General features: G+C 44.4%; 1 protein-coding gene, 1 long non-coding RNA gene and 1 pseudogene across 2 annotated transcripts; 1 reads left to right on the top strand and 2 right to left on the bottom strand.

The window, feature by feature from the left end:
• Window positions 1-10164: 10164 nt before the first annotated feature.
• On the bottom strand, window positions 10165-16439 carry LOC124665663 (probable LRR receptor-like serine/threonine-protein kinase At1g51810). The gene is made up of 12 exons (XM_047203055.1): window positions 16334-16439; window positions 15523-16090; window positions 14783-15282; window positions 14198-14342; window positions 13490-13561; window positions 13339-13404; window positions 13186-13266; window positions 12418-12572; window positions 12067-12302; window positions 11785-11914; window positions 10984-11043; window positions 10165-10902 (listed from the first exon to the last, which is right to left on the bottom strand). Exons 1-12 carry the CDS (start codon window positions 16437-16439, stop codon window positions 10241-10243), a joined length of 2781 nt encoding a protein of 926 aa, XP_047059011.1. The 3' UTR covers window positions 10165-10240.
• Window positions 16440-18802: 2363 nt separating this feature from the next.
• LOC124665664 lies at window positions 18803-27470 on the top strand. Its single transcript, XR_006990650.1, has 3 exons — window positions 18803-18896; window positions 20221-20300; window positions 27188-27470. It is a non-coding gene; the product is annotated as an uncharacterized LOC124665664 (long non-coding RNA).
• On the bottom strand, window positions 19469-27361 carry LOC124665662 (annotated as a pseudogene).
• Window positions 27471-63310: the final 35840 nt, after the last annotated feature.

Raw genomic sequence — 63310 nt, forward strand, 5'->3', positions numbered from 1 at the left:
TTACCTAGTCCTTTCGACCATGAGATCATGGAAATCACTTATACCGGAAAGGTACTTTGATTACATCAAACGCCACCGCGTAAATGGGTGGTTATAAAGGTGGGATTAAGTATCCGAAAAGTATGAGTTGAGGCATATGGATCAACAGTGGGATTTGTCCATCCCGATGACGGATATATATACTCTGGGCCCTCTCGGTGGAATGTCGTCTATATTAGCTTGCAAGCATATGAATGGTTCATAAGAGACCACATACCACGGTACGAGTAAAGAGTACTTGTCAGGAGACGAGGTTTAACAAGGTATAGAGATACCGATGATCAAACCTCGGACAAGTAAAATATCGCGTGACAAAGGGAATCGGTATCGTATGTGAATGGTTCATTCGATCACTAAGTCATCGTTGAATATGTGGGAGCCATTATGGATCTCCAGATCTCGCTATTGGTTATTGGTCGGAGAGAGATCTCAACCATATCTACATAGTTCGCGAACCGTAGGGTGACACACTTAAGGTTTGATGTCGTATTAGTAGATATTGAATATGGAATGGAGTTCGAAGTTTTGTTCGGAGTCTCGGATGTGATCCAGGACATCACGAGGAGTTCCGGAATGGTCCGGAGAATAAGATTCATATATAGGAAGTCATATTTCCAAGTTTGGAAATGATCCGGTGCATTTATGGAAGGTTCTAGAAGGTTCTAGAAAAGTACGGAAGAAATCACTATGGAAGGCGGAGTCCCGGAGGGACTCCACCTAGCATGGCCGGCCAACCCGAAGGGGTCGAGTCCCAGGTGGACTCCACCTAAGGTGGCCGGCCACCCCCTCCCAAGGAAAGGTGGGAATCCCACCTTGGGTAGGTTTCATGTCATATGGAAGGTTTTGGTTTGGGGTCTTATTCGAAGACTTGTAAACTAACTCTTGGGTGTTCCACCTATATAATGAGGGGCAAGGGGAGGGGGCCGGCCACCACAAGCCCATAGCTTGGCCGCACCCCATAGTGGCCGGCCACCCCCTCTCCCAAACCCTAGCCGCCCCACCTCCTCCACCTCTCCCGCAACGCTTAGCGAAGCTCCACCGGAGATCTCCATCGACACCGCCACCACGCCGTCGTGCTGCCGGGAGCAAGGAGGAGCTACTACTTCCGCTGCCCGCTGGAACAGGGAGAAGGACGTCGTCTTCATCAACACCGAACGTGTGACCGAGTACGGAGGTGCTGCCCGATTGTGGCACCGTCAAGATCTTCCACGCGCTTTTGAAAGCGGCAAGTGATCGTCTACCGCAGCAACGAGAGCCTCCTCTTGTAGGCTTTGGAAATCTTCAAGGGTTAGTCTCGTTCATCCCCTCGTTGCTCCCGTCTTCTAGATTGCATCTTGGCTTGGATTGCGTTCTCGCGGTAGGAATTTTTTTTGTTTTCTATGATATGAATCCCTACACTTGCATGAGCCTGTTGAAAACCGGTGATCGGTGCAACACATTGATGTCATTGTTGGAACCGGCCATGCCTGAATGCCAAATTCATAAATTTTGAGATATGGCAGCTTCAAGAATGACAGTCCCTCACTCCGCATGCCCATTGTACTGACCTTGCCATCCAAATGGACAGTTCTTCCACTCCCAGTGCATGCAAGCTATGCTGCCAATCATTCCTGTAAACCCTCTAGACTCGTTGATAGACAACAGCCGCCTTGTATCCTCAACAGTTGGCTCCCTATAGTAATGCTGTCCGAACACGGCAATCACGGCTCGGCAAAACATGTACATGGCCTCAAGGCAGGTGCTCTCACCCATTCGAAGATACTCATCGAATATATCAGCAGTCATTCCATATGATAGCATGCGAATAGCCGCGGAGCATTTTTGGTAGGACATGAAGCCTAGCGCACCTGTTGCATCGGGCCTGCATTGGAAGTAGGGGTCGTAGTGTGTGACTTCCCGTAGAATGACCATGAACAGCTCCCTTGACATCCTGTACCAGCGCCGGAACATTTTTACTTGAACAACGGATCAGTGAGGTGGAAGTAGTCCTTGTGGAGTCGGAGGTGCCCTTCCACTCTGTTGCGCGGCAGGTTTTTTGAGCGGCCCTTGACAGAGCCCTGGTGCACCGGCCCCTGGTTTGAATTGAACTCGTGGATCATGGAGGCCGTAGTAGTTGCCAATGTCTGCGTGGACTGATCAGACTCATCGGAAGAGGAGTCAACGACCTCCACGTGGAACTTGTCCAACATCTGCCACATGTCCATATGCGTGGGTACGAACTGTGGATCAATGGCCATGCACAATAATTTCAAAAACAAGAGTAAGACACCTACCGGCACAATTGACCGAACAGGTCGTGGGCGGCACAACCGCAACGTTTGGCCCCAAAACAGGCGGCAGGTACGCGCCGGAGCCAACCCTGACTACGATCCTGCTCTCCTGCGCGGCGAGAACCGAGCCGATGACGGGTACTGCGCCGCTGCGGCGGGACGGCGGCGGGTGGGGTTGGGGTGGTGGCGTCGCACTAGGACAACAAAGAAAGGGAAAAGGAAGAAAATCGAAGCGCTCGATTTCACTGTCCCTGACTTGCTGGAGCGGGTAATAAAAGGAGGATGCTCGCCGAGCGTCCGCGGAGACGCAAACCTGGCGTATATTTGGGCCAGGTTTGCGTCGCCGCGGACGGCCCGGTCACTTTACGTCGCCCCGCTGGAGGAGGGCCCAGACACATTTTCGGTCACGGCGGACGCAAACGATCGCTCAGCGTCCGTTTGCGTCGCCCCGTTGGAGATACCCTAATGCCTATAATGCCCTCGAATTTGATATATGCTCTAAATAAGTGATGGCACCATACGTATGATAGTTTTTAGCAGAAAATAACATGTAAACAAATGAGAAAATTTATGAGAAGTCAAACAATAACTAGAATATGGAGTCGCATTATAAATCACTAGTGGTTGGGGTGCCCTTGAGGCACCTCCTCGCTGGTCAGGTGCATACAAATCAGGCCCCTAAGATGGCGACACATATGAGCCTGACATGCATCAAACATAACTAAGAAAGCCTCAATAGATCATTTTTTTATTTAAGTGTTTGCTTAAATGCTGACCAAAGTATCAAAAAGTAAAAATATATTTTTTCCTAACTATGGAGAATCTTACAATATAGGTTTAACAAAAACTGAAAAAAGTAGCAGGTACTTCCAACCTCCCATAAACAGACGAAAAAGATGACAGACACGATTGTTACATTTCTAATGTAGTCTTTCTTAATTGATAGTATCATGACCCGTGATACAAAGCCAGATATTCTTGGGTGTGCTCTCCTTCAACATTGTAGATTTATAGGCCTTGTTGACTCCAAATATCCCAACGTTCTTCTCATCATCCATTGCTTTGGCCATAAAAAGATGAGGGCTTGAGCAGCTCTGGATTTATATCCTGCCACGAATAATACGTATCTCCTTTGACATAGTAAACAACTAAGGTTAGAGGTGTTAAGGAAAATGCAAGAGAAAGAAATTTTCTAACAATGCTGACACTTCAGGGGCCATAGGAGTCATTGCATTTCTTCCCAAATTCTCATCATAACCGTGCATAAGAACAATTAACATTGATGATTAGCCAACACCATAGTTTTGCCAAGCCTAATGATTCCCTGAACTGGATCTAAGACAATTGTTTATTTCTGTGCAAATGTCAAAGTCTAAATTGTAAACTACATGAATTGAAGGGAATAATTATTTATTTATTCAAGCAAATTAACAAACCAGAAAACATGATGTAAGATGTTGTGTAATGGATAGTTCTGCAAATGAGAGAATCTACTAAAGGAACAATCATTTCCAGTCTTGCAAAAAAACATAATACAAGTGTTAAAAAGCTGAAGAGTACTACATGTATTGCACATCACATGCCTTCTAGAGACTATAAACAGAACTATGGGAAATCCAAATCGGCTTCCGGGTGCATATGAACTCGTTGTGGGAAAATATATTTTGAAGTGTCAAATTTTTTTAAAATAAATGTTTGCATGTATGTCTAGATATTCTATGTTCGCACACAAGTTTTCGGGGAAAATAATATTTTTTGTGTCTCGTGTAAAAAAGATAAATTTTGATGCTCCAACACAACTACGTACGGAACATTTTTTGTCTTTTTTATACATGGCACATAATTTGTGTACGTACACCTGGAATTTTATTTCAGATTTTTTTGACATTTTTAAATTCATTTTTAATTATTTTTTATAATAGGTGCATATGTATCTATGAGCCAAAATGCCACCTCCTAGAACTATATGATATTCTAGTTCCGTAAGTAAGAAGCTACAACATGTAATAAATAGCATTTAATGTGTACTGAAACCACCCTAGAAAAAATTGCATACCAAGCAACAAACCTTCTATAGGTTCTGGAATGTGTAATTTATGTGGTGCTGCACAGAAGTGCCATACTCCGGTAACATGTCATATTTTAAAGCTTCAACAACACACCATATAATTGGGCGAGATCGGACCTGCATCTCTTGATCACTTGGCTTTTTTATTTTGATCTCATGCTTTCTTTAAAACGTTGAGGAGGACGCTGCTGGCTCATGGGTCACACATGGCAGCCTCTATAAAAAATAAACATTTTATTTTTTGGAGTTATTTTTTACCCCTAATTTCTGGCTATTTGCCTTTATCTTTTGATCCGTGCCGCCTTTGAAACGTAGAGAACGATACTGGTTCATGGGTTTCACATATCAACCTCTATGAACAATAATATTTCTTTTCTTCGATTTTTTTGACCCTTAATTTTTGGCTACTTATTTTTTTATTTTGATCTCATGTCAGCCTTGAAACGTAGAGGACGCTGCTAGCTCATGGGTTCCACATGTTAGCCTCTATGAACAATAAATCTTTCCTTTGTTGAATTTATTTTTGACCCACAATTTCTGGCTATTTGCCTTTTTTTTGATCCCCTATCGCTTTTAAAACGACGAGGACGATGCTGGAAGGTCGGTCCCACATGTCATCCTCTATGAACAATAAAAGTTTTCTTTGATGGATTTATTTTTGGCCCCTAATTTTTGGCTACTTTATTTTTCTTTTGACCCCCTACCGCCTTGGCTGCCTCATGGGTTTCGCATGTCATCCTCTCTGAACGATGAATGTTTCTTTTCTTGGATATTTTTTGACCCCATAATTTTTGGCTACTTACTTTTTCTTTTGATCCTGTGCCATCTTGGAAACGTTGAGACCGCCGCTGCAAAATGGGACCCGCATGTCATCATCTATGTACAATAAAGTTTCTTTTCTTGGATTATTTTTGACACCTGATATTTGGTCACTTGCATTTTTATTTCGATCTCATGCCGCCTTTGAAACTTTCAGGACTGTTAGAAAAAACATTGAGGACACTACTGGCTCATGGGTCCCACATGTCAGCCTCTATGAATAATAAACCTTTCCTTTCCTTGAGTTATTTTAGACCTCTATTTCTGGATATTTGCCTTTTTTCGATCTCGCGCCCCCTTGAAAACGTTGAGGATGCTGCTGCCTCATGGGTCCCGCATGTCATCCTCTCAGAACGATAAATGTTTCTTTTCTTGTATTTTTTGACCCCTGATTTTCGGCTACTTATTTTTTCTTTCGATCCCCTGTCGCCTTTGAAATGTTGACGACGCTACTACCTCACGGGTCCCGCTTGTCAGCCTCTATGAACAATAAACCTTTCCTTTCTTGGAGTTATTTTTGATCCCTAATTTCTGGCAATTTGTTTTTTTCTCTCGATCCCCTACCGCCTTTGCATAGAGGATGTTTCTGGCTCATAGGTCCCACATGTCAGCCTCTATTAATAATAATGTTTCTTTTCTTGGATTTTTTGACTCCCTGATTTTTGGTTACTTATTTTTCTTTCGATCCCATGCCGCTTTGGAAACGGTGAGACCGCTCCTGCAAAATGGGACCCATATGTCATCCTCTATGTACAAAAATTTATTTTCTTGGATTATTTTTGGCTCCTGATATTTGGCCACTTGCCTTTTTCTTTCGATCTCATGCCGTCTTCGAAATGTTGAGGACGATGCTGGCTCATGTGTCCCACTTGTCAGCCTATGTGAACAATAAACCTTTCCTTTTTTGGATTTATTTTTGACCCCTAATTTTTAGCTATTTGCCTTTTTCTTTTGATCCCCTGTCACTTTTCAAACGATGAGGATGCTGCTGGCTCATGTGTCCCACTTGTCATCCTCTATGAACTCTATGAACAATAAAAGTTTTCTTTGATGGATTTATTTTTGACCCCTAATTTCTGGCTATTTGCCTTTTTCTTTCGATCCTCTACCGCCATTGAAACGTTGAGGACGTTGCTGGCTCATGGGTCTCACATGTTAGCCTCAATGAAAAATTAACCTTTCATTTGATGGATTTATTGTTGACCCCTAATTTCTGGCTATTTGCCTTTTTCTTTCGATCCTCTACCGCCACTGAAACGTTGAGGACGTTGTTGGCTCATGGGTCCCACATGTTAGCCTCTATGAACAGTAAACATTTCCTTTGTTGGATTTATTTTTAGCCCCTAATTTCTGGCTAATTGCCCCTTTCTTTCGATCCCCTGCCGCCTTTGAAACATTGCGGACGCTGCTGGCTCATGGGTCCCACATGTCAGCCTCTATGAACGATAAACCTTTCCTTTCTTGGATTTATGTTTGACCCCTGATTTCGAGCTACTTGCCTTTTTTTTAGAGATCCCCTGCCGCCTTTGAAATATTGAGGATGATGTTGGCTCATGTGTCCCACATGTCAGCCTCTATGAACGATAAATCTTTCCTTTCTTGGATTTATGTTTGACCCCTGATTTCGAGCTACTTGCCTTTTTTTCTAGTGATCCCCTGCCGCCTTTGAAACATTGAGGCCGCTCCTGCAAAATGGGACCCATATGTCATCCATCGCCCCGAGCTCACCTCCCCTCCGCCATGATAGGTTTGCACGCCAAGCACGACGTGTTGTCGAAATCACCTTCCCGGGGTTGCTGCCCCGACGTCCGCGCTAGATCCACTTGCGCCGCCCCCAACTAGCCCTGCAGCCTAACGTCCGCCCCCACGCTGCGACGTGAAAGGAGATCCCCGTCGTCGCCCACTGCCGTACGGGCTTTGCCCATCGAAGCACACCAACAGCGGAGGAGGGGAGGGAAGGCGGATGGGAGGTGGCTGGCCCGGTGGCTAGGGTTTCCGCCACCCCAGTCACCCATGCGGGGACGACGCGGGGTATGTTTTGATTCTCTTACTTTGTCCAATAAGAAGAGAATTATTCGGTTATTTAACAAAAATCCGGATGAAAACCGCTACAAACGGGTTGAGCCCACCACCACAACTAGGGTCGTAAAGATGGATAACCTCCAACCAAAACCGAAAAGAAGGCGTCGTGGATATTATGAGAGGAGCAACCACGGGTTGCTTCAACAAATATGGAGAAGCTAACCCTCACAGAGCCTAGCTGTGCCGCAACATAACCGGTCGCGAGCCGCTTCCTAGCCACACCGTAGGATCGCTAGTCACCAGTTGCCTCTACCATTTAGCCGCACCACAACATCGCTGATCGCTGGATGCCTATGCTCGCCGCTGTAAAATCCGAGGCAACTGGTCTCCGAGGCCGTGCACTTGTCGATTCGATGAAACTGCCACCCATGTTGCCAGAGGACGACAACCTAGATGAGTGAAGATTTCATGGGCCGACACTAGCCCTAAGGCTATGCATTCGATCGAGCTGACTACCCTGCCGCCCTTAACAGTCAAGGTCGCCACCTAGATTGTGCCAATCCGCGTCCCCGCCTACCGCAACAAAACCGCAACAAGTTAAGGGAATAATGTACAACAAAGTGAAGAAATCGAAACTAAAATAGACCAAGAAATAACGCCAACAAACTCTGAACCACATGGAAGCACTCTCAAATCATCCATCTCTGCCTCGGTCAATTACACTGTTTTCTAACCAAAACTCGGGCTAGCAAGGGAAAAATGAGCGGGAGGTGCTATCCACCGAGTCGGTGCTGATGTGGTTGCCGCACACACAACGCCCCGGGTTACTAGTTGGACCGCGTCCCAACATCAGGTAAGACTTTTTTTTCCTTTTCTTTTTTTTTCTATTGTTTCTTTTCTTTTTTAAAAAATATGTTAAAATTCTGAACAATTTTCAGATTTAATTTTTTTCAAATTTGAAATTTTTTTAAAAATAAATCATTTAAAATTTTTGTAGATTTTTCAGATTTGAACATTTTTCAAATTTGAACTTTTTTAAAAAAGAAATCTATTTTTTAAAAAATAGAAGATTTTTCAGATTTGAATTTTTTTTTAAATTTGAACATTTTTTTAGATTTTAGCAATGTTCAAATTAAAACATTTTTCAGATTTGAACAATTTCTAAGAAAAAAATAGAAAAGAGAAAAATGAAATAAAAAAACAGAACAGACAAAACGATTAAGAAAAAAGACTAACACCCAAACTGGGTCGGCCCGTACCGTGCACGGGTGTGTGGTGCGCGATACGGCGCCGACCTGGTCGGTATATAGGAATGGCCCAAACGAACGGGCCGATGTCGGAAGGGCTGTGGCACCTGTTTAGGGTCTACATGCGCAACTCTCGACGGGTGATGCTATATGCCATCCTGGTCGGCCCTTAGGAGACACCGCACACCCCAGGCTTGAGTGCTGGGCCGGCCCAATATTCTCTCTTTTCGTTTTTTCTTCTGCTGTTTCATTTATGTTTCTGCTAGAATATGAACAATTTGAACAACTTTCGGATTTTATAAAAATTTGAATCTGAACCTTTTAAAAATTAGAAAAATAATCAAATCTAAACATTTTTTCGAATTCAATAATTTTCGAGTTTGAAATTATTTTGAACGAATTTCAGATCTAAACTTTTTTTCAAATTTGAACAAATTTGAAATCTGGACTTTTCTCAAAATTGGAAAAAAATTTCAACTTGAAAAAATTTCAAAGTTGAACAAATTTCGAGTTTGAACAAATTTCGAGTTTGAACAAATTTCGAATTTTAATATTTTGAACAATTTTCGAATTTGAACAAATTTCAAAGTTGAACAAATTTCGAGTTTGAAATTTTTTTTGAAGTTGAACAAATTTCGAATTTGAAAAAATTTCAAAGTTCAACAAATTTCTAGTTTGAACAAATTTTGAATTTTAATATTTTGAACAATTTTCGAATTTCAACCAATTTTGATTTTGAACAATTTCAAATCTTAGTATTTTTCGAATTTCTATAATTGTTGAATCTGACCGGTTTTAAGTTTGAATATTGTCGAATTTTAATAATTTTTTAATCATAACAATTTTTGAATCTGAAACAGAAAGAAAACAGAAAAACCAACAGAGAAAAAAAAGAAAGAAGATAACAGGAAACGAAAGGGTCAAAATTCCCGAAAACGCGAATTGGGTTCGGCCCATACGGGGTGTGCGGCGCTGGGTATACACCGACCTGGTCGGTGTATAGGAATTGCCACTCTCGACTCGGTAAGTGCAGTCCGTTCCGCTCTGCCGCTGGGCCGGCCGCCACGGCTGTCAGGCCACACGCGCCACAAGCCCACAAGGAGGCGGCTGAGGAATTGCCGTCGGGCGGCGGCCGAGTGGAGGAATTGCCGTCGGGCGGCCGGCCGGCCGGCCGGCGTCCAGCGTCCAGCGACGACGAGGTATGTCACGTCTCCCCTACATAGCATCAGCCTCGTCATAGTTCAGGTGCCAACTCGCGCATAGCAACTCCACTGGGGACTGGCCTCCCGTCAGATCTCCGCTCTCTCCCTCATTGTCAAGTATGATGATGATGGGATCTCAAGATCATGGTTACCAGCACCAGCCTGCTCGTTTCTACAAGGCGCCTAGCTATAGGTGTCGTTTTGATATACAAGTCCATGCTCAAGCTTGTTCTTCTACACGGCTTTACTGGTAGCAGCAGCACGCACTTTAGTCTAGTAGTTATATATTAGGACTAGTAGTATAAAACGGCAGAATTCTTAAGCAGCAACACTTGAGCTTACCACTTGTTCTAGGATTGATTTCGGAGTTAATGCGTGAGTACCTATTAATAGTTCCTAGTACTACTAATAGATCACCGTGTTCTCACATGGAAGAAGATGCTTCGGTTTGAAAATTACTCCAACTAAACACCAAAGTTCATACAAAAACCCCTCAATCACGACGATGCAGATGAGCACATTACTAAACTTTATCTAACCAAATGTACAAATAACTCAGTATGCATTTTTCTTTCACCGTCCAGATAAGGGGTTTAATTCTGACGGCCCGTCAGTATAACCAGATATAAAGGAGCTCTCCTCGTCAGAAATCATCAACTGGAACTGCTTTCGAGTTTCAGCATCCACGGAGTGCGTACGCCAAGCTGAAGCAGAAACAGACTGCTTTTCGCTCGAAACTGCCGGCAACCACACTTTGAGCCTAGAAACAACCTCGGCCATGGTAGGCCTGTCGATGGCTGCACTCTCGACACAGTTCATGGCAAGGTCTATCACACTCTGCAGGGAACTGGCATCGTACTGATCCAACAACCTCTTGTCCGCGACATCATGAATGCTGCCTTTGGCGATCTTTTGGCGTACCCAGTTTGGTAGGTGAACGGTTTGAGGGGCCATGATTACTGGAGGTTGGCCGGTGATGATCTCCAACAACACAATGCCGTAGCTGTAAACGTCTGTCTTCACAGTGAGTTGGAAAGTTGCATGATACTCAGGGTCGAGGTAGCCAAGAGTTCCAGCAGCAACAGTAGATATGTGTGTGTGAGCATCATCAAAAGCTCGCGAAAGCCCAAAATCAGATATTATCCCCACCAGATTCTTGTCCAGAAGGATGTTGGGGGTCTTCACATCTCTGTGAACTATTGCTGGGGTGCATGACTCATGTAGATACTCCAGCCCTGTAGTTCATTCAAGCTCATACTTTGTCAAACACACATACATATATGACCTTAAGGTAAATGCATATTTAAAATGTGGACCTTGTGCAGCATCAAGTGCGATTTGAAGTCGTTGTTCCCAATTCGCACCATCGTCATCTCCTGCATCAAGACATACTGGATTAATGTAAGTGCCTTCATACGTGCACGGTATCATCATGTCATCAGTCATGGTTATGACTTTAAGAATGTAGGTCTCCTCAGTTTGTTAGCCGCATATCTATAAACATGCCACGGTTATGACTTGAAGAATGTGCAGCTCCAGGAATGCACCTATGGTGGCCTTGCTTCGCTTCTTACTCCATCACTTATGCAAATTTAATTAGTTGGGCATCCTCAAATGTATTTACTAGAAGCAGCCATAAAAGTCTAGGCAATCAATCCAACCTTTAACAAGGAAAATCCAGTTTTAACAATAAAATCCACTATACTGTAGGATGTCAAAAGCCAGACTATGGCTTGATTTTAGAGTTCCATTTTTATGCTTATGACTAGATCCAGCCGATTTTTATATTACACTGCGAAGCATTGTATATTGATAAATATATGAAATAGATGATTCTCAAGGGTTAATGAGAGCTATTGGCGTCTATTTCTCCATTTTTTTGTTGCTTCTACAGGAAGTAAACCCTGAATTTTTCAACTTGCACCTTACATTTGTATTGGTTTTTGGTTTGATATAGGGTTCACCTTTATAATTAGTTAAATTACAAACAGTCTCCGTAAAAGTTCAAATACAACATAGTGAGCATAACGAACTGCAAGTTGTATTGGTTAATTGTACCTAACTCAACTATTCGTGATAGAAACTTCAAAAAAAAGGCAAAATAATAAGGGATAAACCTCCTCTTATAAGTTGTTGAAGATTTCCTCTGGACATGAAGTCATAAACGAGTGCGAGGCATTTCTTGTTTTGGCAATATCCTTTCAAAGCCACAAGATTCTTGTGATGAACTTTGGACAAGGTTTGTACCTGCGGTAACACATGTACTTACTAAACATACCACAGGTGATGCCAATTGCATGTACTGAATATGAACTTGTGTAAAGAGTTTATATGTCTTGCAGAATTCAAGTTTATTTTTGAGAAAAAAATGATTTGGCCTAGTTGGTTCTGTGTTATACCTCGGGGAGGAAGTCTGTTGAGTCTGCAATTGATGTCTCCATAAGCACCTTAACAGCTACTTCGTCGCTATTTTCTAGTGTGCCGTGATAAACCATACCGAAACCTCCCTTTCCAACGATTGTTTTGAAGTCATTTGTTATGAGCTTCAGCTCTGCATACGTGAACCGTCTGATGTCGATATGTAGGGGAGTTTCCTCTTCATACATAGCATAATCCTCGTTGTCTATTGATTTCCCTGCGGAGTCAAGGCGTGGTGTTTTACATCAAAGTTTAGGAATTAAGCTGCCATATAGTGTCTACCACACTTGCATCAGTGACAGAGAATTTTGGAGCATGGGATTTTGTTTTACCTTTCCAGCATAACTTCCAGAGTATGCACATCATTACTAGGAGGGATATCAGTACAACAGGAACTATCACTGCGATGAGTAAGATAGGCATGCTTTTCTTCTTCTTTGAGCAGTACGTATCTTTAACTTTTGAGCATACAGGATTGCCTTCTAATCTAGTGACACAATTACATAACATATCTATAGATCAGCTCAAAATATCTTAGCTGCAGACGCTTTATAAATCATTATGATTATAACATAGCTCCATTTTGTAACAAGACGGAATAATTAATAGCTCTTCTATAAAACTTCTAACTCTAAAAGTAGAAACCACATTATTTCTAAATCGCGCGTAGTTACTATTAAGTCCGCTCCTAGCTCTCATGTTAAATAGCTGATAGATATAAAGCATTATAACCGAGGGCATGTTTTCTTCAATCAATGCAACTGCAAAAGCTTGGTTTGACACACTTGGCACTAAAATTGGCCACCAAAGTTAGTCGCATTCAGAGTTTACGTGTAAAACTAATGGGGCTGATGTTGCACGGTGATATAGAAGGGTGGTGCTTCTTAAGTAGATAGACCAACTTGTGTGGCTTAAGTTTGTCAAGGAAATAAATGTGTCTTAATCAATTATTTAATCCATATTTGCATGATTGCTTCTAAACTTCCACTTATTTCTGCAAGAATAAACTTTAGTTTGAGACTATTCCTTTCTTGTTGTAGTTGTTAGTTTGATCAGAAATAGAAGTATAATGAGGAACTGTGCAGCAGAGCATGACAAACCTGAGATCAAGCAAACCGGCTTGAAATCTTTGAAGAATAGAATCAGGGATTGGTCCATCTATCTTGTTATTTGACAAGTCACTGAAAACTAACAGTTGGAATCATTCATCTAAAATTTGTATCATTAACCAAATATTTAATCAGCAGACTTACAGAACTTTAAGTGACTTTAGCTGATAGTCTGGAATAGCTCCCGTCAAATTGTTGTGTGATAAATCCCTATATATGTTTTGTACTTACGGTCACAAAAGATGTCAACATAATCACATTAGTTCATCAGTATCATATGGTAGGCGCCACTTACAAGTTTTCTAGCGATGTCATGTTCATGAATGATATGGCGAATCCACCTCTCAGTCCACTGGTTGACAGATTTCTGCAAAAACAGATCATTTTTGTAACTCATACTCCCTCCGTTCCTTTCTATAGTGCCTATAGATTTTTGGCATTTGTTTCAGAATATAATGTTCTAGCTTAGCTTTTTTTCAATTACCCTCTCCCCGTTCAGCTTCCAAATCGTTAAGCTCCCAAAATTGTTATGGTAAGTTAGGAAGATATGGATTTCCCAATTTTTACATTGATCTCAAATCGTTCAGCTAGGGGTTTTGTGTAAAAAATACTCTTGCGCTAATTTCCGTGCCAAAAAACAATAGGCACTATAGAATGGAACAGAGGGAGTATTAATTAAGTGATACCATCCACCTAACATGTATTTTCAAGATTATGTAAATACCTTTATGTGGTCCAAGTTATTCTAAATTACTTGTGCTTTCAATATTTCAACTAAACTACATGTGTTTTCCAGGTCTTTATGAGTAAGACATGTGACTGAGTTTCTCCATAGTGATATATATGAATAAGAAAATAGGAACATATCAAGAGCACATGTAAACCAAAAGGGAGCTTTTATGGAGCGTTAGATTGTTTGGGGTTGCATTTCAAAGGAAAAATAATAGTTATGGTGTTTAGATCTAAAAATATATTATGATATAATTCCTGGTTATGTTCTTACACTGTGACAATCCTCGGATTCTGGTTGCTCTTGGAGTGGTCGCAAATCAAACCTTCCCAGGAATACTCTCTTGGGGAGCATGGATCTCCATTCCAGCTTGTTCGTGCCAATTTATAGTACGTCTTGATTTGTTTCATGTAATTGACTACAGCAGCAGAAGACAAGAAAACAAATATGGACGGTGTAAAGTAGCTTTATAAGTTTGGTAGGGGTGTATTCAAAAGATGAAAAGATTAACTTAAGAAACTGCAGTATCAATGCATATGTATGCAAGTATTATATTTTAGTATGACTGTTTGAATTGTACTAATTCATTTATCAACTATGGTCTTCCATACATTAGTGGACCATTAGAAGGTAGCTTACTCAGAACTTGAGTGTAGAACGTACTGAATGAGCTGGTTGATAAACTTGGTCCTATTACTTTAGTGAAGATCGTGACAGTGTAAATTAGAGTCTGGAATTTTCAGATGTCTAGATAGTGAGACCTCGGTCATTAGCATTGGCAACTGCATGATGATCATGTGAATTTGCTACCTACATGGAAAATGTGTAATGCAACTGCAGTACATACATTAATCTTACCATCGCCGGAGTCAGTGGTGAGGCTATCCATACGAACAAGCGAGTACAGTTCAAGCGCGTTGATGAGCGGCGGAAGACTCGAGTTGGATGTCTTGTTCAAGAAAAAGTATCCATACGCGGTCTGCATGAACTGTCCGCTTTTGTACATGCTGTCCACTTGGAATCGTGATGGGGAGAAGTCTGCGAACATCAGTACATCATTGCTGTAGATGTCGAACCTCCTGTTCAGGTTGGTCATGTTGATCTCGGCGAAGTGAAAGATGGGGAGAAGCTGAAGGTCATTGTCCCCTAGATTGGGAGGTGCTGCTACGTTGATGGTAATGGAGGACTGGTTCGTGTCTTTAGTCGTGGCATTCTGCAAGATGGCCGATGACACGTTGAAGGCGCTGTTGCCGGGGAGGCTCTCCATGTTATTGCTGGTGTTCAAGCTGATCATGGAGGAGTAGTCCACGCTCATAGAAAAGCTATCCCACCACCGGTCATAATAGTCCGTCGGATATCTTCATCACTCACAAAGACAAGGAAAAACAGATAAATAGCTGACACCATACATGGTATTTCTGTGTTTACTAGTATTTGTTAGAAGCAATTCCTTGATTCCGAAAACAAAGTAGCAAACACTCTTATATGCGTCAAGCTAGCAAACTAAATTTAAAACTATTGACATGCATATAAACTATTGACAGGCATAGATCTAATCCAAAACTACTCTATTATTATGGATACCAGTCTGCTCGCACCTTGTGATAAAAGTGTTGACGTTGCCAAATCTGAACCGCTGAAAGTTGCTGACTGACACAGAGGTATTGACAAAAGGGTACATCGCATCTAGCAGTGGCCTCAGCTCCAACGTCGATATGAAGGGAACCCCTGAACCGAAGTTTATCAGGCAGACGGACAGAGACTTGCTTGGAGCAACGGTGATCACCTCCTTCCATACCGTTTGTGCTGGATCCGAATTTGACAAGTTTACCGTCGCCCAGAAATTGACGCCGATATGGAGCCCAAACAGAAACAGTGACCCGTCCTGAGTCTTGTTCAACATATCGTAGTTGCCGTAAGTAAATGTGGCCCTCAGTAGATACTTCTTACCGGTGGTGGATGACAGTGTATAGCAGTTTCTTGAGCCGTCAGGGAAGCTCCTCAGGGTTATTTCTTGCTTATTTTCGGAATCAGCCATAAACTCGGGTAATATCTCATGGCTCACACCGCTCTCGACATATTCACCATCGAAAGTGTACGGCATTCCTAAGACGTCGTCCATGTAGCTACTACTGTTTTTCCATCCACAATCGATGTTTATGAACCCTGCACAATGGAGTGTATGTATCAGTTCGTCTGTTTCTGGTTTAAGATCTACTACTAAACACTAGTATGACATATGCCACTAGACACGCAGTAGCTAATGATTTGTTGATTTCTAAGATTCAGTGAAATGAGATTTGTTAAGTTGCACGCTGAAGTTTACTGAACCGTGCGTGCAGATGCAGCAGAGCTTAAGAAAGGTGCGGGAGAAAAAACCAGGAGGATGTGACATGTACTCCGTATTACCTTTAGGAAGCTGGGCTTGGACTTGAATCGTCCTGACCAGGATGAGCAGCGACGCCAAGATCCATGTCAGTTTTGTACTTGTCGGGCAACCGTAGCTCATCACCATCACCATGGTACTCTCTGGTTCTTGCAATGTTTGGGACCAAGGAGCATCCTATCCGGTAACGACTGACTTGTGCAGGCTGTTATATAGAAGAAGAAAATAAGACTTGGACTCGATGCAATGATTAACGACGCGATAAAGAAATGCAACTTACACTGATCTACTGCAACTTCCCATGGAGCTTAGTTTGGCTTTCTCTTTGGATTGCCGTCAGCGTGGCAGCGAAGTCTCACCCGATCGAGGACTCGTGCGGTCGGCCGAACGTTCACATAGCACGAGCTGATATTTCTTTGAACCAGTCTGCTGTGCTAGATTAAAGAACTCTAGCAAATTAACTTTTTTTTTCGAAATGGGGGAAATATCGTCCCAGCTTCTGCATCCACACGGCTTTTTTTATTAGATTATTCACGAAACCTTACAAGAAAAAATACAAAAGATCAAACTCGAAGCAACCTTACTATACCTACAGTGGGATGAAGAGGGTGACAATACACCAACTCAAATCATCCAAAACTAAATGCTTTCTCAGACCGCCCAATAGCATGTGAGAAACACATCCAGTCAAGCAAACTCTCAGCGCACGCCAACGCACACGCCACAGGAGTTGCTCCCGCCGTCTTCCTCGACTCTATCTTCAAGAGAGATCAACGCATTAACCTTGCAAGACCTGCCGTTGATGCCACCATGACGCCAGACGGCTCCACCCTCCTGCACGTATACATCATCCCGCATCTGTCGTCGATACCCTGCAGCCCCATGCCACTGAGACTCAGCGCCAACAATGTGGTAGATGAACACCACTCCACCGAAGTCTGCCAACATCCAGCAGCTGCTCCAAAAACGAAGCCCCAAGAGATAGAACGACGCAAGACGCGCCGCCATCGTCCGATCCGGGAGACCCGGACCTAGGGTTCCCCCCGGAGCAGCACGAGTGAGAAACCGCGGACTGCGTCGACGATGCATTCAAGAAGGTTGCGGCGCGACACGTCGCCATCGTCCGCCAACCGAGGTCGGAACACGGTTTTCACCGGCAGCCGCGCATCCCCAACTCGCCGAGTGTAGTGCCAAGACGGGCAAAGATGACGCCTTCAACAAGGTAACGACGTCGACCGACGCCACCATCATCCGCCAAGACCGAGGTCGAGGCTCAGTTTTCACCGGCCGCCATGACACCCCGGACTAGATCACCATCGCCGGAAACCTGTGTGAGATCCCATGATCCCCCACACGGGACTACCAGCCCCGGCCGACCACCTCCGACAAAGAAGAAGGCCGCCTCCTCCATCGAACCCGAGGTTGCTGCCCCGGGCGTCCTCGAACCGCGGGAGAAACCCAAGGTCACCACCCTGCACCGGCGAGAAGCGGAGGGGATGGCGCAAACCGTCCCACCACCAGCCACCACCGGTGTGCCACCGACGGGAGGTAGGGGAGTCCGCAGCACTCTGGCCACCGCCGCCCCTTCTTCCTCCGACCGCCGCTGCCCCGCCATCACACGGGATGGAGGAGGTCTACCGCCGCCGCCGTCGAGGGGATGACCCAACCGCCGTCCCATCCGCGTCAAGAGGGAAAGCCCACGCGGCGGCGGGAGGAGGAGGGTTGGGGTTGGAGGCGGCTAGGGTTGGGAGGGGTTGGGGGCGGCTGCCTATATTCTAGCAAATTAACTACATTTATAATAAGAGAACAAAAGGAAGAGAGCGTGCACAACCAAACAAAGCCCGGGCCGGGGTGACCGAGCTGAGCTGATACAATTCGAATTCTGGTCTGGTCACACGAGCAACTGCTCCGTGTTGAATTCAACCTTACCTAACAAAGAGTTCCAAAAAGCTATTCGAGGAAAATCACAGAGCTAAGTCGTAACTATAATTGGGTCAAGAATGAAGATAGCGCTTGCTTATTCGGTAAAGCATGAAGATAGGGCTGCTCGCATACGGATTAAGGAAGCCTGGTCAACATTGGGCAGACCTTGTTTTTTTTTTTTTAATGAAAGCAGACAGCTCTGGGTTCATTTGATTAGAAGAAGAACAAGGTTTGCAAAGTTTACAGTCGGGAAGCAACCTGCCCTCCCGGCCGATAGGCGATCGAGCCTGGAGTACACGAGAACTATAGAGAAGTTACAAGTCAGCACCTAGCAACTAACAAACAAGCAAGAACAAAACCTAATCTGGTTCCCGTGTTCTGTGAGCAAGGCCACGAAGCAGAGTACATCCAGAATTTGTCCACCCGTGGTCTGTGAGCAAGGTCACGACTAGCCAAGCAAATGCCTAATGATTTGAACCTGTTTTGAACCCATTGGGTTTTACATTATGCTGGTTTGAACTTGTTTGGACGTATTATTGTTCAGGAGGCGGCTGTTAGGATACACGCGTCACAAGTCCGCAAGGAGGCAGCTGAGCCGCTGCACTGGGCGGCATCCGAGTCGAGAAACTGCCGCCGACACTAGCGTCTGGTTATTACGATTAGGTATGTCGTGTGGTATTGTGGTTGCATTTCCTCCCCTACATAGCATCAGACTATTCATGGTTCATGTGCCAACTCGCGCATACCAAGTTAGCAACTACATCGGGGAGGGCCTCCCGTCAGATCGAGACATCTAGTCCATGCTCAAGATTATTCATCTACACGGCTTTATTGGTTGTAGCACCACATACTTTAATCTAATTATTGTTAGGAATTCTTAAGCAGCAATGCTTCAGCTTGCCGCTTGTTCTACTAGGATTGATTTGGTAGTTAATGCGTGACTACCAAATTTATACAGTAGTTCCTAAGAGTAATAGATCACCGTGTTCTCACATGGGAAGATGCTTCCTGTTTGAAAATTACTCCAACTAAGCATCGGAGTTCATACAAAAATACCCCTCAATCCTCATCCCCCCGCTCCCCACCCCAGTAGGCCAGTTTTAAACGAGAAAGAGTAGGAACTGAAAATAAAATGACTCAATTGCGCTTTATAGACAACAAATGATGATGCAGTTGAGCAAATTACTGAACTTTGTCTAACCAGATGTACAAATTACCCAGTAGGCATTTTCCTTTCACCGTCCAGATAAGGGGTTTAATTCTGACGGCACACCAGTATAACCAGACACGAAGGAACTCTCATTGTCAGAAATGGTCAACTGGAACTGCTTTCGGATTTCGGCATCCATGGAGTTGGTACGCCAAGTTGAAGCAGAAACAAACTGTTTTTCGTTTGAAACTGCTGGCAACCACACTTTCAGCCTTGAAACGACCTCGGCCATGGTAGGCCTGTCCATGGCTGCACCCTCGACACAGTTCATGGCAAGGTCTATCACACTCTGTAGGGAACTGGGGTCGTACTGATCCAGCAGCCTCTTGTCCACGACATCATGAATACTGCCTTTGGCAATATTTTTGCGTACCCAGTTTGGTAGATGAACGGTTTGAGGCTCCATGATTACCGGGGGTTGGCCGGTGATGATCTCCAACAACACAATACCGAAGCTGTAAACGTCTGTCTTCACAGTGAGTTGGAAAGTTGCATGGTACTCAGGGTCGAGGTAGCCAAGAGTTCCAGCAGCAACAGTAGATATGTGCGTGTGAGCATCATCAAAAGCCCGTGAAAGCCCAAAATCAGATATTATCCCCACCAGATTCTTGTCCAGAAGGATGTTGGGGGTTTTCACATCTCTGTGAACTATTGCTGGGGTGCATGACTCATGTAGATACTCCAGCCCTGTAGTTTATTTAAGTTCATACTTTGTCAAACACACATACATATATTATCTTAAGGTAAATTCATATTTGAAATGTGGACCTTGTGCAGCATCAAGTGCGATTTGAAGTCGTTGTTCCCAATTTGCACCGTTGTCATCTCCTGCACCGATCAAGACATACCAGATTAATGTAAGTGCCTTCATACAATCATACGTGCACGGTATCATCATGTCATCCGTCATGGTTATGACTCTAAGAATGTAGGTCTCCTCAGTTTTTGAGCCACATATCTATAAACATGCCATGATTATGGTTTGAAGAATGTGCAGGTCCAGGAATGCACCTATGGTGGCCTGGCCTCGATTCTTACTCCTTCACCCTCAAATGTATTTACTAGAAGCAGCGATAAAAGTCTAGGCAATCAACCCAACCTTTAACAAGGAAATCCAGTTTAACAAGAAAATCCACTATACTGTAGGATGTCAAAAGCCAGACTAGGGCTTCATTTTAGAGTTCCAGTTTTATACTTCTGACTAGGTCCTGCCGATTTTTATATTACACCGTGAAGCATTATATATTGATAAATCTATGAAATAGATGATTCTCAAGGGTTAATGAGAGCTATTGGCGTCTAGTTCTCCATTTTGCTTCTACAGGAAGTAAACCCTGAGTTTGTCATCTTGCATCTTAGATTGTATTGGTTTTTGGTTTGATATAGGGTTCACCTTTATTAGTTAAAGTACTGTAAAAATTTCAAATACAACATAGTGAACAAAACGAACTGCAAGTTGGATTTGTTAATTGTACCTAAGTCAACTATTCGTGATAGAAACTTCAAGAAAAGGCTAAATAATAAGAGATAGACCTCCTTTTATAAGTTGTTGAAGATTTCCTCTAGACATGAAGTCATAAACGAGTGCGAGACATTTCTTGTTTTGGCAATATCCTTTCAAAGCCACAAGATTCTTGTGATGAACTTTGGACAAGGTTTGTACCTGCAGTAACACATGTAATTACTAAACATACCAGAGGTGCCAATTGCATGTACTGAATATGAACTTGTGGAAACAGTTTATATGTCTTGCAGAATTCTAGTTTATTTTGAGAAAAAATGATTTGGCCTAGTTGGTTCTGTGTTATACCTCCGGGAGGAAGTCTGTTGAGTCTGCTATTGATGTCTCCATAAGCACCTTCACAGCTACTTCGTCACTATTTTCTAGTGTGCCATGATAAACCATACCGAAACCTCCTTTTCCAACGATTGTTTTGAAGTCATTTGTTATGAGCTTCAGCTCTGCATACGTGAACCGTCTGATGTCGATATGTAGGGGAGTTTCCTCTTCATACATAGCATAATCCTCGTTGTCTACTGATTTCCCTGCGGAATCAAGAAGTTGTGTTTTACACGAAAGTTTAGGTATTAAGCTGCCATATAATGTCTACTACACTTGCATCAGTGAGAGAATTTTGGAGCATGGGATTTTTTTACCTTTCCAGCATAACTTACAGAGTATGCACATCGTTACTAGGAGGGATATCAGTACAACAGGAACTATCACTGCGATGAGTAAGATAGGTATGCTTTTCTTCTTCTTTGAGCAGTACGTATCTTTAACTTTTGAGCATACGGGATTGCCTTCTAATCTAGTGACACAATTACATAACATATCTATTGGTCAGCTCAAAATATCTTAGCTGCAGACGCTTTATAAAATTATGATTATAACATAGCTCCATTTTGTAACAAGACGGACCAGCTAATAGTTCTTCTATAAATCTTCTAACTCTAAAAGTAAAAAACCACACCATTTCTAAATCGCGCGTAGTTATTATTAGGTCCGCTCCTAGCTCTCATGTTAAAGAGCTCATTCGATATAAAACATTATAGTTACTAGATGGCAGAACATATAACCGAGGGCATGTTTTCCTCAATCAATGCAACTGCAAAAGCTTGGTTTGACACACTTGGCACTAAAATTGGCCACCAAAGCTTAGTCGTATCCAGAGTGTATGTGTACAACTAATGGGGCTGCTGTTGCACGGTGCTATAGAAGGGTGGTGCTGCTTAAGTAGATAGTCCAACTTGTGTGGCTTAAGTTTGGCAAGGAAATAAATGTGTCTTAATCAATAATTTACTCCATATTTGCAATGATTGCTGCTAAACTTCAACTTATTTCTGCAAGAATAAACCTTGGTTTGAGCCTATTCCTTTCTTGTTGTAGTTGTTAGTTTGGTCAGCAATAGAAGCATAATTAGGAACTGTGCAGCAGAGATGACAAACCTGAGATCAAGCAAGCCGGCTTGAAATCTTTGAAGAATAGAATCAGGGATTGGTCCATCTATCTTGTTATTTGACAAGTCACTGAAAAATAATAGTTGGAATCATTCATCTAAAATTTGTATCATTAACCACAAATGTAATCAGCAGACTTACAGAACTTTAAGTGACTTTAGCTGATAGTCTGGAATAGCTCCCGTCAAATTGTTGTGTGATAAATCCCTATATATGTTTTGTACTTAGGGTCACAAAATATGTCAACATAATCTCATTAGTTCATCAGTATTATGTGGTAGGCGGCACTTACAAGTTTTCTAGCGACGTCATGTTCATGAATGATATGGCAAATCCACCTCTCAGTCCACTTGTTGACAGATTTCTGCAAAAAACAGATCATTTTAATACATCTCATATTAACTAAGTGATAGCATCGACCTAACATGTATTTTCAAGATTATGTAAATAGCTTTATGTGGTTCAAATTATACTAAATTACTTGCGCTTTCAATATTTCAACTAAACTATATGTGTTTTCGAGGTCTTTAGGAGTAAGACATGTGACTGAGTTTCTCCATAGTGATATATCTGCATAAGAAACTAAGAACATTTTTTTTCGACAAAGAGCATATATTAATATCAGAGATACCAATTACACCAAGCCTCTGCAACAACGCATTGCCCTAGCGGCATTACGAATACACACATCCAAAAAAGAAAGAAGAATTACAGAAAAAGAAAAGTCCCGCTACGGTAGTTTAATCCTTGAAACATCAGCACTAACATCACCAAGACAACACCAAAAATCCAACTTTTTCAAAAGAGGCGCCTCCAAGAAGGGAACAGTGCACAAGCGCTGTCGTCGCCCGATCAAAGATCTGGTTTTCACCCTGAAGAAGGTCCACACTCTCAAAACAATGCCTTCAACAAGGCCATTGCCAATTAAGGTCAGACCTTAAATTTTCACCCTGAAAGGTAAGACTTTGGCCTTGTCCTGCGCAGTCGCCCCCACTTGCATGCCGCTGCTCCAAGTCATGAAACACCAAGCCAGCTCCTCCTCGCCCCAAAGAATAAAACCTCCATTGACAGTCCTCAAATCTCGGCCTTCATGACATTCTCTGCCAGCACCATGGAACGAGAACATGCCCCATGATATTAACAGCCAGTAGAGCTTCGAAGCGCTTCCTCTGAAACCAAACGGCTAGAGTAAAACACGGGTGCGCACGACCGAGTCCCACCCGATCCAGCAGTCTCCAGGCGTGAATCGCCCATGGAAGATCGCCGCCGGCGCCTCCCGGAACCCGTCACTCTAGCCAGATCAATGGGGATACACCTCCAGCAGATCATCATGTTGACGCAAAATGGAATCCTAGGACCGCCGCCTTTATTCAGGTTGCGCCCCCACGCCGGCAACCATCCCAGGCCGGCGAAGGCTGCCGCCGGAGACATCAAGCGCAGATCGCGTAGTCCGGAGACACCGCAGACGCCTGGCCCCGCCGCAGCCGAACGCCAGCCCTCCACCGGCGACATCAAGGATGGTCATGCCATCCCAGCTGTCGCCGGCTTCAACGCCTCTCTACCTCGCCGTCGGGACACGGTGACAGATCAAAATGACTCACCACCACCATCCGCATGCTGACCATCTCCGACGAAGAAGAGGGCCGCCTCCACCGTCGAACCCCGCGCTGCTGCCACCGGCGACCTCGTGCCGCGGGAGAAGCCCAAGATCACCTCCACGCACCGGCGAGAGACGAGGGGATGCAGCGGCGCAGATCAAGGACCTGGCCGCTGCCCACCACCAGCCACCACCGGATTTTTTTCAGCGAGGAGCCGACGGGAGGCGGGGAGGCCGCAACGCAGATCAAGGTCTGGGCGCCGCCCACCACCATCCACGACCGGTGTGCTGAAGCGTCGAGAAGGAAACTTAGCCACCGTCCCCAGCGCGGCAACGAGGAAAGGCCGCCGCCTCCATGCCCCGCGGGCTTTGCCCGGCGGCGGCGGCGGGAGGCGCGTTAGGGTGCGGGAGGGGTGCGGGAGGGGTCACCAAAGCTAAATTTAAACCACAGTGGAGCTTTTATGGAGCGCTAGGTTGGTTGGGTTGATGCGGTGCATTTCAAAGGAAAAAAAAAATTAGTTACAACGTTTAGATCTAAAAATGTATAGGATATGATTCCTGGTTATATTCTTACACTGTGACAATCCTCGGATTCTGGTTGCGCTTGGAGTGGTCGCAAATCAAACCTTCCCAGGAATAATCTCTTGGGGAGCATGGATCTCCATTCCAGCTTGTTCGTGCCAAGTTATAGTACGTCTTGATTTGTTTCATGTAATTGACTGCAGCAGAAGACAAGAGAACAAATATGGAAGGTGTAAAGTAGATTTATAAGTTGGGTAGGAGGTGTATTCGAAAGATGAAAAGATTAACTTATGAAACTGCGGTATCATTGCATATGTATGCAAGTATTATATTTCAGTATGACTGTTTGAATTGTACTAATTCATTATTAACGATGGTCTTCAATACATTAGTGGACCTTTAGAAAGTAGCTTACTCAGAACTTGTGTAGAACTGAATGAGCTGGTTTCAAAACTTGGTCCTATTAATTTAGTGAAGATCGTGACAGTGTCAAATAGAGTCGGGAATCTTCAGATGTCTAGATACTAGTGAGACCTTGGTCATTAGCATTGGCAACTGCATGATGATCATGTGAATTTGCTACCTAAATGGAAAATGTGTAATGCAACTGTAGTACATACATTAATCTTACCATCGCCGGAGTCAGTGGTGAGGCTATCCATAGGAACAAGCGAGTACAGTTCAAGCGCGTTGATGAGCGGCGGAAGACTCGAGCTGGATGTCTGGTTCAAGAAAAAGTACCCATAGGCGGTCTGCATGAACTGGCCGCTTTTGTACATGCTGTCCACTTGGAATCGCGATGGGGAGAAGTCTGCGAACATCAGTACATCATTGCTGTAGATGTCGAACCTCCTGTTCGGGTTGGTCATGTTGATCTCGGCGAAGTGAAAGATGGGGAGAAGCGGAAGGTCATTGTCCCCTAGATTGGGAGGTGCTGCCACGTTGATGGTAATGGAGGACTGGTTCGTGTCTCTAGTCGTGGCATTCTGCAAGATGGCCGATGACACGTTGAAGGCGCTGTTGCCGGGGAGGCTCTCCATGTTATTGCTGGTGTTCAAGCTGATCATGGAGGAGTAGTCCACGCTCATAGAAAAGCTATCCCACCACCGGTCATAATAGTCCGTCGGATATCTTCATCACACACAAAGACAAGGAAAAACAGATAAATAGCTGACGCCATACATGATATTTCTGTGTTTACTAGTATATGTTTACTAGTATTTGTTAGAAGCAATTCCTTGATTCCGAAAACAAAGTAGCAAACGCTCTTATATGCGTCAAGCTAGCAAACTAAATTTAAAACTATTGACAGGCATATATACTATTGACAGGCATAGATCTAATCCAAAACTACTCTATTATTATGGATACCAGTCTGCTCGCACCTTGTGATAAAAGTGTTGACGTTGCCAAATCTGAACCGCTGAAAGTTGTTGACTGACACAGAAGTATTGACAAAAGGGTACATCGCATCTAGTAGTGGCCTCAGATCCAACGTAGATATGAAGGGAACCCCTGTACCGAAGTTTATCAGGCAGACGGACAGAGAGTTGCTCGGAGCAACGGTGATCACCTCCTTCCATACCGTTGTTGATGGATTTATATTTGACATGTTTACCGTCGCCCAGAAATTGACGCCGATATGGAGCCCAAACAGAAATAGCGACCCGTCCTGAGTCTTGTTCAACCTATCGTAGTTGCCGTAAGTAAATGTGGCTCTCAGTAGATACTTCTTACCGGTGGTGGATGGCAGTGTATAGCAGTTTCTTGAGCCGTCAGGGAAGCTCCTCAGGGTTATTTCTTGCTTATTTTCGGAATCAGCGATAAACTCTGGTAACATCTCATGGCTCACACCGCTCTCTACATATTCACCATCGAAAGTGTACGGCATTCCTAAGACGTCGTCCATGTAGCTACTACCGTTTTTCCATCCACAATCGATGTTTATGAACCCTGCACAATGGAGTGTATGTATCAGTTTCATCCAAGGTTTAAAATAGCGTGCTAAATGAAATAGCGTCGGCCTCCTTTAAACGCTATGGACGCTATATCGTGCTAATTTCGTGCTATATTTTAAATAGCGTTTAAAAAAATATTAAATATAGTCTAAAAATAAAGATTTCGCTAAGAAAGTTGGATATTTAGTCCAAAAAATGATTGAATCATACATACATAACCACATATAATAAATAGATCTCTATTTTTTCAGAAGGCTAACATTAGTATTCCACAAGGCAACAACATAATATAAATTCTTTATTAAGAATCATCATCATTAGCGATATTAAGTTCTAATCTAGAAAAGGAACCAACATATTGTAGTTCATCACCACGAAAAAGTGAAAGCAACTTAGATTGAAAAAATAGCGCCCTAACGCTATGAAGTTTTAGCACGATATATCATGCTATTTCACAAGTAGCGCCATAGCGAGCAAAATTACTAAAATTTAGCGTAGATCCTCCAAATATGCTATTGCATGGTATTAGCGGAGAAATAGCGCGCTATTTTAAACCTTTTCATCTGTTTCTGGTTTTAGATTTACTAGTACTAAACATTAGTATGACATATGCCACTAGGCACGCAGTAGCTAATGATTTGTTGATTTTTAAGATTCTGTGAAATGAGTAAGTTGCATGCTGAAGTTTACTGAACCGTGCGTGCAGACGCAGCAGAGCTTAAGAAAGGTGCGGGATCTGCACGGAAAAAACCTGGAGGATGTGACATGTATTACCAGAAGGAAGCTGGGCTCGGACTTGAATCGTCCTGACAAGGATGAGCAGCGACGCCAAGATCCATGTCAGTTTTGTACTTGCCGAGCAACGGTAGCTCATCACCATGGTACTCTCTGGTTCTTCCAATGTTTGGAAGCAAGAAGCGCATCCTATCCGGTAACGAGCGACTTGTGCAGGCAGTTATATAGCAGAATAAAATAAAAACTTGGCGTCGATGCAACGATTAACGATTTAGTAAAGAAATGCAACTGATTAACGATGTAATAAATAAATGCAACTTACACCGATCTACAGCAACTTGCCATGGAGCTTAGTTTGTGGCCTTCTCTTTGGTTTGCCGTCAGCGTGGCAGCCAAGTCTCAGCCGATCGAGGACTCGTGCGTTCGGACGAACGACGCAACTCGGTCAGATAGCACGCGCTGATATTTTTTTGAACCAGTCCGCTGTGCTAGATTAAAAAACTCTACCAAACTATACATTCATAATCAGAGAATAAAAGGAAGAGAGACTGCAAAACCAAAGCCCGGGCCGGGGTGACCGAGCTGAGCTGATACAAGACGAATTCTGGTCTGGTCACACGAGCAACTGCTCCCTGTTGAATTCAACCTTACCTAAAAAAAAGAGTTCCAAAAAACACATGGGGCAAAAACACAGAGGTAAGTCGAAACTATAATTGGGTCAAAGAATGAAGATAGCGCTTGCTTATTCGGTAAAGCATGCAGAATTGCAGATAGGGCTTGCTCGCATACGGAAGCCTGGTCAACAATGGGCACAGCTTCCGTACGGCAACTAAAAATCAGCATGAGCAAACCTTGTTATATGTACATATATATTTTACGATAGCAGACATCTGCGTTCGTTCAAAGTTTACAGAAAACTGTAAGCAACCAGCCCTCCCGATAGGCGAGCCTGGAGTACACCACAACTACAGAGAAGTTACAAGTCAGCACCTACCAAATAACAAACAAGCAAGACCAAAGCCTAATCTAGTTCCAGCGTTCTGTGAGCGGCCACGTCCAGAATTTGTCCACCCGTGCTCTTTGAGCATGGTCACGACACTACGGGAACCCGCCAAGGTGCCGACGGCCAGAACCTGGGCCGACGGCCGCCGTCGGCACAGAAGCCCACGCCGTCAGGTCAGAAAAGTGGCCGTCGGCACAGCACCATCAGCGAAGGCCGCCGTCGGCATAGTCTAGCCGTCGGCACACGCCTCGTATGTGCCGACGGCACGTCTCCTAGCCGTCGGCACATAAGCAGGTGGTAGGGCCACCGACAACGGCGTCAGCGGGTGGCAAACGTCGTCTATCTGTGCCGACGGCCAGGCCGTCGGCACAGCTTTCCACTATGTGAGCCAACAGCGTCAGGATCTGTGCTGAGGCAATATTATACCGACGGCGTTGTGCCGACGGCAGCCGTCGGCATAGGCGTGGACCGATGGCAGGTGATGTTGGGCCGACGGCTGCAGGCCGTCGGCAGCTTGGCTAGTTCCCGTAGTGCGACTAGCCAAGCAAATACCTAATGATTTGAACTTGTTTTGAACCCATTGGATTTTACATTATGCTTGTTTGATCTTGTTTGGACGGATTATTCTTCGAGGATCCTGAGCTTGACAGTAGGTGGCTCAGAACCTAGTGTGCACGATTACATTAGGGCACAGACGTACATGAATTATTCAAATATATGAAATGGAAGATACAAATCCAAGCACTACTGGATGCTTTTCCTGATTTATTTGTCGAGCCTACTACCCTCCCACCACACAGGGATTGTGACCATGCTATTCCACTGATCAGTGGAGCACAACCGCCAAATTTACGACCATACAGGGTGCCACACATGCAGAAAGAAGCCATGGAAGAAATTATTATGAAGATGCTGAAAAAAGCAAGCTTAAGTCCATTCTCTTCCCCAGCTGTGATGGTCAGAAAGCGCGATGGCAGCTGGCGTTTGTGCATTGATTATAGACTTCTCAATTCAATCACAATAAAAAATAAATTTCCAATGCCAGTGATTGAGGATCTACTAGATGAGCTCCATGGTGCAGCTGTCTTTACCAAATTGGATCTAAGGTCCGGATACCATCAGATACGAATGAACACGGAGGATATCCCAAAGACAGCCTTCAAAACCCATATGGGTCACTACGAATATGTAGTGATGCCCTTTGGCCTAACAAATGCTCCGGCAACGTTCCAAAATCTCATGAATACAATATTCAAGCCTCACTTAAGGAAGTTCATATTGGTATTCTTCGACGACATCTTGGTCTATAGCAAAAATATGGCACAACACAAAGACCATCTGAAGATTGTGCTACAGCTGCTCCAACAACACTCCTTGTCCTTAAAACTGAACAAATGCACTTTTGCTGTTCCAGAGGTGGAATACCTGGGCCATGTGATATCTGGTGAAGGGGTAGCAACCAAACCACAAAACATACAAGCAATTGTCCAATGGCCAATTCCAAAAACCATCTCCAAGCTCAGAGGCTTCTTAGGTCTTACTGGTTACTATCGGCGCTTTGTTAAAGGCTATGGGAAAATTTGTCGACCACTGCACGACCTCCTCAAGAAGCAATCATTTCAATGGACTGCAGAACATACACATGTTTTTGAACAGCTCAAAACATTGATAACGACTTGCCCCGTGCTAGCACTCCCGGATTTCTCCCAGCCATTCATACTTGAGTCAGACGCATGTGGTTCGGGTATTGGAGCTGTCCTAATGCAGTCAAGCAGACCCCTGGCATACTTTAGCAAAAGTCTGGGTCCTAAAGCATCTGCCCAGTCGTATGCAAAAGAGGCACTTGCTATATTGGAGGCACTTAAGAAATGGCGGCACTACCTTCTCGGCAACAAATTGATCATCAAAACCGACCAACAAAGCCTCAGGTACATGACAACACAAAGGCTGACTGAAGGAATACAACACAAGTTACTTCTGAAGTTGCTGGAATTCGACTATACAATCGAATACAAAAAAGGGAAAGAAGGAAAGAAAACATTGCAGCGGATGCCTTATCTCGCAGAGATGTTCAAGTTCATGCTATGACAGTGTGCGTGCCTGAATGGATCGAAGATGTCAAGCTTAGCTATGTTCTGGACACTGACAGTGGCAAGCTCTTACAGAAAATTGCAAGAGATGTATCTGACCCTCCACAATACACAGTCAGAGATGGAATTATCAAACATGGCAACAAGATATATGTGGGTGCATCAACAAATCTCAGGCTTCAGCTACTGGAAACATTTCATCAGTCAGGGTTGGGAGGTCACTCTGGCACAAAAGCTACATACCAACGTATCAAAAGAATCTTCTGCTGGCCTCACCTTAAGCAGATGGTTGAGAAATTCGTCACTGAGTGCCCAGTCTGCCAGTTGGTCAAAGTGGAGCACACACATCCGGCGGGTCTCTTACAGCCACTCCCTCCTCCAGAGAGACCATGGTCATGCATCACGCTGGATTTCATCGAAGCATTACCAAAATCTGATGGTAAAGAAGTCATTCTGGTAGTGGTCGACCGGCTCACAAAATACGCCCATTTTATTCCAGTGTCACATCCTTATGATGTTGATCAAATTGTCACCCTCTTGCTCGACAATGTCTTCAAGTTGCATGGCTTCCCACTGGAGATGATATCAGATCGTGATTGAATCTTCACAAGCACAGTCTACAGAAACACCATGAAAGCATTTCGAGTGGATCTCAAGTTCAGCACTGCATATCACCCACAAACGGACGGGCAGACTGAGCATGTGAATCAGTGCATCGAGGCGTATCTGCGGAGCATGGTATTTCAAGAACCTATACAGTGGGCAAAGTGGCTTCCTATGGCGGAGTGGTGGTACAACACCTCGTACCATTCGTCACTGAAGATGACACCGTTCGAAGCACTCTACCAGTATGCACCTGACATGATTGGGGAATCAGCATTGACTCCAGACATGTGTCCAACATCCACCAAAACTGTGGTTGAAAGAGATCAGCATCTCGCTACGCTGAAGTAGAACTTGTTACAAGCTCAGCATCGTATGAAGCAGTATGCAGATAAACTGCGAATAGAACGATCGTTTGAGACCAACGACATGGTGTACCTCAAGATTCAGCCTTATCGCCAGAATGCATTTGGGCTTCGAGGATCCCTGAAGCTGCGCTCAAAATACTATGGTCCATTCAAAATCATTGAGCGAGTGGGCGAACTAGCCTACAGGCTTCAGCTTCCTACTACCACATCAATACACCCGGTCTTTCACATCAGCCAGCTCAAGAAGCACGTCGGTAAGAATGCTATTCCCCTCCCCAATGTTCCAATGGTGACACCAGATGGCAAGATCAAGACAGTACCGATGACGATCTTGGACGAGCGCATCATCCAGCGACAGCGAGCACCTGTCAAACAGCTCCTTGTGCACTGGGAAAGCCTGGGTCCAGAAGATGCAACTTGGGAAGATCTGCGTTTCATCCAGGTGGCCTTTCCACAATTCAATCTTGAGGACAAGATTTAACTCAAGCGGGCGGCATTGTCAGTACACTGCAAGGAAGGCATACCTAATACAGGGCTACCGCTATAATAGATTTAATCCTTGTAGACCTTATTGTAAGATTGCACTTATATAGCTCGGCTTGGCCGTGGAGAAAGAAGTAAGAAGAAACATCCTACCAACTATCTAGATGTAGATTAGCAATAGCGTAGCTGGGATCATCACTGATTCGAACTCGAGTTGTATTCCCTATAATTCTTGAGTAATCCCAGTACTTTCGCTGCTAGATCCCTTCCAGGGTGTTACATAAGTCCAACTTTACAGAATTCCTATGAAAATAGACCAAATTGCACTTGCAAATGGAAGTATCGAATCAATTACCTGAGCCTTCCAATATATCATAAAAAACAAAATACACCTGCATGTATGAGTCATTAAATATGAGGTTTAAAAAGAAGCTACTCAACTGAGAATTTAGCATAATTTTCTCCGTTTCAAATGCACACAAACATAAAGATTTACAAAAGTCTAGATAACATTTGTTGGTTTTATTTGGAAAGCGCAAATTTCACATAACTTGAACACACTACAAATAGGCCTATATAGAAAAATGCATGTATGTTCTCATTTTCTCGCAATCGATTTAGGCAATTGTTATTTTCTTGGAATTGCTCATCTTTTTCAACCTGATGTTTCTGTTGACACCACTACGGACATATGGATGCAGCACAACATTCTTGCAGATAAGATAAGTTGCAACAATTAGTGTAAGGTAATATACACAAGTGGCTGAACTCATTTGTGAATACAAACAATGGAAGCGGAAAATCCAAACTATATGGACACTCAAAACATATCCCTATATGTATTCAAAGTTCTACTGGAAGAACGTAAATTACAAAATAGTGGATGCCTATACGCTCTTGCATCGAAATTTAGAACTATATAAATTAGGAATTCTCGATTACAAAAAATAGGTAACACTGAACTAAACTACCTACAGAGACATCGGCAACTAATATTTTGAAAATGAAATGCACCTTTTCTGTATATTAGATGAATAGGGTTGTTTGATGCTCCAGAATAAAAAAAAATATATCCTTTGCATGTAGCACTATTTATTCGACATTACTCAACCTATACATCTGACATCACTCCAGGTTCTCGTTTACTACATCAGACATGAAAATTGGAATAATTCCCTCAGAACGTCAGTTTTATTTTAAAGGAAAGGACACCATATATACTAAATAGATTAGTGCACACTGATCTGACATAAAAAAAATATTGTTTTCAGAGGTGTGGAAATAAGATTATAGTACATATATCAGATGTACTTAGTAATGTGTATTGATCTTAAAATCAACGCTGGTAATCAATACTACTAAAACTTTATCAGTTAGCACATCCATCAGGAACCATAAATAACAGAGGTCAAATGGTAGACAATAGTTATCCACCGTGATCACACAAAACAAATACGTTGGCAGTAGCTTGGAGCGTATCTGCATATGCACAAAAAGTTGTGCTACCAAGATTTGTGTGCATCCAAGTATCTTCACCTTTCCAGATCAGAGGAACGTATCTATATGTGCTAAGGACTTCTGTTTCTTGCATGGTACCTAGAAACAACCATGCTAGTATTGTCTTCCGGTGAAGGGAGCCGGCAACCACTGCAGCAGCTACACAAACTTAAAAGGAAGATGCAAGAGTGTTGCGTACATGGATTCCTGCTATCGGATTCTAGTAAAGGGCGCCGGCCGCTACTGCCGCATACATAGGCTCCTACGCTGCATGCCTGCATCAGTCAACAATCCGATAAGATATCAGTGTGGCCAATAATTTAAAGTTGAGAAGATAGAAAGGTTGCGGAGTACTCCCTCGTACTAAATTTGAGTCAATTAAAAAGGACCGGAGGGAGTACCACCGATCAGTGAGAGCTTGTATTGGATCAGGACAATCGTTTTTAGATATATCTGTACATATCAGTCGAGCTGGATAAACGAAGTTGATGACGATCAGTGGAGCTGGATCAAGGAAGTTGAAGACGAACGCCTCCGCTGTCACCATGAAGCCGGCCATCTCAGACCTCCTCCCATGGCGGCTGGCACCGCTCAGGTCTACTCCACCGACGCTGTAACCACGATTATTGCGAGCTGCAAAGTCCTCCGAGGCTGCTGCTCGCCGGCACAACACGACACGGCGTCGTCCCCCTCCGAAGACTCACCACCGCCGCGACGCCGTTCCGCGGCCCCGGCCACGCCTCGCCGGCACAACACGACACGGCGTCGTTCCCCTCCGAAGACTGACCACCGCCGCGACGCCGTTCCGCGGTCCCGGCCACGCAGCCATGGGAAGGATGGGGGCGAGGCCGGCTGATCGGGGGGGGGGACGGCGGCCATGGGGAGGCTGCGCAGCGGTTGGTGCAGGGCGATTGACATGGATTCCCACGCTGCACCTCAAGGACATCCTTTGTACGACTTGGGAATGCCCTCTAGCCACACCACCGACGGGATGTTCGGCGCGCCGGTGTTTGACGGCTTCATCCTGGACCCAAAACCGGATGCAGTTGTGGTGGATTCATCGGAGAGGAGAGCGGATCACTGCCCGTGTGTCCCCTTGGAAGTGGTGGCCGCCGAGGAAGATGGAGAGAGCGATGGGAGATTGGGGAGAACCGCCAGCATCGATAGGGATTGGGATAGAAACGTCTAGATTGCTCTGTAGTGGGCCAGAGGCACCGCTTTGACCGCTTTAGTTGGGAAGGAAAGAAAAAACCAGACATTACCGTGGCCAATAGAGATTGCTGTAAAAATCAATGTCGTGTCAAGTTCTGATTGGTTAAAAAGCTACCATCAACAGTTCCCAAACTGCTAAAATTTAAGCAAAAGGGGTCAGCTTTTATATGCCCCTACCGTACTCCAGCTTGGTAGTTTCCACCGCCTGTCCAGGGTTGAGCCCTGGGATTTGACGACGGACTTGAAAAGCCACCTACAGACGCTTTACGCCCAATCATTCCGGATAACGCTTGCATCCTCTGTCTTACCGCGGCTGCTGGCACAGAGTTAGCCGATGCTTATTCCTCAGATACCGTCATTGTTTCTTCTCCGAGAAAAGAAGTTGACGACCCGTAGGCCTTCCACCTCCACGCGGCGGTAATAATACTTGAGAATATTCTATTGGTGGCGTATCCACCCCTTTGCTGGCAAACCCCGTACGTCACTGCTAACACACCACTAGTAAGTGGTTACTAGTAGCGTACCGGCCTAGTTGAGATACTAGTAGCGTGCGGGGCTGACACTCTACCAGTAGTTGAGATATTGGTAGGGTGCGGTCCTAGCATGGTACAAGTATCCCTATCACTGGTGGCGCATGTGCACTACCACACACTACTAGTATTTAATACAGACTTAAAGAAATGTTTTGTATACATACAATACAACCTGCATCGGCCATTGCAAGGAAACAGAACCACAAGGATCGAAGTAGCAACATTATTTAACAAAGCAACATCACCTCACAAAACAGTATTAGAAGCTAGATAGAAGTAGCATATTATTAAGAACATATAGCTAGGTAGGTTCGTAGCTATTCCACGGCCAGCTATGCCTCTGCCTCCGTCTCCACCTTGGCCGGTGTGTAATGGACAATGACCCCACCAACAAATCTCGGATAATGGTATCATCAAACGAAGAGTAGTCTCTGCAGTTTTTGTACAAGAAGTAGGTGTTTTCAAATACACCATCTATGTAGAAATGACACTTTGTCTCGGGATCCATCATGTGGAACTCGGTAAGTTGTATCAAACGAAGGCCATAGAAGTAGGTTTGGTTTGCCTCACTGGTGACTTGATGGTCCTCTTGGGTATGAGTAATGTGTCCTGCTCGAGGGTGACTTGAAACTATCCAAATCGATTAATGTCTCTATGTATATGCTCCATGAAGTCACACCTTCTGCGACGGGGGGTAGCCGAGGCAAAATTATATGAAAGAAACAACAAATATAGCAAACGCACAAGTGAACACAACTATATATGATTAACTTAGGGGAATGACGTGTTGAATTTAAACATACCATCATGGTTTCAAAGTCATCCGTGAACACTATGACAAACTTCTTAACCTCGCACCTAACTTGGTCACAATTTGCTCACGGATCTATTTTTTGCATGGTTGGTTATGTTAATAATATTATGAAGCTTAACACGATACACAAGACTCTTTGAAGCACAACCACAATGATCGATCTGTTCCAAGTCATATTTGCATTTGGAAAAAATGTCAAGTATCCATTGCGGTAAAGCCTCATATAAAGACACACGAGGGAAGTGTGTCAGCCAAGGACATTTGGAAAAAATGGCAAGTATCCATTGCGTCCGCACATAATGTGTCAGCCAAGGACACGTGTCGGCTTTGTGAGCACGCCGCGTGGACCAGTAGAAGTTGGACACATCGCCTATTCATCCCCGACACTGCGGCGAATAAAGGCTAGACACATTGACAAATAAAAGTTGGCCGCGTGGACGAGTAGACGTCCGACACGTTGACAAATAAAAGCCGGCCGTGTGGACGAATAGACGTCCGCCACGTGGTTTAGGTTTAGGGTTAGGGTTTAGTGTTAGGGCTAGGGTTAGGATTTAGGGTTAGGGTTAGGATTTAGCGTGGGCTCACATAATTGGGCCCCGCATGCCAATTGGGCTGGACGGCCCGATTCGCAGTCGATAGAGCGCTAGTACGATCAACGGCCCAGTAAAAGCCCTTTTCTGTTTTGGCCCAACACAAATGATATGGCCCATGAGAGCTATGAAACAACTGAAAGGGATATATAATTAATTACAGGCATACTTACTGGATTACATGCATCGTTACTGGGTAACATGCATACTTAATGGATTATAGGCAACGTTACTGGGTTACAGACATATAGTAACGTAAGATCCGATTCAGCGTGCACAGAAGCACTAACATAACAGTTCAAAGTCGTCACATTAGTCCCCCATGGACAAACGCAAAATCAAAATAACAGTTGAAGCGTCGAACATCCCACCTGTTCACGATGTAATCAAGATTACTTAGTCGAAGAGAGCTATTCGATTTTTTCAATGGTCGCGAGCAACTTCCCAAGCTTTGCAAACACCCAACTCTGCATCTCTTTCTTTTCTTTTGCCTTGCTAACCATCTGATCAATTTTAGAGTTCTGGATCTGAATAATATCGCGCAGCTCTTTAATTCTACTCTTCTCTCTCTCCAGTTCTGCAGCAAGCTTGCTCTTTCTGACTCGACAAGGCTGAGAGGACTGATGCACAACCCCCACGTTCTGAAGAAAACTAGGTTGGGAGATTATCTTTGACAGGACATTGTGTACAACCTAAGCCTCATTCTTGCGTCCTCCATCAGCGGTTGGTACAGACAGCTCATGTTCCATCTCAGCCTTGTTTTACAAAGAAACATGGTTATGAAATGCAGCATAATATAACCTTCACATTAGTGATGACTCTTTGAAAGCTGCCTTATGTAAGGGTATTTTACCCTTATCCATTATTTTGGTAACAATGACACCGTGCTAGAGTATTTGGCCTAATACATGTTTGTAAGGTTAATCTCAGGTATTAGCCAGAGAGGCATAAATGGTGTATCAATGGAACAATAAGGCTAAAGGAGACCCCCCACTTCGACAACAATCAAAAGGGGTCTACTGCATCCTGCCGGTCAGAGACCCGGTCCGACCGGGCGGCTGACCGGAAGTGCCCGGTCCAAACCGGGCGGCTGACCGAGGCAGAAGTGTCATGCAGTAGCCCTCCCGGATGGCATTAGCGCAGGGGCGGTTGGCGCCGGGGCGCCCGGCCCTGCGCCTGGTCGACCGGGCGGCTGACCGGAACTGGCCGGCGCAGGGGCCATCCGGGAGGACTACTGCGCGACAATACCCTGATCCGGTCTCGGTCCGGTCAGCCGCCCGGTTTTGACCGGCTGGTCCGGTCCCTGGCCTGGTCGGACCGGGCCCTGCGCCGGACGGCCTGGTCCCTGGTCCGGTTGACCGGGATTCTCGGGGAGAAAGCTGAGGTGGCAAGCTGTCAACGGCCACATTTCAAGTGACACTATATATACCCCTTCTTCTACCTCTGAAGGGGTAGGCACTACACTACAATCTGTTCTTGAGCTCTCTCTCTCTCTCTCATACTCCATTGTTAGAAACATCAAAAGCCTCAGATCTCCCTCCTCCTCCACCCAAACTCAAATCCCTCCGGGGAAACGATAGAGGAGGACCCGATCTACTGTTCTACCAAGCCAAATCTTATTCCCCCTTGTATTCATCAAGAAACTTGCTCTCTAGGGTTCCTTGGAAACCCTAGGTGGGCAAGAGAGGTCCGGAAGCATCCGGGCCGTGGATTTGCTCCTCGACAAGATTGTGAAGGTTTGGAGGCTACCTCAAAGTCTACCACAAGTGAGTGAGCTATTCCTTCGTGGGATAGGCTCCGGAGAATAGGGTGAGCCTTCGTGGCGTGGGGAATCCTTCGTGGGACCTCCACCCCTCCAAACGTGACGTACCTTCTTGCAAAGGAAGGGAACACGGGAATAAACCCTCGTCTCCGCGTGCTATCGGTTATCTCTAACCGAACTCCTTACTTGTGATATAACTGCCTATGAGAGCCTTCGTGCTTGAGTTACTTGTATCCTCATATAGGTTGCTTCACCTACTTTGCATTAGGCTCATTTTTATATTCCGCAAAGCCTAATATTGCAAAGAAAGAATTAAAATCTGTAGAAACCTATTCACCCCCCCTCTAGGTTTACCATCTCTGAACTTTCAATTAGTATCAGAGCCTGGACTCTTATTAAGGGCTTCACAGCCTTAAGAGTGAGATGGATAAACTATTCGAGGGTCTGGATGAAGACTCTAACCTTTCGGTTAAAGAAATGAAATCCAGATTCTTGGCTTATGATGTCGAGAAAAAGAAAAAAGGAGGATGAAGTACAAAGCCAAATGGCACAAATGACTGACATGCTTAAGAACCTGACTAGTGGAACCTCTAGTGGGACTTCGGTTCCTCCGGAAGGTTTCCATCAAGTAAATCATGACTATCCCAAAAACACTTCACCCATGCCTCATATAAACCATAGTGGGAATGTTCCCCATTTTGATGGAACTCACTTTCCTTTTTGGAAATCTTCTATGGAATCTCATATTCGCAGCTGCAGTGTGGAGCTATGGGAGATCATTGTTGATGGATACCGGAAGCCACAAGATCCCACTCGGTTGACCTCCACCGAATTCTACAACCGTCAACTCAATGCCTCCGCACGTGACAAGATTATGAGTGGCATCAACCGCAAGCTACTTGATCAAGTCAATGACATTGACTCCGCTAAAGAGTTGTGGGATCGGATTGTAGTACTCCAAGAGGGAACCGATTTGATCCAATCAGCTCTTTACGAGTCCGCAAAGCAAGAGGCCACTATGTTCATGATTAGAGAAGGAGAATCCGTGGCCGATGCATATGCAAGTCTTGGTGCTCTTAGAGTGAAGGTCAAGGGTCTTAGATGTGAGAAATACAATGACGGCTTTGAGATGAATGAATCATTCATAAAGTCCAAGGTCATTGCCATGATTGCAGTCAAGCAAGAAGACACCAACCTTGCACTCAACTTGCAAATCATTACCAAGAGTGCCGATCTGAACGCCGATGATGTAGTCTCCTATGTGGCAGCCAATGATAACATGGACAAGTCAGGAAAGAGGCTCATGGCAATGAACCGTGTTGATGAAGCCTCACACAACCATGAAGCCTCACACAACCTTGCCCTCAAAGCTAGAGCTGACCATGGAAGAGAAGAAGTCTATGAAATTGAAGAAGATGAAGAGATGACTTCAACTAGTGACATTGCTACCGACTTTGCTTTCTTTGCCAAGAAGTACAAGGCACAGTTTACAATGCTCCTCAATGAGAGTGATGAAGATAGCCACTTTGCAAATGAGTGCCCTTATGAGAAAAGGGTAGACAAGCCAAAGTTTGTCAAAGGGGTCAAGCCAAGATTGAAGCCAAACCCTATCAACGATCGCTACAAGAAGAACAAGGGAAGAGCCTTTGTTGGGGCCGAGTACATGTCCGATGAAGAAGAGGAAGATGAGGAGAAGGAGGCCGGAGTGACCGGTTTGGCTTTCTCCAAGCCCCGGTCACTCTTCACATATGACTACTCCAAGGATTACTCCACGGAGAATGATTTCGGTTCTTCCTTCATGGCAAGAACAACTCAAGATGATGACTCCGATGACTCTCCCTCCTCTACAATCGTTGGCTCTTGTCTAATGGCAAGAGAAACCAAGGGGTATTCCTCCGGTGGTCCAAAATGGGTGTTTGATAGTGGATGCACCAATCATATGACCGGAGGAAGAGGTGTGCTTGACCAATTCATTGAAGATGTAAACAAGAAGTCAAGTATCACCTTTGGTGACAATTCAAAGGGAAAGGTACTTGGGTATGGCAAGGTGGCAATCTCTAAGGACTTGTGCCTTGAGACGGTGATACGTCTCCGACGTATCGATAATTTCTTATGTTCCATGCCACATTATTGATGATATCTACATGTTTTATACACATTACATGTCGTATTTATGCATTTTCCGGCACTAACCTATTAACGAGATGCCGAAGAGCCAGTTTGTCGTTTTCTGCTGTTTTTGGTTTCAGAAATCCTAGTAAAGAAATATTCTCGGAATTGGACGAAATCAACGCCCAGGGTCCTATTTTTGCACGAAGCTTCCAGAAGACCGAGGGGGAAAGGAAGTGGGGCCACGAGGCGCCGACACAACAGGGCGGCGCGGCCTGGCCCTTGGCCGCGCGGCCTTGGTGTGTGGGGCCCTCGTGTGGCCCCCCGCGTTGCCCTTCCGCCTACTTAAAGCCTTCATCGCGAAACCCCCAGTACCGAGAGCCACGATACGGAAAACCTTACTGAGACTCCGCCGCCGCCAATCCCATCTCGGGGGATTCTCGGAGATCGCCTCCGGCACCCCGCCGGAGAGGGGATTCATCTCCCGGAGGACTCTTCACCGCCATGGTTGCCTCCGGAGTGATGAGTGAGTAGTTCACCCCTCGGACTATGGGTCCATAGCGGTAGCTAGATGGTTGTCTTCTCCTCATGTGCTTCATTGTCGGATCTTGTGAGCTGCCTAACATGATCAAGATCATCTATCCGTAATTCTATATGTTGTGTTTGTCGGGATCCGATGGATAGAGAATACTATGTTATTTTGATTATCAATCTATTACCTATGTGTTGTTTATGATATTGCATGCTCTCCGTTATTAGTAGAGGCTCTGGCAAAGTTTTTGCTCTTAACTCCAAGAGGGAGTATTTATGCTCGATAGTGGGTTCATGTCTCCGTGAATCTGGGGGAGTGACAGAAACCTCTAAGGTTATGGATGTACTGTTGCCACTAGGGATAAAACATTGATGCTATGTCCGAGGATGTAGTTATTGATTACATTACGCACAATACTTAATGCAATTGTCTGTTGTTTTGCAACTTAATACCGGAAGGGGTTCGGATGATAACTCGAAGGTGGACTTTTTAGGCATAGATGCATGCCGGATAGCGGTCTATGTACTTTGTCGTAATGCCCAATTAAATCTCACAATATTCATCATATCATGTATGTGCATTGTTATGCCCTCTCTATTTGTCAATTGCCCGACCGTAATTTGTTCACCCAACATGCTATTTATCTTATGGGAGAGACACCTCTAGTGAACCGTGGACCCCGGTCCATCCTTTACATCTCGAAATACAAATCGTCGTTATTGTTCTTTACTCGTTCTTGCAAACAATCATCATCCACACTATACATCTAATCCTTTGTTACAAAGCAAGCCGGTGAGATTGACAACCTCACCTGTTTCGTTGGGGCAAAGTACTTTGGTTGTGTTGTGCAGGTTCCACGTTGGCGCCGGAATCTCCGGTGTTGCGCCGCACTACATCCCGCCGCCATCAACCTTCAACGTGCTTCTTGGCTCCTACTGGTTCGATTAAACCTTGGTTTCTTACTGAGGGAAACTTGCCGCTGTGCGCATCACACCTTCCTCTTGGGGTTCCCAACGGACCTGTCAACTACACGCATCAAGCTAATTTCTGGCGCCGTTGCCGGGGAGATCAAGACACGCTGCAAGGGGAGTCTCCACAATCCAATCTCTTTACTTTGTTTTTGTCTTGCTTTATTTACTTACTTGTTTGCTGCATTATATCAAAACACAAAAAAATTAGTTGCTAGCTTTACTTTATTTACTGTCTTTCACTCTATATCAAAAACACAAAAAATTAGTTACTTGCATTTATTTTATCTAGTTTGCTTTATTTACTACTGCTAAAATGGCCACTCCTGAAAACACTAAGTTGTGTGACTTCACAACCACAAATAATAATGATTTCTTATGCACACCTATTGCTCCACCTGCTACTACAGACAGAATTCTTTGAAATTAAACCCGCTTTATCGAATCTTGTTATGCGAGAGCAATTTTCTCGGTGTTAGTTCCGATGATGCTGCTGCCCATCTCAATAATTTTGTTGAATTGTGTGAAATGCAAAAGTATAAAGATGTAGATGGTGACATTATAAAATTAAAATTGTTTCCTTTCTCATTAAGAGGAAGAGCTAAAGATTGGTTGCTATCTCTCGCCTAAGAATAGTATTGATTCATGGACTAAATGCAAGGATGCTTTTATTGGTAGATATTATCCCCCTGCTAAAATTATATCTTTGAGAAGTAGCATAATGAATTTTAAGCAATTAGATAATGAACATGTTTCTCAAGCTTGGGAAAGAATGAAATCTTTGGTTAAAAATTGCCCAACCCATGGATCGACTACTTGGATGATCATCCAAACCTTTTATGCAGAGATCGAACTTTTCTTCGCGGAACCTATTGGATTCAGCTGCTTGGAGGTACCTTTATGTCCATCACTCTTGGTGAAGCAACAAAGCTCCTTGATAATATGATGATTAATTACTCCGAATGGCACACTGAAAGAGCTCCACAAGGTAAGAAGGTAAATTCGTCGAAGAAACCTCTTCCTTGAGTGATAAGATTGATGCTATTATGTCTATGCTTGTGAATGATAGGACTAATGTTGATCCTAATAATGTTCCGTTAGCTTCATTGGTTGCTCAAAAAAAACATGTTGATGTGAATTTCATTAAAAATAACAACTACAATAATTCTAGGCCATATCCTGCTAATGGTAACTCTTATGGTAGATATGTTTCACCTAATGAGGAAAAGATGTTAGAAATTGAAAGATCCACCCAGAACTTTATGCAATCACAATATGAGCAAAACAAATTGTTTACTAAAACTATGAATGAACAATCTACCTTGTTGAAGAATATAGGAAATCAACTTGAAAATCTGAATATGGAGATTTCTGGGTTGCAAACTAAACTTGCAAATGCTGAAAACCGAATCTCATTCATGTCTGCGTCACAATCTTCTTTAATCAATAAAATGGCTGATAAACCTAAGGATATTGAAAATAAAATTTTTACTACAGCAAATGCCATCCAAGTTAGAATTAATGAGAATATAAGATTGATGGTCGAATTGCATGCTAGGTGGGAAAGAGAAGAAAATGAAAAACTAGCTAAAGAGAATAATGTAGCTAAAGTTTGGACTATTATCACCACTAGTAATGTTAATGATTCACATGTTGCTGCACCTCCTACTATCAATGATAAAATAATTGGTGTTGGCAATGTTACTACTCCTAGTGCAAAGCCCGCAAAATTGCCTGAAACTCGCTAAAACCGCTGAAACCGCTCTGTGATAAAACTCGCTGAAATTTTTTCCAACATTGGGGATGATGATCCCATTGCTGTAGATCATAATGGTTTGGATTTTGATGATTGCCACATCTCTGAAGTTATAAAGTTCTTACAAAAACTTGCTAAAAGTCCCAATGCTAGTGCTATAAATTTGGCTTTCACAAAACATATTACAAATGCTCTCATAAAAGCTAGAGAAGAGAAACTAAAACTTGAAACTTCTATTCCTAGGAAGCTAGAGGATGGTTGGGAGCCCATCATTAAGATGAAGGTCAATAACTTTGATTGTAATGCTTTATGTGATCTTGGTGCAAGTATTTCCGTTATGCCTAAGAAAATTTATAATATGCTTGACTTGCCACCATTGAAAAACTATTATTTGGATGTTAATCTTGTTGATAATGCTATAAAGAAACCTTTGGGGAGAGTTGATAATGTTCGCATTACCGTTAACAATAACCTTGTCCCCGTTGATTTTGTTGTCTTGGATATTGAATGCAATGCATCTTGTCCCATTATATTGGGAAGACCTTTTCTTCGAACTGTTGGTGCTACCATTGATATGAAGGAAGGTAATATTAAATATCAATTTCCTCTCAAGAAAGGTATGGAACACTTCCCTAGAAAGAGAATGAAGTTACCTTTTGATTCTATTATTAGAACAAGTTATGATGTTGATACTTCGTCTCTTGATAACACTTGATATACACTTTCTGCGCCTAGCTGAAAGGCGTTAAAGAAAAGCGCTTATGGGAGACAACCCATGTTTTTACTACAGAATTTTTATTTTACATTTGAGTCTTGGAAGTTGTTTACTACTGTAGCAAACTCTCCTTATCTTATTTTTGTGCATTGTTGTGCCAAGTAAAGTCTTTGATAGTAAGGTTCATACTAGATTTGGATTGCTGCGCAGTAACAGATTTCTTTGCTGTAACGAATTTCGACCTGCCTCTCTGTAGGTAGCTCAGAAAAATATGCCAATTTACGTGCGTGATCCTCAGATATGTACGCAACTTTCATTCAATTTGGGCATTTTCATTTGAGCAAGTCTGGTGCCTCAATAAAATCCATCTTTACGGACTGTTCTGTTTTGACAGATTCTGCCTTTTTATTTCGCATTGCCTCTTTTGCTATGATGGATGAATTTCTTTGTTCCATTAATGTCCAGTAGCTTTATGCAATGTACAGAAGTGTTAAGAATGATTGTGTCACCTCTGAACATGTTAATTTTTATTGTACACTAACCCTCTAATGAGTTGTTTCGAGTTTGGTGTGGAGGAAGTTTTCAAGGATCAAGAGAGGAGAATGATGCAATATGATCAAAGAGAGTGAAAACTCTAAGCTTGGGGATGCCCCGGTGGTTCACCCCTGCATATTCTAAGAAGACTCAAGCGTCTAAGCTTGGGGATGCCCAAGGCATCCCCTTCTTCATCGACAACATTATCAGGTTCCTCCCCCGAAACTATATTTTTATTCCATCACATCTTATGTACTTTGCTTGGAGCGTCGGTTTGTTTTTGTTTTTGTTTTGTTTGAATAAAATGGATCCTAGCATTCATTGTGTGGGAGAGAGACACGCTCCGTTGTTGCATATGGACAAGTATGTCCTTAGGCTTTACTCATAGTATTCATGGCGAAGGTTGAATCTTCTTCGTTAAATTGTTATATGGTTGGAATCGGGAAATGCTACATGTAGTAATTCTAAAATGTCTTGAATAATTTGATACTTGGCAATTGTTGTGCTCATGTTTAAGCTCTTGCATCATATACTTTGCACCCATTAATGAAGAAACACCTGGAGCTTGCTAAATTTGGTTTGCATATTTGGTCTCTCTAAAGTCTAGATAATTTCTAGTATTGAGTTTGAACAACAAGGAAGACGGTGTAGAGGCTTATAATGTTTACAATATGTATTTTATGTGAGTTTTGCTGCACCGGTTCATCCTTGTGTTTGTTTCAAATAACCTTCCTAGCCTAAACCGTGTATCGAGAGGGAATACTTCTCATGCATCCAAAATCCTTGAGCCAACCACTATGCCATTTGTGTCCACCATATCTACCTACTACATGGTATTTCTCCGCCATTCCAAAGTAAATTGCTTGAGTGCTGATGGTGTGTATTTCACACGTTCGTTGGGCAACCCCAAGAGAAAGGTATGATGCGCACAACAGCAAGTTTTCCCTCAGAAAGAAACCAAGGTTTATCGAACCAGGAGGAGCCAAGAAGCACGTTGAAGGTTGATGGCGGCGGGATGTAGTGCGGCGCAACACCAGGGATTCCGGCGCCAACGTGGAACCTGCACAACACAACCAAAGTACTTTGCCCCAACAAAACAAGTGAGGTTGTCAATCTCACCGGCTTGTCGTAACAAAGGATTAACCGTATTGTGTGGAAGATGATTGTTTGCAGAGAAAATAATAAAAAAGTATTGCAGCAGATTTGTATTTCGGTATTAAAAGAATGGACCGGGGTCCACAGTTCACTAGAGGTGTCTCTCCCATAAGATAAAAGCATGTTGGGTGAACAAATTACAGTCGGGCAATTGACAAATAGAGAGGGCATAACAATGCACATACATGTCATGATAAGTATAGTGAGATTTAATTGGGCATTACGACAAAGTACATAGACCGCCATCCAACTGCATCTATGCCTAAAAAGTCCACCTTCGAGGTTATCATCCGAACCCCTTCCAAGTATTAAGTTGCTAAGCAACGAGACAATTGCATTAAGTATGGTGCGTAATGTAATCAACAACTACATCCTCGGACATAGCGCCAATGTTTTATCCCTAGTGGCAACAGCACAACACAACCTTAGAACTTTCCGTCACCGTCCCAGTGTCAATGCGGCATGAACCCACTATCGAGCATAAATACTCCCTCTTGGAGTTAAAAGCAAAAACTTGGCCAGAGCCTCTACTAATAACGGAGAGCATGCAAGATCATAAACAACACATATGCAACAACTTGATAATTAACATAACATGGTATTCTCTATCCATCGGATCCCGACAAACACAACATAGAGTATTACAGATAGATGATCTTGATCATGTTAGGCAGCTCACAAGATCCAACAATGAAGCACAATGAGGAGAAGACAACCATCTAGCTACCGCTATGGACCCATAGTCCAGGGGTGAACTACTCACTCATCACTCCGGAGGCGACCATGGCGGTGTAGAGTCCTCCGGGAGATGAATCCCCTCTCCGGCAGGGTGCCGGAGGAGATCTCCGTAATCCCCCGAGATGGGATTGGCGGCGGCGGCGTCTCCGGAAGGTTTTCCGTATCGTGGTTTTTCTCCTCGGGGGTTTCGCGACGAAGGCTTTAAGTAGGCGGAAGGGCGTAGTCGGAGGGCTGACGAGGGGCCCACACCACAGGGCGGCGCGGGCCCCCCCTTGGCCGCGCCGCCATGTGGTTTCGCCACCTCGTGGCCCCACTTCGTATGCTCTTCGGTCTTCTGGAAGGTTCGTGGCAAAATAGGACCCTGAGTCTTCGTTTCGTCCAATTCCGAGAATATTTCGTTACTAGGATTTATGAAACCAAAAACAGCATGAAAACAAAGAATCGGCACTTCGGCATCTTGTTAATAGGTTAGTTCCAGAAAATGCACGAATATGACATAAAGTGTGCATAAAACATGTAGGTATCATCAATAATATGGCATAGAACATAAGAAATTATCGATACGTCGGAGACGTATCAAGTGCTACCTTTAAAATTTACATTTTTACCTTTACAATATATTGCTCATGGGACAAATAGCTTAAAAACTATTGTGGTATTGAATATGTACTTATGCACTTTATCTCTTATTAAGTTGCTTGTTGTGCGATAACCATGTTTTCTGGGGACGCCATCAACTACTCTTTGTTGAATATCATGTGAGTTGCTATGCATGTCCGTCTTGTCTGAAGTAAGAGAGATCTACCACTTAATGGTTAGAGCATGCATATTGTTAGAGAAGAACATTGGGCCGCTAACTAAAGCCATGAATCATGGTGGAAGTTTCAGCTTTGGACATATATCCTCAATCTCATATGAGAATACTAATTGTTGCTACATGCTTATGCATTAAAGAGGAGTCCATTATCCGTTGTCCATGTTGTCCCGGTATGGATGTCTAAGTTGAGAATAATCAAAAGCGAGAAATCCAAAATGCGAGCTTTCTCCTTAGACCTTTGTACAGGCGGCATGGAGGTACCCCTTTGTGACACTTGGTTAAAACATGTGTATTGCGATGATCCGGTAGTCCAAGCTAATTAGGACAAGGTGCGGGAACTATTAGTATACTATGCATGAGGCTTGCAACTTGTAAGATATAATTTACATAATACATGTGCTTAATTACTACCGTTGACAAAATTGTTTCTTGTTTTCAAAATAAAAGCTCTAGCACAAATATAGCAATCGATGCTTTCCTCTGCGAAGGACCTTTCTTTTACTTTTATGTTGAGTCAGTTCACCTATTTCTCTCCACCTCAAGAAGCAAACACTTGTGTGAACTGTGCATTGATTCCTACATACTTGCATATTGCACTTGTTATATTACTCTATGTTGACAATTATCCATGAGATACACATGTTATAAGTTGAAAGCAACCGCTGAAACTTAATCTTCCTTTGTGTTGCTTCAATACCTTTACTTTGATTTATTGCTTTATGAGTTAACTCTTATGCAAGACTTATTGATGCTTGTCTTTAAGTACTATTCATGAAAAGTCTTTGCTTTATGATTCAGCTGTTTACTCATGTCATTATCATTGTTTTGATCGCTGCATTCATTATATATGTTTACAATAGTATGATCAAGGTTATGATGGCATGTCACTCCAGAAATTATCTTTGTTATCGTTTACCTGCTCGGGACGAGCAGGAACTAAGCTTGGGGATGCTGATACGTCTCGGACGTATCGATAATTTCTTATGTTCCATGCCACATTATTGATGATATCTACATGTTTTATACACATTATATGTCGTATTTATGCATTTTCCGGTACTAACCTATTAACGAGATGCCAAAGAGCCGGTTGTTGTTTTCTGCTGTTTTTGGTTTCAGAAATCCTAGTAAAGAAATATTCTCGGAATTGGACGAAATCAACGCCCAGGGTCCTATTTTTGCACGAAGCTTCCAGAAGACCGACGTGGAAAGGAAGTGGGGCCACGAGGCGCCGACACAACAGGGCGGCGCGGCCTGGCCCTTGGCCGCGCGGCCTCGGTGTGTGGGGCCCTCGTGTGGCCCCCGCGTTGCCCTTCCGCCTACTTAAAGCCTTCGTCGCGAAACCCCCGATGCCGAGAGCCACGATACGGAAAACCTTATTGAGACGCCGCCGCCGCCAATCCCATCTCGGGGGATTCCGGAGATCGCCTCCGGCACCTCGCCGGAGAGGGGATTCATCTCCCGGAGGACTCTTCACCGCCATGGTCGCCTCCGGAGTGATGAGTGAGTAGTTCACCCCTGGACTATGGGTCCATAGCAGTAGCTAGATGGTTGTCTTCTCCTCATGTGCTTCATTGTCGGATCTTGTGAGCTGCCTAACATGATCAAGATCATCTATCCGTAATTCTATATGTTGTGTTTGTCGGGATCCGATGGATAGAGAATACTATGTTATTTTGATTATCAATCTATTACCTATGTGTTGTTTATGATCTTGCATGCTCTCCGTTATTAGTAGAGGCTCTGGCCAAGTTTTTGCTCTTAACTCCAAGAGGGAGTATTTATGCTCGATAGTGGGTTCATGTCTCCGTGAATGCTGGGGAGTGACAGAAACCTCTAAGGTTATGGATGTACTTGTTGCCACTAGGGATAAAACATTGATGCTATGTCCGAGGATGTAGTTATTGATTACATTACGCACCATACTTAATGCAATTGTCCGTTGTTTTGCAACTTAATACTGGAAGGGGTTCGGATGATAACCTCGAAGGTGGACTTTTTAGGCATAGATGCATGCTGGATAGCGGTCTATGTACTTTGTCGTAATGCCCAATTAAATCTCACAATATTCATCATATCATGTATCCGCATTGTTATGCCCTCTCTATTTGTCAATTGCCCGACTGTAATTTGTTCACCCAACATGCTATTTATCTTATGGGAGAGACACCTCTAGTGAACTGTGGACCCCGGTCCATCCTTTACATCCGAAATACAAATCGTCGTTATTGTTCTTTACTTGTTCTTGCAAACAATCATCATCCACACTATACATCTAATCCTTTGTTACAGCAAGCCGGTGAGATTGACAACCTCACTCTGTTTCGTTGGGGCAAAGTACTTTGGTTGTGTTGTGCAGGTTCCACGTTGGCGCCGGAATCTCCGGTGTTGCGCCGCACTACATCCCGCCGCCATCAACCTTCAACGTGCTTCTTGGCTCCTACTGGTTCGATTAAACCTTGGTTTCTTACTGAGGGAAACTTGCCGTTGTGCGCATCACACCTTCCTCTTGGGGTTCCCAATGGACGTGTCAACTACACGCATCAGACGGTCATGCTTGTTGAATCCCTTGGCTATAATTTCCTTTCTATATATCACCTTGCGGATGCCGGTTACAATTCATATTTTAGTAATTATTGTGTGAAAGTCTTTAGGAGTGACAATCTCAAATTTGTCCTTGTTGGATATGTGGAGAACAACCTATATGTGGTTGACCTCTCGAAAGAGAGCCCCTCTCCCTCCACATGTCTATTGGCGGCCAAACATGACGAAGGTTGGTTGTGGCATCGCCGCCTTGGTCATGTTAACATGAGAAATCTTAAACAACTCCTAAAGGGTGAGAACATTGTTGGACTAACCGGCATTTCTTTTGAGAAAGATCGTGTATGCAATGCATGTATAGCTGGAAAGCAACTCAAGAAGAAACATCCTACCAAGAGCATCGCAACCACATCTAGGCCCTTGGAGCTCCTTCATTTGGATATCTTTGGGCCATCACATTATGATACTCTTGGTGGGAGCAAGTATGGACTTGTCATTGTTGATGATTACTCAAGATACTCTTGGGTCTTTCTCCTTAAGTCTAAGTATGGGACCCATAGAGAGTTCATCATCTTCGCCAAGAAGGCTCAACGTATGTATGAATCCGAGATCAAGGCGATTAGGACCGACAATGGCACCGAGTTCAAGAACTACACCATGCAAGAGTTTGTTGATGATGAGGGCATCAAACATGAGTTTTCAGCTCCCTACACCCCTAAACAAATTGGTGTTGTTGAAAGGAAGAACCGGACTATCATTGAGATGGCAAGAACCATGTTGAATGAATTCAACTCACCCCACAACTTTTGGGGAGAAGCCATCTCTACTGATGTCCACTACTCCAACCGGCTCTTCCTCCGCCCCCTCCATAACAAAACTCCATACGAGCTTCTCACAGGTAACAAGCCTAATGTCATGTACATTCGTGTCTTTGGATGCAAATGTCTTGTTAAGAACAATAAAGGGAAGCTTGGTAAATTTGAAACTAGAACCATTGAGGGCACATTTGTTGGATATGCGGAGAACTCCCACGCCTATAGATACTACAACAAGTCCACTGGGACTATTGAAGTATCTTGTGACGTGGTGTTCTTGGAGGATAATGGCTCCCAAGTGGAGCAAGTTGTTCCATGTGTTGCAGGTAATGATGATCCTTCTAATGCCATCAAGCTTATGGGCATTGGACACATCCGGCCCACAGAAGTTCATACTAATGATCGAAGTGATGAAGTAGAAGTATCAAGCACAACCCAAGTGGAGCCTAGCTCAACTCAAGCTGAACCATCAAGTGCAACTCAAGAACCATCCTCCACTCAAGTTGAGTCACATTCCGAAGAACAAGAAGAAAGTCCTCATCCCACTGAGCAAGACCATGATGATGATCAAGAAACATCCTCAACTCATGATCAAGCTCAAGTGGTCCCTCGTGATCAAGTACTAGCAAGAGATGAGTTCATTGATCATGAAGGAACCATTCGGAAGATCAAGGCTGCTACAAGGGCAAGTGACATGAAAGTAGATCAAGTCCTTGGTAGCATCTCAAAAGGAGTGGTAACTCGTAGACACCATGCATTACTTATCACTTATTGTCAACACCATGCTTTTGTGTCTAGTTTTGAACCACTCAAGGTACATGAAGCCTTGGTTGATCCGGATTGGGTAATTGCCATGCAAGAAGAATTGGAGTGTTTCACTCGTAATGAAGTATGGTCTCTAGTTGAGAGACCCAAGGATCATCGCATCAATGTTATTGGGACCAAATGGGTATTCAAGAACAAGCAAGATGAGAATGGCATAGTCATAAGAAATAAAGCAAGGTTAGTGGCGCAAGGGTTTGCCCAAATAGAAGGTATGGATTTTGAGGATACCTTTGCGTTGGTATCCCGTCTTGAAGCTATTCGCCTTTTGCTTGCATTTGCTTCTTTCCACAATTTCAAACTATATCAAATGGATGTGAAAAGTGCATTTTTGAATGGTCCCCTAAAAGAAACCGCTTATGTGGCTCAACCCCCGGGTTTCGAAGACCCACGCCGACCCAACCACGTGTATTTACTCCATAAGGCACTCTACGGTTTCAAGCAAGCTCCACGTGCTTGGTATGAGTTCCTTAGGGATTTCTTACTACATGATGAGTTTTGCATGGGTACGGTCGATTCCACCCTTTTCACCAAACGGGTTAAAGGGGGTGGCTTATTTATATGTCAAATATATGTTGATGATATTATCTTTGGTGGAACTAACCCCAATCATAACAAAGCTTTTAAGCTATTGATGACTAGGAAATTTGAGATGTCCATGATGGGAGAGTTGAAGTTCTTTCTAGGCTTCCAAGTGAGGCAACTTGCAAAAGGCACCTTCATCTCTCAAGAAAAGTAGGTGAAGGACATGCTCAAGAAGTTCAACATGACCAATGCAAGCCCAATGAAGACATCCATGCCCGTAAAGGGGCAACTTGGCTCATGTGACGGTGAGAAGGATGTGGATATAAAGGTATACCGTTCCATGATAGAATCCTTAATCTACCTTTGTGCCTCTAGGCCGGATATCATGCTAAGTGTAGGGATGTGTGCTCGTTTTCAATCTGCTCCTAAGGAGAGCCATTTGATGGCGGTCAAACGGATTCTAAGATACCTTGTTCTCACTCCTACTCTCCGGCTATGGTATCCAAAGGGGTCAACCTTTGAACTCATTGGCTATTCGGATTCCGCTTAGGCCAGTGATAAGGTTGACCAGAAGTCTACCTCCGGGGCTTGCCAATTTATTGGCCGGTCATTGGTGAGTTGGTCATCTAAGAAACAAAACTCCACCGCTCTATCCACCGCCGAAGCCGAATATATATCTGCGGCATCTTGTTGCACTCAGTTGTTATGGATGAAGCAAACCTTGAAAGACTATGGTTTGTCTCTTGGTACGGTGCCTCTTCTATGTGACAACGAAAGTGCAATAAAGAACGCCAATAACCCGGTTCAACATTGTCGCACCAAACACATTGACATTCGCCATCACTTCCTACGTGACCATGTTGCCAATGGGGACATTGATCTCACTCATGTGGGGACAACATACCAATTGGAGGATATTTTCACTAAGCCTTTGGATGAAGCCCGGTTTGAAAACTTGAGAGGAGAACTTGGTATTCTTGATCATAAAAACTTAGATTGAATAACTTCTTGCACTATATTCTTGCGTTTATCTTGCTATCTAGCTTAGAGGCACATCACATATGGGGATAGTCATCTTACCATACCTTGGTATGATGCATACCTATGTGTGCAACATAAATAGACCCAATGTCATTATATGGACCCAAGCATGTCTCTTCGAGGTCTCATGACATTTGCGCTTTAACATAGGGGGAGTAATCCCCCGCCCCTCATTAAGCCTCAATTGCAAATTGACTACTATATAAGGCTAAATGATCTTATTGCAAAAATCACTTCAAAATGATTCATGATTCTTGATATATATTTCGAATCATGCCCATTGTTGCTATTTGCATCTTGTTTGGATTTTCCCTCCAATGGGTATGCCTAGAGAACCTTGTGTTCCAACCCCATGTCTACGCTCATCTCATCATCATCTATCTATCTATATGTACATGTCATCATCTGAGCATTCACACACAATTGCACAAAAAATAGGGGCAAAATGAGGCAAAACATGTCAAAAAGTTGTTGGCCGGTAACTGGCCTAGTTGGACCGGCCTCTGCGCCGGCCCACCCGGTGCCAGGCTTGGTCGACCGGGCGGCAAACCGGACGTGCGGCTGATTAAGTGGGGAGGAGGTTACCCCTTGGGGGTATTCTTCCTCACTTCCCCCCCCCCCACCATACACACCATGGCCGCCGCCTCCATCATCTCCACCTCTTCCTAGAGCCTTCCCACCACTAGAAACCTCTCAAACTTCACCATATCATAGATCGGGACACTTGCATCATCTCCACCAAGGGTTTTGGTCCCTCTCAAGCTACTTTTGGAGATCTTGAGGATTTGGCTCTCAAGCTCTCCCTAGGTGTTCTCCTTGTTCCCTTGAGCAAGGAGGACCATGTCTTCGGGTAAATTGTTCTCCCTTTCCCTCTATCTCTAAGTCCTCCTCACACATTGCATATTCTTGAGGAAAAGTTGAGAAATTTAGGGTTAGGGTTAGAGTTTGTAAGTCCTCATGCCATTAGAGTGTATCACACCACTATGCACATATTCCACTCTATTGCTATAGTATATGGTCAAGTTTATGAGTTTTTGAATTTCTGGGCAAATCTCACAATTCGACAGAACCCGGCCCCAGGCCCGGTCAACCGACTGCTCAACCGGCTGGTCCGGCGCGTGGCCCGGTCAACCGGATGGGAAACCGGCCCGCCCGGTCTCTCGTCCGGTTGGACCAGACCGTACGCTGGGTCGCCTAGTTTTTCGCACAACTCCGTCAAAACACTTGAATATCTGCTATGCTTTTGGCCTCCCTATTTCCTGATGACATGTACACTTACCCCACTGCTATCCTCGCTCCATTTTCTTATTCACAGGTGATTCAAGTGATCTTGGCCGTGGCACCTCTCCCAAGCGAGCAAGGCATGAGAGGCCTGCAGGGTGCCGTACTAGCTCTCGCGTGCCTTCTAGAGCACCTCAAGATACTGGACCAGGGAGTTCCGCTGGAGGAAGAGGCAAGAAAGTTGGCCACAAAAAGAAAGACAAGCATGCAGCTGACAGGGATGATCTTATTGAGAGGGTGCCGCAATTCAATGTGGGCACATCACATCTTGGTGATTGGAGAAGTGTTTGGGAGGAAAATCCGTATCACTTTGAGGAACGGACTTACACTGGTGGGGACAAGTTTTTCTGGACCAACACTCAAGCAAGCATATGGGAAGATTTCTACAACTCTAGAGAGTGTATGAAGAATGGTACCATTGTGATGCCCAAGGCCATCAACAAGGAAGAGCTTGCCTTGCATGAAGCCACCAAGTACCGCTTTGTGGTTGATACCTTGACGAGTATGGGGCTGTATGATCTTGTGTGCTTGAAGCCCGGTGATGAAAAGGGAGAAGGCCGCTATTGTCCAATTCTTGTCCGTCAATTCCATTGCACAGTATTATTTCATGATGATTATGATCGCACTATGACTTGGATGACTGGCAAAGAGAAGTACTCATGCACATATTCTCAGTTCTGTGACGCCATGGGTTTCGGTGGTGGCCGTGCTCGTGGGTTCAAGATTCATTCTCAGGATAGGTTCACTAAAGGTGACATTTCCTTCTGCTATCCCTCGCAACCTACAGTTGGTCCTCCCATTATCTCTGGGATGTATTACTCCTATCTTGTGCTTGCCAAGATGTTCCGTGAGAATTTCATCAGCAAGTCAGGTGACTCCAGTGACTGCTGTAACTACCACCTGAATCTGATGTACTATTGCCGTCCTGAGAACATAAGGGCAATTGATGGATGTGATCTCATTTACTATGAACTGAGGCATTCTGTTCGGGGCCGCATGACTCCCAACTATGCTCAGTACATTCAGTGGCTCATCAACAAGGTGGTACCTTCTCCTCACAACAAGCAAGATCAAATGATCAAGATGGAACCATTCAAGTTCCCCATTCAGGACACTCGACCGGAAATCCCAGCCATGATGCCCTCTGAGCGCCGTTCCAAGGAAAGACATGATCCTGCCACTAGCTCCAGCTACTCTAGGCACCCCAAGCGCGGTGCCTCTCGCTTCCTCACCAGCTTGTGGCAGATGTGCAAGAATACCAATGATGTTGCACATCAAAGTCTTGCCTTGAACCAGGAGACCAGGCGTCGAGGGTGCTCCTCGGCAATGCCCTCCGATAGGGGCTTAGGGTTGATGGAATCCTGTAGGCTGATACGAGACATCGGTTCACAGACAAGCGGGGAGAGCGATTTACCCAGGTTCGGGGCCCTCGATGAGGTAAAACCCTTACGTCCTGCTTGTCTGTTCTTTGATTATGATGAAAACAGGTTACAATGGGGTGCCGAATAGTACGGCTGAGATCTCGTCGAGATGTTGGTTGCTAGGGTAACCTAGTTCTACGCTTCTGTTGGCTAGTATTGCTAAGATTGGTTGTGTCCCTCGACCGCCCCTCTCCTGGCCTTTATATAGGAGGCCAGGTCTCAAGAGGTCTAATCGAATACGACTAGGTTTACAGTAGATCTATCTCTAGACTTTCCTTGTTCGGCTCCTTCCGCGTCTTGTACTTCAAGGAATCTTCCGTTGCACCGCCCTAGTGGTCCATCTTGCCGTCGAGTGCCTTCATGGGCCTCCAACTAGGAAAGACAGGATAGGGCAACATTGGTTAGCCGAAGGGTAATGCCCACGTCGTAGCCCCGAGTGTCTAGCTGAAGGTAGTTCGGGTAGAGACTAAAGCACGCCTCCACCCAATGTTCTTCTCCTTGATTGTTCTTGTTTTTCTTGAATCTGCATCATCTTCTTCTGTCGGGTGCGCGTCAGCGCTCCCGATGGGAGTAGCCCCCGAGTCTGGGTACGGATGCTTGCAATCCGTGCGTAGACTCAAGTTGTACTACTCGAACATCTTCTCCTGCCGAAGTTTTTCCTGCAAGTCTTTGTAGACCATTCGATACATTTTCTTCTTGCAAGGGATAACGAATAACGTGCCCAACTTTTGTTGGTTAACTGCCGATGGCAAAACAACGTTACCCTACACAGAATCAAGTCCCCGGGCATGATCCTGGAGTGCGAAAAAAGTTTTATCGGGTGCACGTTCAGCGCTCCCGATGGGAGTAGCCCCCGAGTCTGGGCACGGGCGTTCTCGTTCAGGTACAGACTCGAGTCATGTCTTTCCTTCGAATCTTTACTTTATCGGGTGCGCGCCGGCGTCTCCGATGGGAGTAGCCCCCGAGCCTAGGTGCGGTTGCTCGCAATCCGTGCGTAGGCTCAAGTTGATCACCCGACATTTTCTTATCTCTTCACATACAATCATTCCTCATGACGTCATTGATGTCGTTTTTCTGTCCCCTTGATTTTGACTGATAAGACGCAACCTGCCGGCCCTATTTTCGAGCAATTCCTGCTCCTCTTCGCACGGTTAGCGAGGTACCTCCTCAATTTCCGCAACCATTAACTGGAAAAAGGCCCATTAACAACGCGAAGCCTTCCTTAAGTTCCCCAAGAGATAAAAATCCCTAGCATTCTCCTTCATTCAATCCTTCGCTGTTCTTCTTCTTCTCCTGTTCACAACCGCTCGCGCCGCCACCACTGTCTTCCGATTTCTCCTAGATCTGACAATGGTGAAGAAGAAGAACCCTAGCGCCGCCGCCAGTTCCACGAGCGGCGGTGCCGCCGCCAAATCTTCTTCGATCCTTTCGAAGGAAGGCGCGCCTGGCGCTCCTCCCCCAGCTCCGGCGCCGATGGCGCCACCAAGTTCAACAGCCAGGCCCGGAGATTGGACAACCTCCACCGTCACCAAGCGTGACGAAAAAAGATCCCGAAGCCTAGGATTGATCTCTTCCGATGAGGGGAATGTGATCTTTCCAGGTGCGATTTCTCGACCTAATCCCCCTGCCGGTTTTACCGTGATGTTCCTATCGTTCTTATACCGAGGTCTTTCGCTTCCCGTCCACGAATTCCTCCTCCATCTCTTGCGAACTTACGAAATCCAATTATGGCAACTTACTCCCAACTCAATCCTCCACGTTGCTGTGTTTATCACCCTCTGCGAAGCATATCTGGGCATTAAGCCTCATTTTGGGTTGTGGAAAAAGATCTTCTATGTGAAAAGATACAGACGGTAGTAACGGATCTTTTGTCACCGGAGGAGTGGGATTTGTAGCTCGTTCGAATGTTAACTACTTCAATTTCCCAATGAGAGAGTCTGTGCAAGGGTGGAGATTGAAGTGGTTTTATATCAAGGATTCTTTATCACCTGAATCCCAGCTCCCCTGCTTTGTCGATGCCCTTGAAGCCAAGCCTAAGAATTCCTGGAAGAATGTTCTTTCTCCCGACGAAAAAGTAGCTGCCGACAAACTATTTGCTAGATTTCTTCGGATTAAAGAAGCTGATGGCCAAACCATGGTTGGCACTGAGGTAGCGACAGTGTTCTTGAAACGTCGAGTCCAACCAGTTATGGCTAGAAGCCGTTCAATGTGGTTGTATTCGGGTCCAAAGGATGAGACCAGAATTAACGCTGCCGAACTGTCGGCAAAAGAACTGCTTGATGAAGTCCGTCGCCTTACTTCCTACAGTCAAGAAGACTCAATCCCATTGTTGTCCCCGTATTCTCCTTTCGACGCCGATCATCCACCACCAGAGGTAATTTCCCTCCTCAGATTCTTCTTATGCTGCTATTTACATAATCGACATGATTACTATTATTCTCATTCATCTTTTCTTCGACAGACCCTCGTAGCTTCCGGGGATTTTCACAACTTGCCAAATAATACTTCCGAAGGAAGAGGTTCTTCAGAACCTGTTGACTCTCGTACTGTCGAGCATAAAAACACAACAAGCGATGACTTGATAGATTCTGAGACTGCTCACACCACTCTCCCCCCATCAGCCGATGACACTTGCGACACAGAGGGATCAGTGCGCGATGATGACGCTGATCACGATGCCTTTGTTAATGCAGCTGCGGAGGAGATCAGGGCTTCACCTACAAAGAGGTCAATCGGCGGCTTTGCCGATGAAGATGATCTCCTTGATATGTAAGTGTTTTTCTTCTTCTTACTATTTTCAGCTCCTTGGTCTTTTCATATTTTTCTCATAACTTAGTTGATTAAACCTTCCTTGTAGTGACGATGATCCCATTGAGCCTCCACCTAAGAGGGTCAGACCTGATGCTGTCTCGCCAGCCGCCGCAGCTTCCGAAGCTTCGGCTCCTAAGGCGGCTCCCGCGGCGCAAGCATCGACTGCCTCCTCTCTTTCCAAAGGGAAGGATGCTCCTGCTGCTGCCACAGCTCCTCCTTCTGTAAGTCTTTGTCGATTTTAACAAGAATCTTCTGGGATGTGTCTTTGCCTAATGATTTTTGTAAAACATTCCCCTTCTTCAAGGATCTACGAGGTGTGATATCCTCTTTAGAGGCCTTCGCCTCTCAATTCACCTCTACGGGAGGCGGACAAAATTCGGTTGCGAGGAGGAGGCTAAGTCTTCCTCTTCAAAGCTGGATGGCGCCATCAAAAAGGCCGCCATGGCTCGCCGAGGAGGTCGACTCCCTAAAAGAAGAAGCTGAACAAGGCTGAAGGAGAGGCTGAAGGAGGAGGAAGCTCGGGCGGCAGAAAAGGATGAACTCCTCCGTCAGTCTGCCCTGGCCCTGCTTGGTAAGTCCCTTCATCTCTTGAAGATTACCACGTTTTATGAATCTGTTTCTTTGTCAACGATTCCCTTTAATTTCTTTGCAGAAGCCGCCAGCATCCCTGCTCTTGCTTTGGACAAAGTTCCAAGCAACTCCCCGGCGAATGGTGTGTCAATGGTTCTCGCCACCCACCAGCTTACCCGGGAGTTGCTTGACAAGGGAAAGGGTGCACTGGCGCGAATGCATTCAATGATATTCCCCAAGGCCAAGCGGGAGAAGACTGCGGGGCAGCTGATTGATGCCTTCGCGGTCGATACTAAGGAGGTCATCGAGGTATTCAAGCGCACCTCACGTACCTACGGTGCCCTCCTTGCCTTCCAACTTATGATGGGTTATGGCTTTAAGGCTGACATTGAAGAAATGACTAAGGAACTGCCGAAAGAGAAAGATGGGCGACTTGTTAATTTAAGCGCTTTTACAGCATCCGCCCGTACTTGTGCTCGCCAGCTCCTTGACTTAGTTTCGTCGGGAAAGGCATCGGTTGGCCCCAGCCTGTCGACTCAGACTCAGGCTCCTTGATTGTTGTAACAATTTTATCCTTGGACTAGTATGAAACATTATTCTGTTTGCGAGAACTCAAGTTTGTAATGAATACTATGCTGGCAATGTTGTCGGCGTACTTTTGTCATAATATATTCGTTTGTACTTCTTCTGATAGGAATTTCCTGTACCTCTCCCGATGGGAGTTACATTGGATGCTTGATTTGCCCATAACCATCATCCTTTTGACGTTGTTGTACTGCGAGGTTTCCCGGTGCCCTCGTTTGTTGATGATTCTTCGGGCGTTCTTCCCGAAGGTGATCGGGTCCAGCGAATGAAGGACCGAATCACGCAGATGGAAAAGGACCTGCGTAGCACTTTGATGGCGTGTATTTCACACGTTCGTTGGGCAACCCCAAGAGGAAGGTATGATGCGCACAGCAGCAAGTTTTCCCTCAGAAAGAAACCAAGGTTTATCGAACCAGGAGGAGCCAAGAAGCACGTTGAAGGTTGATGGCGGCGGGATGTAGTGCGGCGCAACACCGGAGATTCCGGCGCCAACGTGGAACCTGCACAACACAACCAAGCTACTTTGCCCCAACGAAACGAGTGAGGTTGTCAATCTCACCGGCTTGCTGTAACAAAGGATTAACCGTATTGTGTGGAAGATGATTGTTTGCGAGAGAAAACGGTAGAAACAAGTATTGCGATGAGATTGTATTTCGGTAAAGAGAATTGGACCGGGGTCCACGGTTCACTAGAGGTGTCTCTCCCATAAGACGAACGAGCATGTTGGGTGAACAAATTACGGTTGGGCAATTGACAAATAAAGAGAGCATGACAATGCACATACATATCATGATGAGTATAGTGAGATTTAATTGGGCATTACGACAAAGTACATAGACCGCCATCCAAGCTGCATCTATGCCTAAAAAGTCCACCTTCGGAGTTATCATCCGAACCCCCTCCGGTATTAAGTTGCAAAACAACGAGACAATTGCATTAAGTATGGTGCGTAATGTAATCAACAACTACATCCTCGGACATAGCGCCAATGTTTTATCCCTAGTGGCAACGAGCACAACACAACCTTAGGGGTTTACGTCACTCCCCAGGTGTCAATGCGAGGCATGAACCCACTATCGAGCATAAGTACTCCCTCTTGGAGTTAAAAGCATCTACTTGGCCGAGCATCTACTAATAACGGAGAGCATGCAAGATCATAAACAACACATAAGCATAACTTTGATAATCAACATAACAAGTATTCTCTATTCATCGGATCCCAACAAACGCAACATATAGAATTACATATAGATGATCTTGATCATGATAGGCAGCTCACAAGATCCGACAATGATAGCACAATGGGGAGAAGACAACCATCTAGCTACTGCTATGGACCCATAGTCCGGGGGTAGACTACTCACTCATCACTCCGGAGGCGACCATGGCGGTGTAGAGTCCTCCGGGAGATGATTCCCCTCTCCGGCGAGGGTGCGGAGAGCGATCTCCGAGGATCCCCGAGATGGGATCGGCGGCGACGAGCGTCTCGGTAATGTTTTCCGTATCGTGGCTCTCGGTGCGGGGGTTTCGTCACGGAGGCTATTTGTAGGCGGAAGGGCAGGTCAAGAGGCGGCACGGGGGGCCCACACCACGGGCGGCGCGGCCAAGGGGGCGCGCCGCCCTAGGGTTTGGCGCCCCTGTGGCCCCTCTTCGTCTCTCCTTCGGACTTACGGAAGCTTCGTGAGAAAATAGGCCTCTGGGCTTTTATTTCGTCCAATTCCGAGAATATTTCTTTACTAGGATTTACGAAACCAAAAACAGCGAGAAAACGACAAGCGGCACTTCGGCATCTTGTTAATAGGTTAGTTCCGAGAAAATGCACGAATATGACATAAAGTGTGCATAAAACATGTAGATAACATCAATAATGTGGCATGGAACACAAGAAATTATCGATACGTTGGAGACGTATCAGCATCCCCAAGCTTAGTTACGCTCGTCCCGAGCGAGTAAAACGATAACAAAGATAATTTACGGAGTGACATGCCATCATAAACTTGATCATACTATTTGTAAAGCATATGTAGAGAATGCAGCGATCAAAACAATGTGTATGACATGAGTAAACAAGTGAATCATAAAGCAAAGACTTTTCATGAATAGCACTTCAAGACAAGCATCAATAAGTCTTGCATAAGAGTTAACTCATAAAGCAATAATTCGAAGTAAAGGTATTGAAACAACACAAAAGAAGATTAAGTTTCAGCGGTTGCTTTCAACTTGTAACATGTATATCTCATGGATATTGTCAACATAGAGTAATATAATAAGTGCAATAAGCAAGTATGTAAGAATCAATGCACGAGTTCACACAAGTGTTTGCTTCTTGAGGTGGAGAGAAATAGGTGAAGCTGACTCAACATTGAAAGTAAAAGAATGGTCCTCATAGAGGAAAAGCATCGATTGCTATTTTTGTGCTAGAGCTTTGATTTTGAAAACATGAAACAATTTTGTCAACGGTAGTAATAAAGCATATGCATTATGTAAATTATATCTTATAAGTTGCAAGCCTCATGCATAGTGTACTAATAGTGCCCGCACCTTGTCCTAATTAGCTTGGACTACCTGGATTATCACCGCAATACATATGCTTTAACCAAGAATCACAAAGGGGTACCTCTATGCCGCCTGTACAAAGGTCTAAGGAGAAAGCTCGCATTTGGATTTCTCGCTTTTGATTATTCTCAACTTAGACATCCATACCGGGACAACATAGACAACGAGATAATGGACTCCTCTTTTAATGCTTTAAGCATTCAACAACAATTAATTCTTTTCTCATTAGAGATTTGAGGATGTTTGTCCAAAACTGAAACTTCCACCATGGAACATGGCTTTAGTTAGCGGCCCAATGTTCTTCTCTCACAATATGCATGCTCAAACCATTCAACTCGGTGTAGATCGCCCTTACTTCGGACAAGACGAACATGCATAGCAACTCACATGAAATTCAACAATGAGTTGATGGCGTTCCCCGAGTAAACATGGTTATCGCACAACAAGCAACTTAATAAGAGATAAAGTGCATAATTACATATTCAATACCACAATAGTTTTTAAGCTATTTGTCCCATGAGCTATATATTGCAAAGGTGAATGATGGAATTTTAAAGGTAGCACTCAAGCAATTTACTTTGGAATGGCGGGAAAATACCATGTAGTATAGGTAGGTATGGTGGACACAAATGGCATAGTGGTTGGCTCAAGTATTTTGGATGCATGAGAAGTATTCCCTCTCGATACAAGGTTTAGGCTAGCAAGGTTGTTTGAGGCAAACACAAGGATGAACTAGTACAGCAAAACTCACATAAAAGACATATTGAAAGCATTATAATACTCTATACCAGTCTTCCTTGTTGTTCAAACTCAAAACTAGAAATTATCTAGACCTTAGAGAAACCAA

This window comes from Lolium rigidum, chromosome 6 (genome assembly GCF_022539505.1).
Source record: "Lolium rigidum isolate FL_2022 chromosome 6, APGP_CSIRO_Lrig_0.1, whole genome shotgun sequence".
NCBI classification, from domain to species: domain Eukaryota; kingdom Viridiplantae; phylum Streptophyta; class Magnoliopsida; order Poales; family Poaceae; genus Lolium; species Lolium rigidum.

Excerpts from the sequence above, each read along its gene's own strand:
- LOC124665663 (XM_047203055.1), bottom strand. The coding sequence starts at position 16,439 with ATGGTGATGAGCTACGGTTGCCCGACAAGTACAAAACTGACATGGATC. Across the intron at positions 16,091-16,333 it reads CCAAGCCCAGCTTCCTAAAG|GGTTCATAAACATCGATTGT; the intron begins GTAATACGGAGT and ends TCCATTGTGCAG. Across the intron at positions 13,405-13,489 it reads ATGACATCGCTAGAAAACTT|GGATTTATCACACAACAATT; the intron begins GTAAGTGGCGCC and ends AAACATATATAG.